Source organism: Triticum aestivum, chromosome 6D (assembly GCF_018294505.1).
Source record: "Triticum aestivum cultivar Chinese Spring chromosome 6D, IWGSC CS RefSeq v2.1, whole genome shotgun sequence".
NCBI classification, from domain to species: domain Eukaryota; kingdom Viridiplantae; phylum Streptophyta; class Magnoliopsida; order Poales; family Poaceae; genus Triticum; species Triticum aestivum.
This window is the reverse complement of record NC_057811.1, coordinates 104,764,510-104,836,598: the sequence shown is the minus strand read 5'-3', so window position 1 is coordinate 104,836,598 and position 72,089 is coordinate 104,764,510. Positions and strand designations below refer to the sequence as shown.

General features: G+C 46.6%; 1 protein-coding gene and 4 non-coding genes across 5 annotated transcripts; 1 reads left to right on the top strand and 4 right to left on the bottom strand.

Annotated features, from left to right (window-relative positions):
* Window positions 1-39,546: 39,546 nt before the first annotated feature.
* On the bottom strand, window positions 39,547-39,743 carry LOC123146458 (U2 spliceosomal RNA). Its single transcript, XR_006472730.1, has one exon. It is a non-coding gene; the product is annotated as a U2 spliceosomal RNA (small nuclear RNA).
* A 5,286-nt stretch (window positions 39,744-45,029) lies between these two features.
* Window positions 45,030-45,226, bottom strand: LOC123146459 (U2 spliceosomal RNA). The gene has a single exon (XR_006472731.1). It is a non-coding gene; the product is annotated as a U2 spliceosomal RNA (small nuclear RNA).
* A 1,499-nt stretch (window positions 45,227-46,725) lies between these two features.
* LOC123146723 (U2 spliceosomal RNA) lies at window positions 46,726-46,922 on the bottom strand. Its single transcript, XR_006472911.1, has one exon. It is a non-coding gene; the product is annotated as a U2 spliceosomal RNA (small nuclear RNA).
* A 17,998-nt stretch (window positions 46,923-64,920) lies between these two features.
* LOC123146456 (U2 spliceosomal RNA) lies at window positions 64,921-65,116 on the bottom strand. Its single transcript, XR_006472728.1, has one exon. It is a non-coding gene; the product is annotated as a U2 spliceosomal RNA (small nuclear RNA).
* Window positions 65,117-65,967: 851 nt separating this feature from the next.
* On the top strand, window positions 65,968-66,651 carry LOC123141235 (extensin). The gene has a single exon (XM_044560431.1). It carries the CDS (start codon window positions 66,017-66,019, stop codon window positions 66,446-66,448), a length of 432 nt encoding a protein of 143 aa, XP_044416366.1. The 5' UTR covers window positions 65,968-66,016; the 3' UTR covers window positions 66,449-66,651.
* Window positions 66,652-72,089: the final 5,438 nt, after the last annotated feature.

Genomic DNA, 72,089 nt, shown 5'->3' with positions numbered 1-72,089 from the left:
AATACAGCTCGTGGTTACAGTCGGCCCGTTTGTGGCCCGTTAATACGTTGGGCCATTTTCATAGCATCATCAAATACGGCCTATTAATGACGGCCCATTATGGTCGGCCCATGAACGGACGATTTCAACTCTAGCCCATTTACGGGCATAATGTGGTCTGTTATTGGCCCATGTTTGGCCAACCGATCATACGGCCCGTAGAAGGCCCATTGATGATACAGCCCGTAGAAGGCCCATTGTGTCCATGCCCCGTAGAAGGCCCATTCTGTCTACGCCCCATAGAAGGCCCATTGTGTCTACGGCCCTTAGAAGGCCCATTGTTTCTACGGCCCGTAGGAGGCCTACAGTAAATATGTAGCCCATTGTTAATGTGGCCTAGTTTAAAAAAATAGGTTATTTCGGCCACTAGCAAACCGCGGAAAAAGAACTGCACTGACTACAAGAAAACAAATAAACAAGACAACGGAAATAAATAAGCAAGTAACTTACGCTAGGCTATCACGGCTATTACACATATTACATCCACTGGGCATCAAAGTTCGCCACCAGTGCAAATATAGGGAACAAAGCAGCATATAAACGCCGCAGCAAAACAAGTCCAGAACTGAAACCACTTCATAAGAGCTCAAGAAACAATACCCTAGGTACCCATAATGCTGGCAAGATGCTTAGCAAGCTTATTAACTTTCTCTTGTTTGGCGCTTAAATCCTCCAGCACTTGCTGTTGCACCAGAAAGTATGCATCTGAATTCTGCAGGGACTTCCTCAGTCCTTCGGCTTCCTGTCGCATAACATCTGATCGATGTCTTTCAACTTGAAGTTGAGACTCAAGAAGCCGAATTGATTCAGGCAGCGAGTACGAAGAGCTGGTGCCAGCAGTAGTAGCCAGTAACTCGAACACTACATCAAGACAAGACTTTGGGGTTGTCTCAGTGTCTTCAATATAGTTTTTATCAGCTTTCTTGGGGAACAACAGGGATGTCTCACTATCTTGAACCTGATCTGCATTACTTCCTTTACCATTACATAACGGGGTACTCTTCTCCAATATTTTATCCGCGTTCTAAAGGAGAAACAAACAAACACATCACAGGTTTACAATGTAGTATATGAAACTCATTTTGGTAAACCAGTTCAGTAGTAAGGTGGACAGGATAACAGCATGAAACAAACATATATCTATGTAGTATGGTCACTGTATGGTCTATATCATTCTACTTTATGTTGCCAAATCAAGATAGATACAGTTCGAATCATATCTATTTAAGACAAAGTAGCATAGACAGAATATAAGTGTGGGAAACTACACAGCAATAACAACACTTGTAATGTGCATGGCATGAGAACATAACTGTTTATTCAATTGAAACTGAAATCAACATAGAGCAAGTTACAACAGCAAACATGTTAAAGAAACAGGTTTAAAACATACCTGTTGCGCCATTGGAGTTTCAATTACATCCTTCAAATTTGAAATTAGTTGGTATGAACAAATACAGTGATGCAAGAGCAAAGTAGTATGAACCATAGCTACGGAACCTGACCTGAGAACAATTCTTCTTCTGCTTTAAGCGTTGACTTGGGGTTCGGAGTGGTGGTCCTTGTGCTTTGGGCACTGCAGTTGCCTTACTAACTGCTCGTGTTTGGGTGCTCTGTGGTGGAGACGGTGCTGTGTCAATCTGCTGGGGTTGGGGTTAGAAGGGGTGTAGCTGGTTCTCTGTCCAACTGGGTAGGGGTACAATCTGCGTGAGTCTGGGTTATGTGTGGTGGGGCTGGTTCTTGGGCAAGTACAACCGTGGTTCTATCTCCATCGACAGGTAGCACGATCTTTTCTGAAGACCGTGTTTTTACTCCCACAGATACTGCCATCACCCCTCCAATTGAAATGGCTGATGAACAAGAAAAGTAATTGAATGTACAGACATTGTAAGATAGACAGGTGCAATGGATAGTAGGGAAGAAAACAGGGCATGAAATAATTCACATTTATGTTGTCTAACCAAACAGAATAGCAGGACATAATTTCAAATATATGATGGCTAATTAAACAGGATAGCATGACACAATTTCACATGTATGATGGCTAACTAAACAGGATAGAATGGCATACTTCAAAATATGATGACTATGTAAACAGGATGACATGATATAACTATACGATGTGTCTATTAAAGTGGTTGGCATGCCATAAATCACAAACATGCCGTCGATGGAAACATGATGGCATGATATAATTCACGGGTAGAATGACATAATTCAAAATATGATGACTATGTGAACAGGATGAGATGATATAACTATATTATGTCTTTAAAAAATGGGTTGGCATGCCATAATTCAGATACATGCTGTCTATGTAAACATCATGGCATGATATAATTCAAATATATGATTTATATACTAAGGAAGTGAGCAGAGGGCAATCGCATATATGATGTGTCAACTAAGGAGATGGCATTCAAGATCGTGTATATGATGTAAAAACTAAGCATTGCAATACAACATATGCATGATATGAGTAATATAACCCTGCCAAGTTTGAGCATACACCTCAGGGGGATAATAGGACTAGTCATCTGCCTCTGAATCCTCCTCTGAAGAGCTATTTGTAACCAGCAACATATCTGCTTCACCAGGTAGCATTGTCTGCTCTGAAGACCTTGTTTTCACTCCAGATTTCTCCATCACCAATTCAAATGGCTGATGCACAGGAAGAGCAGTTGAATATACAAACATTGTCGACAAAAGCAATGAGAAATACAAAAAAAAGGACGGCATGATATAATTCACATATATGACGCTTGGCTAAATAGCATGGCAGTGCATAATTCACATATATAATGCCTTGCAACAAGATAGCATTGCATAATTCACATATATAATGTCTTGCAAAAAGATGGCATTGCATAATTCACATATATGGTAATTAGACACTAAACAGGTGGCATTCACACAAATCATGTCTAAACTAAGCAAATGACATAGCAATGCAAGATACCATATGCACGATATGAGCAACATAACCCTGCCAAGTTAGAGCATGCACCTCGGGGGGGAATAGGACTGGTCATCTGTCTCTGAATCCTCCTCTGAGGAGCTATCCGTAACCAGCGAGATATGCGCTTCGTCAGATAACATAGTCTGCTCTGAAGACCTTGTTTTTCACTCCAGAATTTTCCATCACCGTGTCAAATGGCTGATGCACACGAAGAGTAGTTGAATGTACTAACATTGTTGACAAATGTAATACGTAATGGAAAAAAAGGATGGCCTGATATAATTCACATATAAGATGACTGGCTAAGCAGGATGGCATTGCAAAATTCACATATATGATGCCTGGCTAAACAAGATGGCATTGCATAATTCACATAAACGATGAATAAACTAAAAAGATGGCATTCACACAAAGCTTGTCTAAACTAAGTAGTTGACATATTTGATGTATAAAGTAAGCAATGCAAGGCACCATATGCATGATATAACCAACATCAACATGCCAAGTTAGAGCAAAGACCTCATGGGGTAAATAGGAGTGGTCTTCTGCTTCTGAATCCCCCTCAGAACAGTTATCTTCCTCTTGATTATGATCTGAAATGGGTGGAGGGGGGCTGCCTTTGCACCCACCATGGAGCGGCGCCTGCATGAAATTTTATTGCCACGCAAGGCTCATCTCTTTTGCTCTACATGTTCAGTTCCATTGTGTACAATAACTGACATGCATAGGAATAAAGCATAGTGAGATTAGTAAGGAGTGCATGCACAAATCCAGAGTGATGGTAGCAAGCTGTGGATAGACCCAAAACCAATGATAGCAGGCAGATAATAGCTTTAGTTAAAAAATACAGATAATGGCTCCTTTAATGTTTGTTTGCACACAACATGAAACTCATAGTAGATACCCGAGATTAACCAGATAGTAGAAAGATAGTACCGATTGTTGCCCCAATATGTACCCCACAACCATTTAAAAACTCAAGTTTCAGCATAAGTTTGGACCTGAGTCGGAGTCTAATAGGTGAACACGACGATAAAGTAGCATGTCATCATATTAAGCGATGCATAACGTAAGCTGATACGTCTCCGTCGTATCTATAATTTTTGATTGTTCCATGCCAATATTATTCAACTTTCATATACTTTTGGCAACTTTTTATACTATTTTTGGGACTAACATATTGATCCAGTGCCAGTTCTTGTTTGTTGCATGTTTTATGTTTCACAGAAACCCCATATCAAACGGGATAAAAACGGACGGAGAATTATTTTGGAATATTTGTGATTTTTGGGAAGTAAAATCAACGCGAGACGGTGCCCGAGGTGGCCACGAGGGTGGGGCCCACGCCCACTCCAGGCAGGCGCGCCCCTGACCCTCGTGGGCCCCTCGTAAGGCGGTTGATGCTCTACTTTGGCCGCAAGAAAGCTAATTTTTGGAAAAAGATCTGGGCGAAGGTTTCAATCCAATCGGAGTTACGGATCTCCAGATATAAAAGAAACGGTGCCAGGGCAGAATCCGAGAACGCAGAAACAGAGAGAGACAGAGAGACAGATCCAATCTCGGAGGGGCTCTCGCCCCTCCCATGCCATGGAGACCAAGGACCAGGGGGGAAACCTTTCTCCCATCTAGGGAGGAGGTCAAGGAAGAAGAAGAAGGAGGGGGCTCTCTCTCCCTCGCTCCCGGTGGCGCCGGAGTGCCACCGGGGGCCATCACCATCACCGCAATCTTTACCAACAACTTCACCGCCATCATCACCAACTCTTCCCCCCTCTATGCAGCGGTGTAACCTCTCTCTTACCCGCTGTAATATCTACTTAAACATGGTGCTCAACGCTATATATTATTTCCCAATGATGTATGGCTATCCTATGATGTTTGAGTAGATCCGTTTCGTCCTATGGGTTATTTGATGATCAAGATTGGTTTGAGTTGCATGTTTTATTATTGGTGTTGTCCTATGGTGCTCTCCGTGTCATGCAAGCGTGAGGGATTCCCGCTGTAGGGTTTGCAATATGTTCATGATTTGCTTATGGTGTGTGGCGTGAGTGACAGAAGCACAGACCTGAGTAAGTAGGTTGTTTGCGTATGGATAAAGGGGACTTGATACTTTAATGCTATGGTTGGGTTTTACCTTAATGATCTTTAGTAGTTGTGGATGCTTGCTAGAGTTCCAATCATAAGTGTGTATGATCCAAGTAGAGAAAGTATGTTAGCTTATGCCTCTCCCTCAAATAAAGTTGCAATAGTGATTACCGGTCTAGTTATCAATTGCCTAGGGACAAATAACTTTCTCGTGACAAAAAGCTCTCTACTTGAACTAATTTAGTTGTGTCTTCATCTAAACAGCCCCTACTTTTTATTTACGCTCTATTTATATTCTTGCAAACCTATCCAAAAACACCTACAAAGTACTTCTAGTTTCATACTTGTTCTAGGTAAAGTGAACGTCAAGCGTGCGTAGAGTTGTATCGGTGGTCGATAGAACTTGAGGGAATATTTGTTCTACCTTTAGCTCCTCATTGGGTTCAACACTCTTACTTATCGAAAGAGGCTACAATTGATACCCTATACTTGTGGGTTATCATAAGAAGACACGGAAGAGTGCGACCTCTCTTGCGGACCCGTGTAGTCCTCAAGGTCATCTGCTCAGTTGATGATGGTAATGCAGTTGTCGTGGTTGCCGGCGGCGGGGAAGAAGATCTGAGGCGGCGAAAGACAGTCTGGAGAGCGGATCCCTGCTGTGGTGAACCCTTCCGTCATTGGAGCAGCTGAGCTGGGGTGGAACACAGCACCGCAGGAGCAGGACAAACCACACAAGGTTTTCTTTGACACATATATGTAACAGAAGTAATTGTGTAAGGGCTTGTTTGAAATTGAGGATTCTAACAATGCAGGGATAGGAAATAGACAGGAATAGGATAGGAATGCACGTGCAAAACAGAGAATTTAAAAACATACGATTTCTGCCAATCTGGGTGTTTGGTTCACAAGAATTGGAAGATCACAGGATGCAAAGAAGTATGGTGAGATTAAATCAAACCACAAGAAGTGTACAACCTCTTTGGCGAAGCCATGTCGATCTCAGTGTGATTGGGTTGGCCGGTGAGGATGCTCCGGCTGACTTGGCTGTCGGAGGAGGGGAAGAAGATCTTAGGCGTCTGGAGATGGAGCCTGAGGTACTGCTCCGCTGTGATGGAGGGTTTCGTCGTTGGAGCAGCTCCGGTGAGTTGTACGATGCCGAGGCTGAAGCAGGACAAGAGAGACAACATTAACCTGAGTGGAATTCTAATAGCATCTCCAATAGATGACGTAAAATACATAACCACAAAGTGCTAGATGTATACATCAGCCGCTCATCTCTGAACTTAACTGTCGAAACTGAATTTAACTGTCGAAACTGAACTTAACTGTCGAAACTGAATTTTGCTGTCGAAACTGAATTTTACTGTCGAAACTGAATGCACTAGAGGTGAGGCTACACATCAGTCGACTGACTTTTCCATCTCTGGTCAGTCGAATTTGTAGCCGTTGGATACGAAATCAAGGGCATGCAGTTCATCTTCAACCTCCACCCCCCTGAGCCGCCAGCCACCACCGGCCAAATAGCCGCCCCGCCCGCCCCGAAAACACTCCCCACCGCCAGTTCGCCGCCGCCCCGGGCATCCCTCTAGGCCCCCCGTGCCGAGATTTTTCTCCGGCGATCCCCATGCCACCGCCCCACCACCACCGGCGACCACCGCCCCCACCCTGAACCCTAAGATAGATAGTGGGGTACTTCTTCGGCGAGTCCCCCTCCCCGTTGTGGCTGGTTCTTCCTTAACTCCGGCGAGCCCTCCCCCACCCCCTGAAAATCGACTGACCCAAAAGTCAATTCAGTCGACTAAAGTGTAGCTAAATCGGAGCAGCATTGCAAGCAAGAGCAAGAGCGAGAGCAGCAGTGTGAGCAAGAGCAAGAGCAAGAGCAGACCAGGCAGGGGACCGAGAGCAAGAGCAGAGCAGCAGCGCGAGCGGGAGCTAAAGCAGCAGCAACTCCTACTGATGTGGACGTCGCCTCCGAGGGAGCAACGACGTGGAGGAAGTGTCCGGCGACGCCGCGGTGGATGGAGTCGCGCCGTGTCGGCTCGGGCCGAGCGCCGGCAGCACCGTGAGATCGAATCAAGAAGAAAATGCGACGATTAGTGTACGACCTCTTTGGTGGCGCTGATTAGGCCACAGCTTCATCCAAGGAAATGGTGATGCTGATGCTCTTCCGGTGGTGTAGGTGAAGACGGTGGTGTGGGAATGCAGGTGGCGCGAAAGATGAGGGGAACGTCGGGGCAGCTCCTTGGAGGTGGAGGACGGGGTGGCTGAACCGGCGGGACGACCAGATCAATGACGGATCCTCATCCGGTACGGTGGATGAGGGACGTCGAGGTGTTGTTGTGGACGACATCGTCGGGGAAGAGGCTCCAGCTGGGTGGCGGACGGAGGAGGGTGTGGGGCTTCGCGAGTTTTCCCGGCCTCGGTGTACGAATGGGTGGGCGGATGGGATGGGAGTGGGGAACCATGGCTTAGGGACGCGCTTGTCCAAAATGTGGGGTAAGTAACGAAAGTACCCCCACCGACTTGAGGCGGTTCTTTCGGTTCAAGGGTATCACGGGCATTTCATGTGTCGGGATTTCACAGGAGGTGGGAGTTTTCGCGCGCGTTGTAATTTTGGAATAGCAAGGCGCGGGTTGAGATGGAGGGAGTTGTCGGAGCACAACGAGACAAAGATATATCTTAAATATTTCGGGCTAACAAGGCGCGGGTTGAAATTTCCGGACAAGCCTAACGTGTACTGTAACAAATCAATTCGCACTACAAATGTCATTCAAAACTTTGAATTCATGTTACGTTCAATTAAAATATTTCGCTACGTGTATAATGCATGCAACCTAGTACTCAAATGAACGTTTTAGTGCATTCCAAACGTATATACTACCGCGTCAATATGAACTAAATTTGAATTCGTTTCTCTATTTGAATAAGATCTACAATAATGATTGTTGTGAAGTCAAAGCGTTTGAATTCGTTTCTCTGTTTTAATAAGATCTACAATCGTCATTATTGTCAAGTTAAACCATCGTTTGTGTATTATCTTCACAGCACACCACATGATTAGTCTCGAGTTACATATGAACTATGTGTACTATATGAACTCGAACTCGATTTTTTGAATCCACTTTATGTTGATTTCAAATCATAGTACATTTCAAGCTCTAGCTAGATCTTCACAAACTAAACCATGTCTCATATGTATAATGTGTTTATCACATTATGTATGGTGCCCCGCCCCCTACGCCTACAAGTATTTAGATGTGAGTTGCAAACACCACACATTACCACAAATTCAAATAAAATGTGAGAATGTTCGATATATAGTATTGTTTAGATTGTTCGATATTTAGTTGTAAGCTGCAAACGCCACACATTATCACAAATTCAAATAAAATGTGAGATTGTTCGATGTATAGTATGGTTTAGATTGTTCGACATTTAGCTGTGAGTTGCAAACGCCATGCATTATCACATTATGGTATAACATGTGCAAAACCACAACACGCGTATCACCGCTATATTCATGCATGCATATGTTTAAAACACTATGATCTCCTATTCAAATATATGAATCCACTTTCATATCAAATTATGATCTTTGTTAGTCTCTTACACCCACACAATCCTCTAACCTTTGTAGCTACCACTAACTTTCTCTCGTGCATGCACACGCCCTCCTCGCCCTCCCCCTCCCTCAGCATTCTATCCATCGCGCACATTCATTTTTTTCTTCTTTAGGTCGTTCTCCCACAGTCTCCACAACTCCTTTCCGACACACACCGATCGATAAACCTCTCCAGCGATGTCTGCCTACAACATACACACGCACCTTCAATCTCCTCCTTTATGTGTCCTTGCCTCGTGTCTCTCATACGGTCCCACTCACGTGTAAACTCTCGCCCCTCTTTTCATCGATCTCACAACCGCACACTCCTCCCCCTATCTAGCTAGTAGCTGGGCCTCTCGCACCACCTCCTAGCTCCATTCTCTCTGTCTATCCGTCTCGTCGGGCCTTATTTGCCTCTAACAAATGGACGTACACCGACCGATCTCCCGCTATACATATAGCTAGCTAGGTCCTTATAACTCGTTTTTCCCCACGCGTCGATCGATCTACCTCATTAGTTATGTCTCTCCCTTCCTCCGACAAACAACAATTGATCTACCGATCTAGTTAGGTTTGCTTACCAAACACATGGTTCCCCTTCATCATCCATGGATGTGTCCCGACAGATCTATCACGCACAGGCACACACAGAAACACATCCCCACTCTTATTGATAATATTGCAGTTCCACCCTCAGTTTGTCTAGTAGGCCTCTCCCACCATCTTCGAGAAGCAACTCCATCACCCATCCAGCACTCTACCCCTCTCCCTCCCTCTCTCTCTCCTCTCTCTCTGTCCCATCCTATTTCCCGTCCTTCAGTTATGTATGGATGTCGACCGATCTCCCTCAAGACATAGCTGGGTCTCTCCTTCTCAACACATATACGAGTCGTTCTACCTCTATAGTTAGGCCTCTGCCTACCCCTCCCCCCACCCCCTCGCACACACACACACACACCGATACATCGAGCGCTCTAGTCATGTCTCCCTGCCACACACAAACTTGACCTGTGCCCTCTGACGTTCCGGTAGCTAGGTCAGTCGCCCTATATCTTTGACTTGCACACACACACAATTTCGATGGCTCTCTTCATCGATCTCGCACCCACCCACTTGATCCTCTCTTCGACTCTATCGATATCTATGACCCCTCCCTCTCTTCTCGTGGATCGCCCGACCCTCTATATATGATATGGATAGGCCTCCATTTCACACACATTGCATGCAAAATTTTGTTTGAGATGTCATCGACACATATTCCCACAAATACATTCACGAAATCAACCTCCCCCCCCAAAAAACAAAAAACACTCACGAACGCACAAGCCATTTGTCTAGGTTTGTATCTCTCACACACACCCACGTAGGTGGGGGACGTGCACGAAGAGAAGAGGTGCACGCACGGCGCACGTACTCCCGTCTCTTTCCCAACCACACCCGCGCGGGTACACGGTGGAGCTCATTTCTGTACGAAAAGGCAGCCCACGTGGTAACTTGACACGTGTACTGGTTGTCCACTAGATGGAGGGAGGATCGTCTACCACGGGTGAACAAACAAATTGCGACTTGACGCGTTATGTTAAAAAAGAGGCAAACCATGTGGGGCCTACCTTAGAGGCAAGGCTCTATACACTGGAGTACTTTTGATGTGTCCCGTCAACTCGCAGAACGAGGAGAAGCTTGCTTAGTACGCCGTCTCCCCCGCCCACGGGCGCGGTGGCTCGCAGGATGAGGTGAAGCTTGCTTACTACGCCTTACGCCCGCTCCCTCGCCCACGCGCGCGGTGGCTCGCAGGACGAGGAGAAAATTTTACTAGTACTCCCTCCGTTTACTCCTCGTCCCTACTACCTTGGTTAGAGAGATTATCATATTGTTTGGAATATATGTCCTTTAGTAGATTTCAATATGAACTACTAGTACATACTCCAAACACTGATGTATATAGACGTATTTTAGAGTGTAGATTCACTCATTTTGCTCCGTATGTAGTCCATATTGAAACGGACGTAATAGTACGCACTCTCCCTCGCCCCTCGACCCTCGCCACGTGGTGGACGTGCAGCAATTCATTCGGTCTCATATAGCCAGAACGATATATACTGCAGTACCATTATTGCTCGACTTCCCGAAGAGGCGAAGAGCCAATCGCAAGGTTAATAGTTTGGAGATGCCAAGCGCAAGGTTTATAGGAGAACGAGTAGTAGGTGCCGCGTCATTTATAAATAAAGTTTTTTTCTTCAGTGGCACGTACGCAATATAAATAGGTTCATATGGAGAGAAAAGGAAACCGCTCCACTATATACATAGGCAGGACGAGCCTACACGGTTGCTTGCTGGGGTTGCTCTCTTCAGTTTTCACACTCTCTCGCACAAAACCACTGTGGCCACATCTCTAACATCCCGGCGGATCACGTCCGCCGGGGGAAGGGGTGGATGCTTAGTGTAGATGCGGTCGCCGTCGCCGACGGCGAAAACCCACTGTCGGCACGTCCCGATCAGGGGTCCCCGCCATTCTCTCTCACAAAGCCGGTGAGGTTGCCTTCGTCCATTGCTCACTGCCGCGACGTGGGTAGTTGCCTCCTCCCGCCGCCCTCCTCTAGGTTGAGCTACGTCCCGACATCCCTCAGGTACAACTCCCTTTACAGCCGGCTTGCACCACTGCTCCAGCTGCCCACATCACTCCATGTGGATATTTCTCTACTTCTTTGCCCCGCACATACCTCTACTGGCTTCTACGTACTGTATTTGTGATGAGTTTATGTCTCATCAACTAGTCCCAGTAATCTTATTCTAATCACGCTTCTTCAATTTCTTTGCCACAGGGATGCTCATCTCGATTTTGGTGAAACTGCACAAAATGATCCGATGGTCAAAGGGTTGCAAACTTCATTTCTTAGGAAGCGCCGACGTTGCCAGCAAATTAAAGCCTGGTTAGGGTTTACGGTTCAAGGGCTAGGGACTGCATGGATCGTTTTTTTCTTTAGCTGTCTCTGTTTCAATGGCTAGGGACTGCATGAGTAGTAGTAGTACTGTACGCCTTACGCCCGCTCCCTCGCCCACGCGCGCGGTGGCTCGCAGGACGAGGAGAAAATTTTACTACTCCCTCCGTTTACTCCTCGTCCCTACTACCTTGGTTAGAGAGATTATCATATTGTTTGGAATATATATGTCCTTTAGTAGATTTCAATATGAACTACTAGTACATACTCCAAACACTGATGTATATAGACGTATTTTAGAGTGTAGATTCACTCATTTTGCTCCGTATGTAGCATAAAGTTGAGACACTTATTTTGGAACGGAGGGAGTACATATTTGCTATGATCTGTCAATCATTGAGATGCAATAGCATGCATGTTAGTCTCCTTTGTATTTGATGAAATGTTGCAACGGGCAACCTTGGACGCAAGATACATGTAACAGAAGCTGGAAGCTTCATAGCATTGTACTATCTCGCTGATAAATTACAGTACGTACTATACAAGTAGTACTATGTAAAGAGTTAGGTGTCGCACGGTGTCCAGAAAATATGGTGATAGTGTGAGGTGGGCCATGTAATCACTGAGCCTGCGTGTTTTCACTGCTCTTGCACTCCTCCGCCGTAAGAATGGAGAAAATTGTAATCTAGTAGTACCTCCTTTCGCCGAAAGCGTGGGACATCCAGCAGTCCTACCACCTCAGTAATAATGACCAATGAGCCGTCAAATCACATAGACCCAGCAGTAAGTTGGACGGACGAAGCAACCATCACTCTTGAATCCGCTTCTCCCTTCAACGCAAGCACCAGTGAGAGGTCGCGTCCACTCTGCCCGAGCATGAATGCGGCACCGATTCTTTGGAGCGGCGCTGACCGTTTTGGGCGGGAAGCACGCGCGGACAATGGAGGGGCTTTGGGTGGGCCAGGCTGGTCAGGAGCGGGCGTGGCAGCTGTTCGCCTGTCCCTACCGGACGCCCGGAAACGAGAGGATGCACCGACTCTTGCGGCTAAAATCGTACACTACACACCATCTCTCTGTAGGAGTAGGTCGATCTGTCACTCTCTCTAACACACACATGCTGTTAAACACACGCACGCACACGCACACACAGGTTCATAGAATAGGAAAATCGTGCGAGTGCGAAGCCACAGGAAGTGAGATACAAATGGAGTACGTACAAGAAGAGAAGAGGCATCTCTTAGTTGTTTGGATTAATTGTTGCGTTTAGAGACAGAAATCAGGGCTTTGATTGGAGGAATGACCGGTCAAGTTTCTCCTTCTCCTCCAATCTGCTTGCACCTTGGTCCCACTGCACCTTCTAACGTGACTTATTACACCTAGACAGAGGGAGTCGTATGAGATACGGTGGCACACTGACTTAGGTCGAATACAAGTGCCCAAAATTGTGTGCATGTTATAATAAGGATTCACTTAAAATAGTACATGAGCGAACAGAGGGATCAATTGGACAGTGTTCCCGAGCAGTAGCGAGATGTGTGAGGTAAGATACACCGCTGGCGCTTTTAATTTTTCTTATTAATTTGTTTGTTTCACCCTCTGACTGGTGGGACCCAACGTACTACGTGGAGAGAGGTAAGGTGACTAAGGCTGCATTATTTCTGCACCACTGTGGATAGTCTTACCACCAAAGCCACATGACACGATTATGATTTAAATCCCAATGACTCCCACACACACAAAAAACACGGCATGCTTGTCACACGAATGCAGGAATGTATAAAAGGTTATTTTCCTCTCGTTGAACATAACGGGAGGGTTGTGTAGCTGGTTAGCCTGTTCGCTCATCAAACTTGAGGTCTCGGGTTCGATAACTACACTTGAGCATAATTCGTGCCAGGAGGATTCTTTGACTGGTCAAAATGGATGGATACGGAGCTATACGATCTCGTAGTGACCGTATAATCACCTCATCACGTATAAGCTGCAGCCTCGGCGCTTGTTTTCTAGGGTTTGCACTCTTCACACTCTCTCCAGTATATATATACACGCTGGAGCCTCAGCGCTTGTAGTTGCTCTCTTCACACTCTCTCACCCTCTCCAGATCTAAACAAGACTTCGTTGGCCTCTCTCTCTCCCCTCACTGCTGGTCTGCTTGTAGTTGCTCTCTTCACACTCTCTCACCCTCTCCAGATCTAAACAAGACTTCGCTGGCCTCTCTCTCTCCCCTCACTGCTGGTCAAAGAGCCGTCCGCCGGGAAGGGAAGGAGGCTTAACGCTGTCGCCGTCGGCGAGGGAGGGAATCCACTACCGGCGCAGCTGTTCACTTTCACCCAGCGGCGGCGCGGGAGGGCCTCCGACCCCTTCTTCTTCGCCGCCGTACATAGTGTGGGTCGAACGGCCTCCGGTCGCCCACCGAACCACACCCCAAGAACCTTAAGGTATAATTTACTTATTCCACATGCATTGCTCTAGCTGCATGTGGGCTTTTTCCGCTTCTGCACTCGAATCTAGGTGTTGGATCAAACAGGAAAGTAGTGGGGAAAGTTGTATACCATGAATCTAGGACGTGGTTCAAAGAGGAAAGGAATGGGGGAAAGTAGTGGGAAAAGTTGTATAGCATGAATCTAGGACGTGGTTCAAAAAGGAAAGGAAGGGGGGAAATAGTGGGGAAAGTTGTATCGCATGAATCTAAGACGTGGTTCAAAGAGGACAGGAATGGGGGAAAGTAGTGGGGAAAGTTGTATAGCATAAATCTAGGACGTGGTTCACAGAGGAAAGGAAGTGGGGAAAGTACTAGTACAGACTGGCTATCCAGCACCTACGTTGGTCGAAAAGGGAAAACAATGTCAAACACAGTACGCACATCTGTAACGAACTGATCTTTTGTTTTGGGGACAAGGCTGTAGAGTTTGAGCAGGACTAGATTTGTCGCGCTCACATAGGGAAAGGTGTCTAAAGATAACAAAACTGGGACCAACACAAATATGCTCCTTGGTTGTTTGTTCTTTGTTGCAGCAGACTGTGCATCACCCCAGTACATCCATAGATGCACATGGTGATGGTGTGTCCATTGTCCCGTGCAACTCTTTAGCTGTTGTTAATCTAAGGCCCTGTTTGGTTAAAAACTCCCTAGTCCCTACCTGCTTGGTTCCAGGGACTAAACATGGACTAGAGGTTATTAAATGACATGCTAAAAGACCAGGTTACCCCTAGTAGTGAACTAATCGACACAAGGTGCGATGCGTGGCAGGGGCAACTGTTGGAAAAAGTCCCAAAAAGACTCCCTCGGGGTCTTCTTTCTTTAGTCCCAAATGCCCACTTTTAGTCCCTAAAAGTCCCTCCTGTTTGGTTTAGATGGGACTGACACGGAGTTTTTTTAGTCCCTCCACCAAAATGTCCCTGTAAACAAACACCCTCTAATAATGCCGCTGGAAAATTGATGCAATGCCACAGTTAAAAGCAAATTACATGTTTAACGAATTTTATTGTTAATATAATCTCTCTGTTAATATTAATCAATGCCACCGTTTGAGAAATGCTACTGTCTTGCTTTCTTTCCCATTTAGATAAGGTAGATGCTTCTTTTTGTTGGCTTCTGTGTCATCCACCGTTATTGACCACTAGTTGTTTCCTTTGCACCTCTGTGTAAACAGGGTTATCTACTTCACCTCGTTGCCATTGTGACCTTTTGTTGCACTGCACAAAACACTTTTGTTTTAAGAGTGTTTTGTGCAGTTCAACCAAAATGTCACACCGACAACGTTGCTTGATTGCTTGATCTTAGTGGAACTGCACAAGAGGAGATCTTACTTCCTATCCGTGTTGGCAAATTTGGTTCAGATCTTCTTCTTGTGAGTTGTTTGAATTCCGCGTCATGAGAGGTCAGTACTAGCCTTCTTTCACATGATTCTGCAGTGTGCTTTCATATGTTGTGCTACTTGTACGGTAATGTTGCTTGATTTTAGTGAACTGCACAAATGGAGACAAGACTTCCAATCTGTATGTGCACCATAATATCCCATTGAGGTAAGATAAGGGTATTTCACAACTGTTGGCCTGTATTTTGCCACTTTCGTCAGAAAATTAATGTCATTGTTTAGTGCTATACTTGTGCAACCTAATTGACATGCCAAATCTTACATTGAAGGCGAAGCTTGTCTGTTATTGAACCAAGTGATGAAGGGGAAGAACAAGCGGAAGAAAAACAAAAATCAACTCCTGGTGCTGTAATGAAGCACTGGAACTGTGATGACACAAGTAATGATATAGTTTTGCATCTTAATTTATTGCTATGGCTGGAACGAGCAATTGTTTTGCCACTGATTTGATGCCACTCTTAATGTAATACGTAATTATCTCTACTTGTGCAAACAGGGATCTTCTTTGAAGATACCATATATTTTAGTGGAACTGCACAAGAAGATGTTGGAAACATTAATCTAATCGAGGAGTATATAGTAAGCATGGCCACCACAGTAGATAGCAACAGATGGTTCCGGAGAAGTGCTTCATCTGTATGCTCTACACAATAAGCCTCCTGACAAAGGTTGGTACTCGCCCACTGATTTCATCCATATGATTGAGCTTTGTCATCTCTATTGGTGTTGTGCTACTGTTTAGATGCTGTCATCAAAAAGTGGTATTGTCCTTGAGAAGTGCTTCATCTGTGCTGTTTTAAATATTTCCTTTCCTTTTTTTCGAGCAAACAGGGATGCTAGCATTTAGTTATCCTCTTGTCTTTGCACAACAGGATCATCCTCCTCTGAAGAAGAATATGGAGTACGTGAAGTGACTAGTTCCGATTATGCCAGGATGAAGAAGCCCTGTCTATCTTCTCATCAGAAGGAGCAGTTGAAGGATGGTTACATTACCCCCCACAAGACCAAACTAACTTCAGCTCAGAAGGACTGACAAATCTCCATTTTCTTGCTGTGATGCGCGAGTACAATGTTGTTCTAGGATTCTTTCCGGTGAGTTCCATTTTTGTAAAAGTGTGCTCTACATGGACCATGTAGGTGCCTGTTTAAACTGTCAATTCATAGTACAGTTTGCTTTATACTAATCACTTTTTTTGTATTTGTGCAAACAGGGGTGCTCAGCTTGATTTCAATGGGAACTGCACAAAATGTTCATGAATACATCGAATCATTCATTTCCACTACAAGAAAGGAGGTGCCGATAAGTTCAAGGCGTTGCAACATATAAGGGCGAAATCATACAAGCTACGCGCGAATTTGGTTGATTTTGGTGGAACTGCACAAAAAGAACAGCTGGTTTATTTAGCACGAGGTGCCATGTCAATGTCCAAACTGATGGCAAACCCTGCCCATTCCACAATCGTAGGCATTTGATATTTTGGAATGGGAAAACCTTGTCAAATTTTGCTCATTGATTTTAGCAAGAAGACATGCGTTTGATATTTTCGAATGGGACGCCCTTTGCTGTCAGCAGTGTCGATCCATTTTTTCTTTATTCTTTAGTTGTAAAGTAAATATTGGCTCTGACATGTGAATCGCCGAGATGCATAATCATCGATTGTTTTGAATGTTCTCTATGACATGTGAATCGTTGTGATTGCAATGTACAGGAACGCTAAAAAGCTGCTGAAACTCTTTGTACTCCTTCTGTTCCTTTTTACTTTGCACATTATCCGGTAGCATACAACTGAAGTGCTCAAGTTCTCTAGCAAATGACTGTATCTCATGAGCTTGCTCAACCACGGAGCGCTCTTCAATCAGCCTGTAATCATAGAATTGTTCCATGATGTACAGCTCAGTGCCAGCAATCGGAGGGTAGCAGCGGTGGCCTTACTTGGACCCGAGCGGCGGCGACCTACCGTGTTCTACTCTTCCTTGTTTTCGGTGTGGCGCGGCCTCGTTGGCAGCGGGGCGGGGCCTCGGCGGAGCCGGCGATGTCCTCTGTCTCGTTGCCGGCGGGCGGCGCCTCGGCAGAGTGGGGGAAAATTACCCCCTCGTTGCCGGCAGGGTGGGGCCTCGGCGGAGCCGGCGGTGTCCTCTGCCTCATTGTTGGCGCCGCGGGGCCTCGGCGGAGCAGGGCCTCGTCGACGCCAGCGGAGCGGGGACTCGTCGGAGCCGGCATTGTCCTCTGCCTCGTCCTCGGTCTCGCGAAACAACGCCTCGGCCGCTTCATCGCCCTCTTTGTAGGCGGCCGCAGCTTCCGCCACCCGCATGCGGTACCGCCAGCGCTCGGCCCTCGCGGGCGGAGCGGTACGAGTCGAGCAGCGCCTCCTGCTCCGCCCGCTCCGCGGCGATCTGCTCCTCCGCCTGCAGGTGCTCCTGTAGGAGATGGTGGTTGTAGGAGGCGTCGGCCTGCGCCTCCCGGAACTGCTCCTCACGCTTCTGCCACACCCTGTCCATATATTGGGCACGGGCCTCGCCGATGGTCATGGTGTAATGCACCGGCGAGGATGGCGCGGAGGAGGGGGTTGGCGTCGGATCGTCGACTACCATGTTCTCCATTGGGACGTCGTCGTCCTCCGGCTGCCTTCCGGCCAGCCAGTCGGCAGCAATGGCTGCCATCTCCTTGTGGTCCGTCGTCCGCCCGTCCCGAAGAGCGTTGGAGCGCGAGGAAGCCATGGTGGGCAGTAGTGGTGTGGACAGGAGAATAGGAACGGGTGCGGATGACTGCGACTGTGGCCGGCGAAGCAGTTTATATAGCAATGGTGGGCGGCGGAGGGGCGGACGTGTGGCACCGGAATAGCCGCCTCGGCAACCGCGTATCATTAATGTGGGCGGCAGAAGGATGGACGGACGGCACTTGTGTCGTTTGAAGGCGGAGAAATCGCATGCACCAGGAAGCGGGGCGGGCGGCGCTGACCGTTTCGGGCGGAAAGCGCGCGCGGGCGAGGGAGGCGGTCTGGGTGGGCCAGGGCAGTCAGACTCGTGCTTGGCAGCGAGTCGTTCTAGCAGCTGGACATGCTGGCTCGCCAGCTACCTCGCCGAGCTGAGCGACGACAATCAGACGATGGACGTAGCTTCCGACCAGGAGCCGGCGCCACTGTCCAAGCCGGTTCATGCCGTGTTCACCATAGAGCAGGTGCGGCCGCACTTTGACGCCCTAATGGCGGAAGAGCTACCAGCGCAGGAGCACCTATGCTGCAACCTCCGTCTCCTCAACGAGCACCGGTGAACAAGCGAACGACAATGCCATCGCGGACATGTGGCCCTATGATCCTGGCTTCCCGAATGAGCAGCGGGCGCTGTATCAGACCATCCGTAGGGCCCGCGAGGCCCTCTCCGTCATCCTTCGAGTTGTTGCGCTCGCCGTGGCGCCGCCGTCTCGCGTTGTCAACATGGTCAACGGACATGAGGATGAGGAGATGACTTTACTTGGAGAGGATGACAGCAAGTGCCTCCTTATTAGTATATAAAACTATAATTTTTTTGCTTCCTCCTGGTTTCCTGACATCACGGTCCCACACCATTGTGAACCTATGTAGTCAATAAACGAGAGAATTGCACAAGAAGCGGCCGACAGCTGGGACCAAGCAGCTCGAGCAGTATTTGTGTTTTTGAGGTGTGAGCACTGCAGAGTTTTTCTTGAGCGATGTTTAGCCCAGATATTAATTTTTCTCCTCTGAACAACAATGAAAACATCGCTGCAGCTATTAACTGGGCGGGCTGTGGCCCGTCTAGCCCAGGCCAGATATCCAGCCCAGATATTAATTTTTTTCAAGCTGAAAATGGCTAGCCCAGCTATACTTTTTTTTAGGAATACCCAGGCAAGGTCAAGTTGTTATTCTCCGCCCCGCTGGGCTGCAAATCTTTCCTAGGAGGGATGCATTAGGCTTAACAAGAAAATGGGCTTTAAGAAATAATAAATGGGATGTAATTATAAAAACTGGGCAGTAACTATAAAAAATGCACCAAACACGTAATTACTTTATAAAATATTATTTTTGGATATTGAAAATTTTAATTTCATTAATTGTTGCGTGCGCAATGTTTCGTTGGATTTTTACGTAATATAAATTTATATTGAAATTGTATTTAATCTGACTAGAAATTTCGGGATAAAAATATTTTGGATCCCATCAAAATGTGGGAAATTTTATTGAATTCTGTTTTGAACGGTTGGTTGAAATGGATTGTACTTTTAACAAACTGTAAATGGGCAGTAGTAAATTCCATTAGAATTCAAAAATTGGCTGCACATTCTTACAAATCACAAATGGGCTATAAGTTCTCTGCCACACACTTGTGGCCTTACTAAGTTGACGCGTCCCCTCAAAAAAAGAGTTGACGCGTATGCAAGGCTTTGTCAACTTATAGTCAACACACGGTTCTAGCAGCAGTGGCCGTTGGATGTCCATCCAATGGATGTCGTGCTTCTTCTTCAATCTCGGATATTCTAGCTTCACCCACCCAAAAAATGATTCCTCCCCCTGACATCTGGGGCGCACCGTTTCGGAAGCTGACCTGTGGGCCTACTAAGTTGACGGGGACGGAGTGCTTTGTCAACTTAGTCAATATGAACGATTCAAGCTCCAGTGACCATACGATGTCCATCCAACAGCCGTAGTGCTTCTTCAACCTCTGGTCTTGTTGCTCCAGCCGCCCAAAGCAGCGCCGGTCGTGCCGCATGCTCCTACCTCCCGTGGCCGGTTGTGCTGCCGCGGAGGCCTCACCGCCCCCTACTGTTCCCACTGCTGGCCAGGCCATGCGGTGACGGCAGCCTCACACCGCAGCCAAACCAGTGAACCCTCGTACTCCTCTCCGCGCGGGCTTCCACTGCCGCGTCTTCCCCGGCTCCGCGTCGTCCCCTTCCTAGGCCTCGCCGTCGTCCACCGCCCTGGTGCTCTCGGCGCGGCGTGGTCAGGCCTGTCGATGGGGCAGGCCAAATTGGCCGACCGCCCAGGGCCCCCAATATTTTGGGGCCCCCAAATTAGTAGGTGATGGGTAGGCTTCTTTATAATCTGGAAAAGAAAAGGCCTAGTAGCCCAACGAGGAGCCCAGCGAAACAAGCAGGTTGCCCGATCACCTGAATCGTCGTCGTCTCCCAGTATCGCACTCGTAGCCGCCTCTCTCCATCGCCCAGGACCCAATTCCATTTGCCGATCTGACTGCTCGCCCTCCCGTCGTCGCGCTCGTCCAGTTTCCTGTGATCTACGGATGGATGGTGCATGGTAGTTGGCTGGTTCCCCAACCTAAACTATCCCCACGTGAGTGCTCGAGGCCTATTTTCTGCAGGTTGGATTCGATTTGCTTCAGATAATAAACTTCTGAATTTTGAATTTTGGTATAGAAAACGGAAACATATCTGCTTCTACGGATCCTGAAAATAAAGGTGCACCTCCTTCAGTCTTGCAAACAATATCGTACATATGCAGATATGCTCTCTGTTTTCTAAATTTTGGTACAGAAACTAATCACATTGATAATTAATAAGATAGCATTAGCCATTGTACTCGGCCAGGTTGATAAATAATAAATTGTTTTATATGCTTTGCAGTCAAAAGTTTAAATTCCACATGGATTGCCAGAATTGTTTTTGGAGATAGTTTTTTTTGGACGATGCAAGGCAGATGCTCTACGGATTTCATTACGATTGGTTTTGGAGATCATTACTCAGTCATAAACGATTTTCGATACGGTGCAAATTTCAAGGTACGGTCCTATTTAATTATTCGCAATAAAGATGGGCTTATAACTCATGTATTGTTTCAATCATTCCTTTTGTTTTGCTTTTTGGTAGAAAATGTGTTTAGTTACTTGTATCACCTTTACTCTTTTAGCATTAGTTTTTGAAATATTTATAAGTATCGTACCAAATTACATACATTTGAAGTAATATAGTTAAATGAACGTATATCTTAGTTATATGAAAATTTTCAAATTTAGGGCCACATTTTGCAGTTCGCCCTAGGCCCCCAAATTTCTGGAGACGGCCTTGGGCGTGGTCAACGTGGTCAAGGAACGACTTCCATCGGAAGAGTACTGTACGTGGAGAGGCTGATAGCTGGGTCCACGGCGGCCGCAAGGAAGTGCCTCCTTATTACGCGCAAAATAATTATTCCTTCACCTGACAGCAGGGACCCACCAGACGGGCAACTGTATTTCACGAAAAAAACGATTCGCCCCCTGACTGCTGGGACCCACCAGCTACATCTTCGCAGGCAAGGAAGTGCCTGACAGTCGGGACCCACCTGGTCGAAGCGTACGTAGCGTTGTCATTCTGGTTGCGAACATGTACGTACATACTGGTCGATGTAGAGGCGTGCACGTGTCGTAGTAGAGGCGCGCACGTAGCATGTACACGTACGTACAGCGGCTAGTGTGCAAGAAAGAAAATACGGCCACGTACGTACATACGGGCAGGGTCTCGAACGCCTACTCACGCATACGTACGGCCAGGGCTCGTGTACGTGGCTGGGTCGGAACGGAGAAACAGCGTCGTCGCCGTGTTCATGGGGAGCCAACTGGCTGGGTCAGAACGGAATGCGTCGTCGTGTTCATCGGCAGGACTTGGACGGAACAGCCGATGGAAACGAGGCCTGGCGTACCGCAGAACGGAGGAAATAGCCTTGTGTTCGACCGGCCACGTTCGAAACGGGATCCTGTTCATCGGGAGGGGTCTGGCGTACCGCAAAACGGAGGAAACGGACCTCCTACGGTCGAAACGGGGTCATGTTGATCGGGAGGGGTGTGGCATACCACAAAACGGAGGAAACGGACTTGTGTTGGAGCACTACGGTCGAAACGGGGGTCCTGTTCATCGGGAGGGGTGTGGCGTACCGCAAAACGGGACTCCACGGGATACTGTTCATCTCCACCGTCGACCCCCTCCAACCTCCATGGGCTACTGTTCATCCACCGTCAACCTCCTCCAGCCTCCACCTGCGACTGTTCATCCACGGGCTCCTGTTCATCCAGCCTCCAATGCGCGCTACTCCACCGGCTAGTATTCAACCAACCCTCTCCACGGGCTCCTGTTCAACCACCCCTCCACGGGCTACTGTTCATCCTGCCCTCCACCGTCTACTGTTCATCCTGCCCTCCACGGGGTGGTCCTGTTCATCCTGCCCTCCACGGGGTCCTGTTCATCCAGCCCCAACCGGCTCGAACGATCGGGGTCCTGTTCATCCAGAGGCAACGCCACGGGGTCCTGTTCATCCGCTCCCACCGGGAACTGTTCATCCAAACCCCCCCAGCAACGCTCACTGTTCATCCAGAGGCAGCATCGATCGGCTTCAGTTAGCAGCAGTAGCGAAGGAATCGCTCGTCGGGTTTAGTTAACAGCCATCGATCGATCGCTCGGGTTCAGTAACGCGTAGCCTGTAGTGCAATCGCTCGGGTTCAATTAGAGCCCAACGCCTCACTCGGGTTCAGTTAGAGCCCAACGCCTCGCACACACGCGCGTACGTACGAGAGAAACGTGCATCGCTCGGCCCCCGACCACCCACCGTAACCAGGGACTCCCCGATATTTTCCGCGCCCTCGCTTCTACCATGGTTTTTTCCGTCATGGACGGCCCAAAGAAAATCATGCAGCTGCGTCTCCGGCCCGCCCAGGACGAAAACCCCATTTTCTGTCATGATTTTTTGTCATAGAAGTAGGACCCCACCACATCTATGATGATACCGGGTTTTGTCACAATTATCGTCATAGAAGTGTCATAAGTATGATAGAAAAGATTTTCGTTCGGCCCAAAATGTCACGGATGTGTCTTTTTTTTGTAGTGTCCATGGCTCACGCTCATATATTGCGTGAAGATCGAAAAGTTTGAGAACACCAAAAGTATGAAACAATTACTTGGCTTGTCATCGGGGTTGTGCATGATTTAAATATTTTGTGTGGGGAAGATAGAGCATAGCCAGACTATATGATTTTGTAGGGATAACTTTCTTTGGCCATGTTATTTTGAGAAGACATAATTGCTTAGTTAGTATGCTTGAAGTATTATTATTTTTTATGTCAATATTAAACTTTTATCTTGAATCTTTCGGATCTGAATATTCATACCACAATTAAGAGGATTACATTAAAAATTATGCTAAGTAGCATTCCACATCAAAAATTCTGTTTTTATCATTTACCTACTCGGGGACGAGCAGGAATTAAGCTTGGGGATGCTTGATACGTCTCCAACGTATCTATAATTTTTGATTGTTCCATGCTATATTATATTCTGTTTTGGATGTTTAATGGGCTTTATTATACACTTTTATATTATTTTTGGGACTAACCTATTAACCGGAGGCCCAGCCCAGATTGCAGTTTTTTTGCCTATTTCAGTGTTTCGAAGGAAAAGGATATCAAACGGCGTCCAAACGGAATGAAACCTTCGGGAACGTGATTTTCGGAACAAACGTGATCCAGAGGACTTGGAGTCTACGTAAAGTAATCAGCGAGGAAGGCACGAGGCAGGGGGACGCCTACCCCCTGGGCGCGCCCTCCACCCTCGTGGGCCCCTCGTTGCTCCACCGATGTACTTCTTCCTCCTATATATACCTACGTACCCCCAAACAATCATATACGGAGCCAAAACCCTATTTCCACTGCCGCAACCTTCTGTACCCGTGAGATCCCATCTTGGGGCCTTTTCCGGCGCTCCGCTAGAGGGGGCATTGATCACGGAGGGCTTCTACATCAACACCATAGCCTCTCCAATGATGTGTGAGTAGTTTACCTCAGACCTTCGGGTCCATAGTTATTAGCTAGATGGCTTCTTCTCTCTCTTTGGATCTCAATACAAAGTTCTCCTCAATCTTCTTGGAGATCTATTCGATGTAATATTCTTTTGCGGTGTGTTTGTCGAGATCCGATGAATTGTGGGTTTATGATCAAGTTTATCTATGAACAATATTTGAATCTCCTCTGAATTCTTTTATGTATGATTGGTTATCTTTGCAAGTCTCTTCGAATTATTAGTGTGGTTTGGCCTACTAGATTGATCTTTCTTGCAATGGGAGAAGTGCTTAGCTTTGGGTTCAATCTTGCGGTGCTCGATCCCAGTGACAGAAAGGGAAACGACACGTATTATATTCTTGCCATCGAGGATAAAAAGATGGGGTTTATATCATATTGCATGAGTTTATCCCTCTACATCATGTCATCTTACTTAAAGCATTACTCTGTTCTTATGAACTTAATACTCTAGATGCATGCTGGATAGCGGTCGATGTGTGGAGTAATAGTAGTAGATGCAGAATCGTTTCGGTCTACTTGTCGCGGACGTGATGCCTATATACATGATCATACCTAGATATTCTCATAACTATGCCCAATTCTATCAATTGCTCGACAGTAATTCGTTTACCCACAGTAATACTTATGTTGTCTTGAGAGAAGCAACTAGTGAAACCTATGGCCCCCGGGTATATTTTCCATCATATTAATCTCCCATCAACAAGCTATTTCTGGCGCCGTTTATTTTGCTTTCTTTACTTTTAGTCTTTATCATAAAAATAGCAAAAATATTATCTTATCATATCTATCAGATCTCACTCTCGTAAGTGACCATGAAGGGATTGACAACCCCTTTATCGCGTTGGTTGCGAGGTTCTTATTTGTTTGTGTAAGTGTGTGGGACTCGAGCGTGGTCTCCTACTGGATTGATACCTTGGTTCTCAAAAACTGAGGGAAATACTTATGCTTCTTTACTGCATCACCCTTTCCTCTTCAAGAGGTAGCAAGGACAAGCACTATTCCATTTCAGAGAAGACAAGGACAAGCTCAAGCTCCAACCGAAGGGGAACTAGTCCACATTTCCGAGATAAAGCAGGTTTCCTAGGAATCCAACAGAAGTACATGTCCAACCCACAGGGAAATAACCAAAGCAAACAGTAAATGGTCATATGAAAAATACAAGATCAGGCCACAGGAAGCAGCACTAGTTCATCAGATCAACATTAGGAACATACAGCAAGCATGAACCAGAGATCCTGCTGATCAAACCAACCAGTTGCAGTAGTCATCAAGCCAGCAAGGCAACAATCTACTCAAAGCCACAATCTTTAGCCAATTCAAAGCCTACAGCACTAGCTCCTTAGAAGAAAATTCCATATTTCAGTAAGGATTAAATCCAGCTAACCTATAATATAAATTCCATAATGCTAATTATCAAAGCCACTTGACAAATGCGAAATCAGCATAGACATTTTTCCTTCACAATTGAATACGTTTTCCAATTCAGAAAAATAAAGGCTAAGCTCAAGTTACAGACAAAGGGGAAGATTCTAAAACCCAGCACAACATCAACATTATGCCATAATTGTGGCAACATAGGCCAAACCCTAACCAGACATGATCCGCTTGTTGATCTATATATGTGATGCATAGCAATGAGCGGGAGAGTGTGTCCACGTACCCTCGTAGACCGAAAGTGGAAGCGTTAAGTAACGCGGTTGATGTAGTCAAACATCTTCGCGATCCAACCGATCAAGTACCGAACGCACGGCACCTCGCAGTCTACACACGTTCAGCTCGGTGACGTCCCACGAACTCTAGATCCAGCTGGGGCCAAGGGAGAGTTTAGTCAGCATGACGGCGTGGTGATGGTGATAATGAAGTTACTCACGCGGGCTTCGCCTAAGCACTACAACAATATGACCGAGGTGGAAATCTGTGGAGGGGGGCACCGCACACGGCTAAAATCAACTTGTGTGTCTATGGGGTGCCCCCTCCCCCGTATATAAAGGAGTGGAGGAGGGGGAGGGCCGGCCTCCTAGGGCGCGCCCCAAGGGGGGATTCCTACTCCTACTAGGAGTAGGTTTCCCCCCTTTCCTAGTCCAACTAGGAGGGGGAAGGAAGGGAAGAGGGAGAGAAGGAAAGGGGGGCCGGCCCCCTCCCCAATTCAGATTGGGCTTGGGGGAGCGCCCCACCACTTGGCCGCCTCCTCCTCTCTTCCACCATGGCCCATGAAGGCCCATTAACTCCCCGGGGGGTTACGGGTTCCGGTAACCCCCCGGTACTCCCGAAAATACCCGAACTCATCCGAAACTATTCCAGTGTCCAAACATAACCTTCCAATATATCAATCTTCATGTCTTGACCATTTCGAGACTCCTCGTCATGTCCGTGATCACATCCGGGACTCCAAACTACCTTCGGTACATCAAATCACATAACTCATAATACATATCATCATCGAACGTTAAGCGTGCGGACCCTATGGGTTCCAGAACTATGTAGACATGACCGAGACTCACCTCCGGTCAATAACCAATAGCGGAACCTAGATGCTCATATTGGTTCCTACATATTCTACGAAGATCTTTATCGGTCAAACCGCATAACAACATACCTTGTTCCCTTTGTCAACGGTATGTTACTTTCCCGAGATTCCATCGTCGGTATCATCATACCTAGTTCAATCTAGTTATCGGCAAGTCTCTTTACTCATTCCCTAATTCATCAACCCGCATTAACTCATTAGTCACATTGCTTTTTTCAAGGCTTATAGTGATGTGCATTACCGAGAGGGCCCAGAGATACCTCCCCGACAATCGGAGTGACAAATCCTAATCTCGATATATGCCAACTCAACAAACACCATCGAAGACACCTGTAGAGCATCTTTATAATCACCCAGTTACGTTGTGACGTTAGATAGCACACTAAGTGTTCCTCCGGTATTCGGGAGTGGCATAATCTCATAGTCATAGGAACATGTATAAGTCATGAAGAAAGCAATAGCAACAAACTAAACGATCATTATGCCAAGCTAACGGATGGGTCTTGTCCATCACATCATTCTCCTAATGATGTGATCCCGTTCATCAAATGACAACACATGTCTATGGTCAGGAAACATGACCATCTTTGATAAACAAGCTAGTCAAGTAGAGGCATACTAGGGACACTCTGTTTTGTCTATGTATTCACACATGTACTAAGTTTCTGGTTAATACAATTCTAGCATGAATAATAAACATTTATCATGAAATAAGGAAATAAATAATAACTTTATTATTGCCTCTAGGGCATATTTCCTTCAGTCTCCCACTTGCACTAGAGTCAATAATCTAGATCACATCGCCATGTGATTTAACACCAATAGTTCACATCACCATGTGATTAGTTCACATCGCCATGTGACTAATACCCAAAGGGTTTTACTAGAGTCAATAATCTAGTTCACATCGCTATGTGATTAACACCCAAAGAGTACTAAGGTGTGATCATGTTTTGCTTGTGAGAGAAGCTTAGTCAATGGGTTTGTCACATTCAGAGCCGTATGTATTTTGAAAATTTTCTATGTCTACAAAGCTCTGCATGGAGCTACTCTAGATAATTGCTCCCACTTTCAATATGTATCCAGATTGAGACTCAGAGTCATCCAGATCGGTGTAAAAGCTTGCATCGGCGTAACTCTTTACGATGAACTCTTTATCACCTCCATAACCGAGAAATGTCTCCTTAGTCTTCTAAGGATAATTTTGACCGCTGTCAAGTGATCCACTCCTGGATCAATATCGTACCCCCTTGACAAAATCATGGCAAGGTACACAAAAGGTTTGGTACACAAAATAGCATACTTCATAGAACCTATGGTTGAGGTATAGGGAATGACTTTCATTCTCTTTCTATTTTCTGTCGTGGTCATGTTTTGAGTCTTACTCAACTTTACACCTTGCAATACAGGCAAGAACTTCTTCTTTGACTGTTCCATTTTGAACTACTTCAAAAATCTTGTCAAGGTATGTACTCATTGAAAAATCTTATCAAGCGTCTTGATCTATCTCTATAGATCTTGATGCCCAATATGTAAGCAGCTTCACTGAGGTGTTTCTTTGAAAAACTCCTTTCAAACACTCCTTTATGCTTTCCAGAAAATTCTACATCATTTCTGATCAACAATATGTCATTCACATATACTTATCAAAAAGGCTGTAGTGCTCCCACTCACATTCTTGTAAATACAGGCTTCACCGCAAGTCTGTATAAAACTATATGCTTTGATCAACTTATCAAAGCGTATATTCCAACTCTGAGATGCTTGCACCAGTCCAAAGATGGATCGCTAGAGCTTGCATACTTTGCTAGAACCTTTAGGATTGACAAAACCTTCTTGTTGCATCATATACAACTCTTCTTTAAGAAATCCATTAAGGAATGTAGTATTGACATCCATTTGCCAGATTTCATAAAATGTGGCAATTGCTAACATGATTCGGACAGACTTAAGCATCGCTACGAGTGAGAAAATCTTATCGTAGTCAACACCTTGAACTTTTCGAAAACCTTTTTTGCGACAATTCGAGCTTTGTAGATAGTAACACTACTATCAACGTCCGTCTTCCTCTTGAAGATCCATTTATTCTCAATGGCTCGCCGATCATCGGGCAAGTCAATCAAAGTCCATACTTTGTTCTCATACATGGATCCCATCTCAGATTTCATGGCCTCAAGCCATTTCGCGGAATCTGGGCTCATCATCGCTTCCTCATAGTTCGTAGGTTCGTCATGGTCTAGTAACATGACTTCCAGAACAGGATTACCGTACCACTCTGGTGTGGACCGTACTCTGGTTGACCTACGAGGTTCAGTAGTAACTTGATCTGAAGTTTCATGATCATCATCATTAGCTTCCTCACTAATTGGTGTAGGAATCACTGGAACTGATTTCTGTGATGTACTACTTTCCAATTCGGGAGAAGGTACAATTACCTCATCAAGTTCTACTTTCCTCCCACTCACTTCTTTCGAGAGAAACTCCTTCTCTAGAAAGTATCCTATTTTTAGCAACGAATATCTTGCCTTCGGATCTGTGATAGAAGGTGTACCCAATAGTTTCTTTGGGTATCCTATGAAGACACATTTCTCCGATTTGGGTTCGAGCTTATCAGGTTGAAACTTTTTCACATAAGCATCGCCGCCCCAAACTTTAAGAAACGACAGCTTAGGTTTCTTGCCAAACCACAGTTCATATGGTGTCGTCTCAAGGGATTTAGATGATGCCCTATTTAACGTGAATGCAGCTGTCTCTAATGCATAACCCTAAAACGATAGTGGTAAATCGGTAAGAGACATCATAGATCGCACCATATCTAATAAAGTACGGTTATGACGTTCGGACACACCATTACGTTGTGGTGTTCCAGGTGGCATGAGTTGCGAAACTATTCCACATTGTTCCAAATGAAGACCAAACTCATAACTCAAATATTCACCTCCACGATCAGATCGTAGAAACCTTATTTTCTTGTTACGATGATTTTCTACTTCACTCCGAAATTCTTTGAACTTTTCAAATGTTTCAGACTTATGTTTCATCAAGCAGATATACCCATATCTGCTCAAATCATATGTGAAGGTCAGAAAATAATGATACCCGCCGCAAGCCACAACACTCATCGGACCGCATACATTAGTATGTATTATTTCCAATAAGTCAGTTGCTCGCTCCATTGTTCCGGAGAACGGAGTCTTAGTCATCTTGCCCATGAGGCATGGTTTGCAAGCATCAAGTTTCTTCATGCGCTTTACGCCAATATGACCTAAACGGCAGTGCCACATATAAGTTGCACTATCATTATTAACTTTGCATCTTTTGGCTTCAATATTATGAATATGTGTATCACTACGATCGAGATTCAACAAACCATTTATATTGAGTGTATGACCATAGAAGGTTTTATTCATGTAAATAGAACAACAATTATTCTTTGACTTAAATGAATAACTGTATTGCAATAAACATGATCCCATCATATTTATGCTCAACGCAAACACCAAATAACATTTATTTTAGGTTCAACACTAATCCCGAAGGTAAAGGGAGTGTGCGATGGTGATCTTATCAACCTTGGAATCACTTCCAACTCATATCATCACCTCGCCCTTAACTAGTCTCTGTTTATTTTATAACTCCTATTTCAAGTTACTAATCATAGCAACTGAACCAGTATCAAATACCCAGGGGCTACTATGAATACTAGTAAAGTACACATCAATAACATGTATATCATATATACTTTTGTTCACTTTTCCATTCTTCTTATCCGCCAAGTATCTAGGGTAGTTCCACTTCCAGTGACCATTTCCTTTGCAGTAGAAGCACTCAGTTTTAGGCTTGGGTCTAGCTTTGGGCTTCTTCATGGGAGTGGCAACTTGCTTGCCTTTCTTCTTGAAGTTCCCTTTCTTTCCCTTGCCCTTTTACTTGAAACTAGTGGTCTTGTCAACCATCAACATTTGATGCTTTTCTTGATTTCTACCTTCGTCGATTTCAGCATCACAAAGAGCTTGGGAATTGTTTTCGTTATCCCTTGCATATTATAGTTCATCACGAAGTTCTAGTAACTTGGTGATAGTAACTAGAGAACTCTGTCAATCACTATCTTATCTGGAAGATTAACTCCCACTTGATTCAAGCGATTGTAGTACTCAGATATTCTGAGCACATGCTCACTGGTTGAGCTATTCTCCTCCATCTTGTAGGCAAAATACTTTGTCAAAGTTCTCATACCTCTCGACTCGGGCATGAATCTGAAATACAAATTTCAACTCTTGGAACATCTTATATGCTCCGTGGCATTCAAAACGTTTTTGAAGTCCTGGTTCTAAGCCGTAAAGCATGGTGCACTAAACTATCAAGTAGTCATCATACCGAGCTTTGCCAAACATTCATAACGTCTGCATCTGCTCCTGCAATAGGTCCGTCACCTAGCGGTGCATCAAGGACATAATTCTTCTGTGCAGCAATGAGGATAATCCTCAGATCACGGACCTAGTCTGCATCATTGCTACTATCATGGTTCAACATAGTTTTTCTCTAGGAACATATCAAAAATAAACGGGGAGCTACATCGCGAGCTATTGATCTACAACATATTTATGCAAATACTATCAGGACTAAGTTCATGATAAATTAAAGTTCAATTAATCATATTACTTAAGAACTCCCACTTAGATAGACATCCCTCTAATCATCTAAGTGATCACGTGATCCATATCAACTAAACCATGTCCGATCATCATGTGAGATGGAGTAGTTTTCAATGGTGAACATCACTATGTTGATCATATCTACTATATGATTCACGCTCGACCTTTCGGTCTCAGTGTTCCGAGGCCATATCTGCATATGCTAGGCTCGTCAAGTTTAACCCGAGTATTCTGCGTGTGCAAAACTGGCTTGCGCCCGTTGTATGTGAACGTAGAGCTTATCACACCCGATCATCACGTGGTGTCTCGGCACGACGAACTGTCGCAATGGTGCATACTCAGGGAGAACACTTATACCTTGAAATTTAGTGAGAGATCATCTTATAATGCTACCGCCGAACTAAGCAAAATAAGATGCATAAAGGATAAACATCATATGCAATCAATATAAGTGATATGATATGGCCATCATCATCTTGTGCCTTTGATCTCCATCTCCAAAGCACCGTCATGATCACCATTGTCACCGGCTTGACACCTTGGTCTCCATCGAAGCATCGTTGTCGTCTCGCCAGCTATTGCTTCTACGACTATCACTACCGCTTAGTGATAAAGTAAAGCAATCACATGGCGATTGCATTTCATACAATAAAGCGACAACCATAAGGCTCCTGCTAGTTGCCGATAACTTTTACAAAACATGATCATCTCATACAACAATTTATATATCATCACGTCTTGACCATATCACATCACATCAAGCCCTGCAAAAACAAGTTAGACGTCCTCTACTTTGTTGTTGCAAGTTTTACGTGGCTGCTACGGGGTTAGCAAGAACCGTTCTTACCTACGCATCAAAACCACAATGATTTTTTGTCAAGTGTGCTGTTTTAACCTTCAACAAGGACCTGGCGTAGTCAAACTCGATTCAACTAAAGTTGGAGAAACAGACACCCACTAGCCACCTATGTGCGAAGCACGTCGGTAGAACCAGTCTCATGAACGCGGTCATGTAATGTCGGTCTGGGCCGCTTCATCCAACAATACCGCCGAATCAAAGTATGACATGCTGGTAAGCAGTATGACTATTATCGCCCACAACTCTTTGTGTTCTACTCGTGCATATAACATCTACGCATAGACCTGGCTCAGATGCCACTGTTGGGGAATGCATTATTTCAAAAAAATTACCTACGATCACGCAAGATCTATCTATGGGATGCATAGCAACGAGCGGGAGAGTGTGTCCATGTACCCTCGTAGACCGAAAGCGGAAGCGTTAAGTAACGCGGTCGATGTAGTCGAACGTCTTCGCGATCCAACCGATCAAGTACCGAACGCACGGCGCGTCCGCGATCTGCACACGTTCAACTCGGTGACGTCCCACGAACTCTATATCCAGCTGAGGCCGAGGGAGAGTTTCGTCAGCACGACGGCGTGGTGACGGTGACAGTGAAGTTACTGACGCAGGGCTTCGCCTAAGCACTAAGGCAATATGACCGAGGTGGAAATCTGTGGAGGGGGGCAGCGCACACGGCTAAAATCAACTTGTGTGTCTATGGGGTGCCCCCCCTCCCCCGTATATAAAGGAGTGGATGAGGGGGAGGGCCAGCCTCCTAGGGCGCGTCCCAAGGGGGGATTCCTACTCCTACTAGGAGTAGGTTTCCCCCCTTTCCTAGTCCAACTAGGAGGAGGAAGGAAGGGGAGAGGGAGAGAAGGAAAGGGGGGTCGCCCCCCCTCCCCAATTCAGATTGGGCTTGGGGGACGCGCCCCACCACTTGGCCGCCTCCTCCTCTCTTCCACCATGGCCCATGAAGGCCCCCTAACTCCCTGAGGGGTTCCGGTAACCCCCGGTACTCCGGAAAATGCCCGAACTCATCCGAAACTATTCCGGTGTCCAAACATAACCTTCCAATATATCAATCTTCATGCTCGACCATTTCGAGACTCCTCGTCATGTCTGTGATCACATCCGGGACTCCGAACTACCTTTGGTACAACAAATCACATAACTCATAATACATATCATCATCGAACGTTAAGCGTGCGGACCCTATGGGTTCCAGAACTATGTAGACATGACCGAGACTCATCTCCGGTCAATAACCAAGAGCGGAACCTGGATGCTCATATTGGTTCCTACATATTCTACGAAGATCTTTATCGGTCAAATCGCATAACAACATACGTTGTTCCCTTTGTCAACGGTATGTTACTTGCCCGAGATTCGATCGTCGGTATCATCATACCTAGTTCAATCTCGTTACCGGCAAGTCTCTTTACTCGTTCCGTAATACATCATCCCGCAACTAACTCATTAGTCACTTTGCTTGCAAGGCTTATAGTGATGTGCATTACCGAGAGGGCCCAGAGATACCTCTCCGACAATCGGAGTGACAAATCCTAATCTCGATCTATGCCAACTCAACAAACACCATCGGAGACACCTATAGAGCATCTTTTTAATCACCCAGTTACGTTGTGACGTTTGATAGCATACAAGGTGTTCCTCCGGTATTCGTGAGTTGCATAATCTCATAGTTAGAGGAACATGTATAAGTCATGAAGAAAGCAATAGCAACAAACTAAACGATCATTATGCCAAGCTAACGGATGGGTCTTGTCCATCACATCATTCTCCTAATGATGTGATCCCATTCATCAAATGACAACACATGTCTATGGTCAGGAAACATGACCATCTTTGATAAACAAGCTAGTTAAGTAGAGGCATACTAGGGACACACTGTTTTGTCTATGTATTCACACATGTACTAAGTTTCCGGTTAATACAATTCTAGCATGAATAATAAACATTTATTATGAAATAAGGAAATAAATAATAACTTTATTATTGCCTTTAGGGCATATTTCCTTCACCGCTCACATACAAGGCACATATGCATAACACATACACAAGGCTAGTGCTAGGATAATTCTTACACAAGCCATCACCACAGGCCACGAAAACATATAAATTGCCAGTACATAATTTACCATTGCTCGATCGACACGGACGCATAAAGCATGAGAAATAGCAGAGGAGAGGAACCACTGGTTTACCTTTGTTAGAGTCGGAGTGAGCGCCAGTGGCAATAGTGCTCCTTCATGAATATTAGCGCTGCTCCTTTGCCCACTTTGGGCGTGGCTTTTTGCATCATCATAAGCCCTCTGTCCATCACAGGCAAAGCCAGCAAAGATTCATGTTTGATAACAGCGTTGAAGTTATCCATCTTTAGGGCTTGCAGCACACAAACAGTGAAAAAATATTTAGTTGCCGCATTCCAAAAACTTCTATCAGTTTACACAAATAGAGGGTCATCTTTCCCATAGATACAAGGACAGAAAAAAGAAAATGTGATAAAAGAGTAACTCCCACCTTAAATTTCTCTCTAGAAATATATAGAAGTTAACGTGAAGAGTGAAGTGAATGTATAGAAGAAACAGTCATAACAGTTTTAATCAATGCAAGATTTGGGAATCTAGTTCTATCACTTGCACGCAGACAGGAAATGGAGAGAGCTACTCCCTCTGTTCTGAATGGATTTCTAGAAGCTACTGCTCCCATCTTTCTCCATCTCCCTTACATATATACACAGTACACCCATGCAATGCATCAGCCAAAAGGGAAAAAAGACTTAGACCCAACACACAAAAGGAGATAATTTCATTTGGTGCACGACGCCCGTGACGTCACCAACTCAAGCAAAACATTGATGATCCATTCAGAAATACATTCATGCACTACAAGGCAAGGCTGAAAGACCACCACCATATATCCAAACGCTAAATCATCGGCTCAATGTTACTGTTCATTAAAAAGGCCAAGCTTTCAGGTACTATAAAAAAGATATGTATGTGAGCTTTATTCATTTCATTAACCACGGCTTGATCATCGTGGGCACATAGAGCACGAGGGAGAGCAAAAGGAGAGGAACCAGCGGCTTACCTATGTCGGAACCAAAGTGGAAGCAGCCACTAGCGGGGCTTCGCTGGCCAAACTTGCGCCAGACGGCAACATTGTCCCAAAAGCCACGTCGATCATGGATGTTCACCGGGACCCATTCACCTTTGCCATCACCTTCGCTATCATGGGGCCCACCCCACCTTGGAGTTGGCCTGTTGCTTCACCAAGTTGATCAACACTGCATCAGAACACAACAGGGTCAAGTGGCTGGAATGAGTATATATACGAGCACAACAACAATGTAGGCTACAGTAGCCCTAAACAGACACAACTTAAAGCAAGCAACAATTAGGCAAGCATGGTCCTGTCCTAATAATAACCTCCTCCTTGTATTTTCAAGTTTTGTAACACCATCTACACATTGTACCACTTGCTGGCTTCGCTATGATAGCACTTCCGCCAACATAACAAGCTTCAGATATTTACTAGAGCCCGTATTACACTGAAGGCTATCTCTATCTATATTAATATTTGAGCGATGCAATACTAGAGTGGCTAGAAAATAAATAGCATTACCTACAACGTCTCTATATACTAGAGTGGCTGGAAAACAAATAGCGTTACCTACAACGTCTCTATATACTACCCTAAAGCAGCAAATACACAATTGTTCTGACCTGACAAGTACTACCTTTGCGTCTTCACAGAAAATGGCCCAACTTTCTCTAGCCTTATATACTTATTTGCATGCATATACAAGGGCAACATTTTAGTCATGCAATACTACCCTTAATTATTAGAATATCCACTCATCTAGTATAAGGCCATCAACATTCAAACGTATCACATGTAGTGACCTCTAGTGACCAGAAATGATCTAACAAACCAGATTACATATTTGAAGGTAGACCACTAGCATGTTTTATGTGTTCTCGACATCCAGTCAAACTATCAAGCATGGTAATGGAATCCAGTTCTACAAAAACCAGCTAGATATGCTTTGAAACATTGCCCTTGGTCTCCCTTTATAGCTCTCTGAACCGCTACTCTCTGTTGCACAGGCGAGGTGGTACTAAACCAACAACGGGTCATTAGAAACCTAATCCTGTGCGTCCTGGCTATTTCTCCCGATTTGGACTTGTTGGCCCAGCTAAAGTATAGCAGCCCAGATGCCGGGAAGTGCATCGCTGCACGCAGCGGCAGCTGCACGCACGGCATCTACGGTGCGCGTCCCTTCACGATTCGCATCAGCACAACGTGCTAGTTAGAGTATAGCGGGACGTTGGAGTTTGGTTTGCATCGTATATGCGTATTCAAAGGACCGATCTGACACAAGGCTGGCACGCGCTCCTGACGCACCATGCACCCTGATCGATCACGCTCACACGTCGTAGGACAGCATTGACCAGTTCCACTAGCTGTTTCAACTGAACACAAGCGGCCCGTTTGTTCTAATCCACCGTGGTTGTGCCAGGATGCCCCAGAGTTCGTCCTCTGCTCGCCGTCTCCGGACAGCTCCACCACGGCTGCCATTGATCTTGTGGCCAAGGTGCCCCGGGGCCAGGAGAAGGTGGTTTCTGCCCGGGACAGACCGGAGCCCCTGCATCCGGTTTTACAAATGCCCGAACCAGGCAGTGAGTTGCACTGAACAAGCATCCGGTTCCACAAGGCAAAAGGTTTTAGTTAAAAATATGAGAATGGTGTGCACTCAGTAGGCAGCGACTAGCTTGTTGTATCGTTGGGCAAGAGGACGAATGTAATCCCATTTGGGAAATTAGCTTTTCAATCAATAAATCCGTCCACATGTTGTCATACATCAATCACCGACTAGCTGCGAGACATGCACTTGCGTCTTGGCTGTGGACGCGCGGTCAAAAAGCCCCACGACAGCGTGTCAGAACAGCAGCTTCACATGCGAGCGTGGACAACGTATTCAAACCAGAGTCGGGCCCGCAGCGTAAAAAAAGTCTCGCCCAGGCCTGGTCCTTTCCGTCAGATGTGTACCCTGACGAACCCACATAGCCAACGTGAACACGGTATTCATAAGTAGGCAACGATGTATGATGCATTTTCCCATTTCCACAGATGTTTACTGCACGGATCACCTCGCAGTGGCATACGGCTGGATAACTGCGTGCAGGACGTCCTCACTCCCCAGATGCCTCAATAGCCCACTAACGTTGCTTCTTGCTTCATACCCATGGCCTCACGGGTTGCTAAAAAAACCATGGCCTCACGGGAGTAATTTAGAAAAAAAGGAACTACTGCTGGCAAATGGCAGCTCATCTGAGAATTCATATCTTAGCCGAAAGAACAGCATCGACACAACATCATCTAGGAATTACTAGAACAGAACTATAACCCAAAGAAATGTTCAACTAAATTATTATTTTTGCGATGAAAAATGTTCAACTAAATTGATGAGCCCAACTCCGATACGTCTCGAGGAATCAGTCATGGTCCATTGCAAGTCCTCACAAAGTGGCAATCCATGGTCCAAAATGATGCACTGATGAAGCCGGAAGAAGAGATGAAGCTAGAAAACTGCACTCCTTCTTGCCATCAGATTCTGGGAAAAAAAGGCACAACACAAGCGTCTGTCTTGCTTTTGCCACAGCATGCTAGCTGCATTTCACACCATTGATACACCAGGGATCGCGTGAAACTTAATTGGACAAAAGCGATTACTGGGGTAAGAACTCCAAAACGGCGACAAAGGGGGGCCTCCTCTTTGATATGAGCAACCAGCTGAAGAATAAGCATCTGGTTTCCATGATAGCTCTGTAGGAAAATTATGCAGCCACTCCAGTTTTCGTACATGACGGTACATCAAGATTGCACATAACATGCCTTACCTTAGCCTTTGCTCTCGTTCAGGTCATATCCTTTTTGCAGGTGTACATATGAAATAAGCATCAGTTTGTTCTGTTTCAAGAAAACATGCTTGTTCTGATGCATGCCATATTATTCAGAATTTCAGATAAGGAAACAGAATGAGACGAGAAAAAACAAAGAACTGGCTGCAAAATCCGGTGCAAGCTTTGCTTAAACAACAAGCACTGTGGTGCATCTTCACCCACACAATTTTTTTAATACAAGAGTAGTAACACAACTAAGAAGAAAAATGATTAAATCACATCATAGTTAGCAAGAAAGATGCCATGCCATGTCACTATCATACCAGCAGCTTAAGCCAGCATTTTTAAAAACAGCAAGCAGGTTAAGGGATTGTGGTGCATACAGAAACTTCAGAACTGTCACCTATTTGATCAGCAGCAGCATTTGTAGCCACCATTTTCCTCTCTGGAGATAGTTTCAAATGCTACTACGTCAAGAAAAGCGCAAGCCCTCACTTCTTGAGCATTTAACTTCTCATTTCCAAGACAACCTGTAACAGAATTTTGTAGTTTGTCCGGTCAAAGTTGTTGTTCTATCTTCTGTGGTGACACCGGTCCTCTCGTTCAGCTTTGAGCGGCAAAACAGAGTGCCAGCCAGCCAGCCCACTTGAAGTTTCTCTCAATCAGAGCACAAATTTTATCAAGCACTCTGCACCGAGTAACACTCAAACAACTGGAAAGAAACCGTAGTACAGCCCAACCCGCACATTCTGAAGACTGAAGAGCATCATAACTTTTCAACTGAACTGGCGATCAACTACTACGTCTGTAACTAAATATAAGACTTTTTTTAGTTACAGAGGTAGTAGCTGATTCTGTTCTGTGAGATTCAGTTATTTTGCCTCTGCGAGTCCACACGCTACCCTGTCTACTTGAACCCCGAAGTAACAACAGGCAAAATCTGCAAGAGCATAGGGCCCTCCGAATGTTCCTTGACTATACCGCTGAGATTATACAACATAAGCATCTAGCTTCTTCTGTTTCAAGAAAACATGCTTGAGGCATGTCATACTATTCAGGATTTCAGATAAGGAAACAAAGGGAGATGGGACAAGAATAAAAAACTGGCTGCAACATCCGGTGTAATATACTACTTGTGCAAAGCTTTGCACAAGCAACAAGCACTGAGGTTGATCTTTTCACAAGATTAAGAAAACAATTATGTTTGGCAACATGGGGTGTAAGCTTTGCACAAACAACGCTCATTTTGGTGGATCTTGACACACATTTTTTTGTTAATAGTACAAGACTAAATCTTTTCCTTTGTATTGGTTGGGGTGCGCCTGGCCTGGGCAGTAGTGCAACGCCCAGACGACACATGAGGGCCCCACTAGCTAGCTAGTGTGGTCGACACTCCCCCATAAAAAATAAATTTAATATCGTTGTGGGCACATGACCCACATATCAGATATTAAACTGATAAGAACAGATACTACACTTGATCTTAGCCAAAAGGCCGAGAAAGGTATGCTTTGAAACGATGCCCTGGGTCTGCTTTTATAGCTCTCTCAACCGCTCCCCTGTGTTGCGCGGGCGAGGTGGTACTAAACCAACAATGAGTCATTAGAAGAAACCTGTCCATGTGCGTCCTGACTCTATTTTCTGCCGTGTTGGACTCGTTGGCCCAACCAAAACTATAGCAAGCAGCCCAGATGCCTCAACAGCCCAATAACGTGGCCTATTCGTTCAGACTCATGGCCTCAGGGAGGGGAGCCCCTATTTGACGCGCTTTGCGTCAAATTGGCGGCCTGACGCACAGAGAAGGACCTGACTGGGCCGGCCCATTGAGTTATACCACGGGACGAAAAACATAGCACGGAAAAACAAACGCGCGGGGACCCGGGAATCGAACCTGACACCAACCGCATACTATCACGCACAACTAGCCACTCGGGCAAACGAGTACTGCTGCCAATAAAGCAGTGCGTTACTTAAAGAACTAACCATACATGTGGAACCGGAATGATATATTTTACTTAAAGAACTAACCATAGATGTGCATTTTTATTTTGAATGATTTCATTTAAAAAAACTGAGTGTTTTGTGAAAACAAACACTTTTCAAATTGGCGAATTCCTTGAAAAAACTGATTTTTTTAAAGCAGGAAATTGAACTTGCGACAAAATTTGAGAAAACACAATGAAAATTTCAAAATTCTGAATATATTTTAATTTTCAACAAAAATATGACGCATGTGATAAATTTTTCAGAATTGTGAACAAATTTTGAAACATGAATCAATTTCAAATTCATGAACAAAATTATAAAAACGCGAACATTTTTCGAATCTCTGAACAAATTTTGAATCTGCGAACATTTTTCAAAATTTCGAACAAATTTTGAAACATGAACAAATTTCAAAATCGTGAACAAAATTATAAAATTGTGAATATTTTTCGAATTCTGAACAAATTTTGAAACCATATTTTTTATATTGTGAACAAATTTTAAAACATGAATAAATTTTAAATTCGTGAACAAAATGATAAAATTGTCAACATTTTTCGAATCAGTGAACTGTTTTTGAAAACCGTGAACATTTTTGAATTGTCAACAAATTTTGGAACATGAATAAATTTCAAATTCATGAGCAAAATTATAAAAACTCGAATATTTTTCGAATCTGTGAACAAATTTTGAAACTGCGAACATTTTTAAAATTGCGAACAAATTTTGAAACATGAACAAAATTCAAAATCGTGAACAAAATTATAAAATTGTGAACATTTTTCGAATTCTGAACAATTTTGAAACCGTATTATTTTATATTGTGAACAAATTTTAAAACATGAATAAATTTCAAATTCGTGAACAAAATTATAAAATTGTGAACATTTTTTGAATCAGCGAACAAATTTTGAAAACGGTGAACATTGTTTATTTGTGAACAAATTTTGGAACATGAACAAATTTCAAATTCATGAACAAAATTACAAAATTTTGAACATTTTTCGTTAAACCGCGAACATTTTTTTAATTGTGAAAACAATTTCAATTATGATGCAATTTCAAAATTCGTGAACAAAATTATAAAATTGTGAACAAATATTAAAACCGTAAACTTTTTGAATTGTGAACAAATTTTGAAACCGTGAACATTTTTCGAATTATGCACAAACTTTGAATCCATGATTTTTTTTTAACTTTGCACAAATTTTAAATTAGTATAAAAACGAAATAGAAACAAAAGAAAAAATAGAAAAAGGAAAATGATTGAAAAGAAAATAAAAAAGAAAATAGAAAAAACAGAATAAAGAAACAAAAGAAAAAAACAGAAAAAGGAAAATAAGAGAAAAGAAAAAAAGAAATTAGAAAAAAGGAATAAAGAAAAAACCGATTCAAGGAATCTTCTAGAAGTTTCCCAAACCAGAAAAAACCAGCTGGGAACCTTCTAGAAGGTTTCCGAAAACGGGGGCGTTTGAACGGTTAAACGGGCCGGCCCGCTGCGTCGCTGCTCGGTCGCGCGTCTGTGCGAAGCGCCGGCAGTTTGACGCAGCGAGCGGCAAATAGGATTTTCCCTCAGGGAGTGCTTTCTGATCTGTCGAGTAACACAAAAGGACATATCTTAGCCCGAATTAGTAACACTTTCTGAATTAATTTAGTCATAAAAACGTAATAAAAGCAAAAAAAAAATTCTCGAATACGCACAAGCATGCGTATCATATATTAAAGCAAACCTTTTGTGATTTGGGTGGGCAGGGATTTAACTTCAACAACTTGATGGGCCTGTGTACGCTATTTAAACGACTTGTTTGTATTTCCTAATCAGAAGAGTGTAATAGTAGCCACAGGTACAGTGATATTTTTGCTCTCTCTTTTTCAAAACTGAACCACTCTGCTACACTTTCTGCTCTTTTTTTTTTTGCGAGTCACTCTGCTGCACTGGTTATTATTGTCATATTGCCACCAGCAGCCAGCATCATCTAGACATCAGAACGGAACTATAACCCAGGCAAATGTTCAACTAAGCTGACAAGCAATTAGCCCGATTCCCCGATATGTCTCAGACTCGGAGGAATCAGTCATGGTAAAACTGCAACTCCTCACAGTCCACCAGGCAACGCCGGCATGCTTCCCATGACTATGCACCTCTTCTTGCCGTTAGACCTCTGAAGACTGAAGACTAGCTGCATTTTCACACCATTGCTTTATCAGAGAGATAGGATTGTGTACAACTAAATTGAACAAAAGCGACTACTCGAAGAAGAAATCCAGATTCCAGAACGGCGCCAAAGGAGGGCCTCCTCATTGATATAAGCCAGCAGTCTATATTAGTCCCTGAGGAAAACTATGCAGCCACTCTAGTTTTCGTACACGACGTACAAACAGCACAGCATTTCACATACCTTCCTCTTAGCCTTTTGCTTATGTGCAGCTCATCTCCTTTATTGCAGGTGCACATGGAAAATTTCAGGTCGCCTTGTGATGCAAAATATTACACAAGTACTGTCATTACGTGGAGCTGAATATAGGGGTGCAGTGCTGTTTTGTTGAACTGAATACAGTACAGAAAAACATCGCTTGCAAATATTCAGAAGATCAACTCAGTAGCACATAAAACTAGATAGATAGGTTCTATTCAGAAGGAAAGCAATCTCACACATCACAGGGAGATCTATTCAGGTAATGCTCCCAAGTGAAAATAAAGGCTGTCCAGGTTGCCGCGTCTCTGGCTGTGGCTGATCGTGCTGCTGCTAGGGGGAGGCTGCGAATTGCTGATGGTGCTCACTGCTCAAGGTTGAGTGGTTCGGCTCCTTCTCTGTTTAGAGCAGATCATCATTTTGGCTGGTGCTGCAAGGCTCTATTTTGTTCACTGGGGTTTGATGCCCGCTGAAAAACTGTTGCCTAGCCTATCTAGTCTATGTTTTTGGGTAGCAGATTGTCCCCGTGATGTTGGTGTTAACAGGTTTTTGCCCCACGGCAGGTGCTCGCGTTTCGAGCATTTTTTTTCTTTTAGAAAAAAAGAATGACCCCCGGCCTCTGCATCTGGGCGATGCATACGGCCACTTTATTAATTATTCTCATAAAACCTTACAAAGCCATACAACAGCAAGACTAAAGCCACCGTCTAAGCAACAACTGTCGCTACACCTATCCAATTGATGAAGGGGCGCAGATAGTCTCGGCCTAATACCAAACAGACATCACAGCCAAACCTAAACATTTAAGACATGAGGTCCCAACCAGGACGCCTGCCGGGTATGGGGCACCTACCAGTCCGGCGCACTCCTCAACCAGGACGCCTGCCGGGTATGAGGCCGCCGTAGCTACCTGCCACCAATCCATCTTCAGAGTTGTGCTGTTGCATGTACCGTGCCAGGTCTCCCTGCCATCGACGCCACCACGACGCCCGACAACGTCGTCCTCCTGCGCGAGCCCATCCTCCCAGAGCAAACTCCGAATCTGCACTGCGCCACGCCTTCAAGATCCGTCGCCATCAGTGTGTAGGATGAATCACCGCTCCACCAAAGAATCCGTCCTCTAGTCCCTCGATCACGTGTGTACCTTCAAGAATGACGCCCCCAAGGGAGGAACGACACCAGAGCGCCGCCGTCATCCGATCTCCGATCTAGGGTTTCCCCCGGAGGTAGCAGAGAGTGGCCTTGAACTTCTCCACAGCGATGCCTTCAAGAAGGGAATGATGCAGATAGCACCGCCACCGCCGGCCTTATCAGACGCCGAAGGCAAGTTTTCACCCAGATCCGTTCGAAGGGATCCAACTCTCGTGCACGGGTCGCTGTCACCACCAGCACCACCAGGCAGAATTCTAGAGCACCGGCAGATCAGCGAGCCGCCAGCACCACCGCATCCAGATCGCCGGCCACGCCGGGCCGCCGCCATCCCCCACGCCGTCCGGGTCAGAGACGGAGCCGCCGACCACGCACAGGGACCACCGCCGCCTGCACACGCCGGAGCGCCGCCGAGAGCCCAGCGCCCGCCACCGCTTGCCAAGGGCCGCCGCCGCGCACAACCAGCCAGCCGACCACCTCCGGCGGAGGAGGAGGCCACCACCGCCACACTCGGGGCCGGAGACCCCGGCTTCCTCGTGCTGCGGGACTAGCCCAGGAACCCGCAAACTGACGTTGGAGACCTTGACCGTCCGCCATCGCAGTTGCAGATCCTGGCCGCCGCGTCCCCGCGACACTAACGTTGAATGGACGGTGCGGAACGCCGCCGTCTCGATCCAATCTATGGCCGAGGAGATCCACCGCCGCTCCCACGCCACACGGGCTTTGCCTGGCGACGCCTCCGTCAGCGGCGGCGGGATGGAGGAGCTTGGTGGGGAGGACGCCTCGAGCCGGCCGGCGGGGGCTGCCCCGGTGCGACCCGGCGTGGCCGCACGGGAGCAGGGGTCGGGCCTTTTTTCTTCTGCGGATCCCCCTCTCACGTTTCGAGCATTTGTGTGTTGGGTTTCTTGTTATATGCCCCAACTCGCCTCTCCCCTTTCTAGTTTCCTTCCATCTGGTAATAATTGTTGAATCTATCATTCTGGAACTTGGGTACTGAATATTTCCGTTATGAAATTAATGAAAAGGGGTGAGAGCCCGGTTGAAAAAAAAGGCTAAGCATCCTTTGTCTTCTGCGATGCAGCAACAAGAATTTGCTTTCAGGTAACCTAACTAATTCATATAACCAATCAAGACTAAAAATTATTCTTTTATACTATTACAATCATTTTTTTACTTTAAACAATCAAGACTAAAATTATTATTTTTTATATTACAATCAAAAGGCTTCTTTTACTTTGTATTGGGTTAGGGTGCGCCAGGCTTGGGCAGTAGTGCAACGCCCAAGCGACACATGAGGGTCCCACTAGCAAGCTAGTGTGGTGGATCCTCCCTCACAAAAAATAAATTTAATATCGCTGTGAACACACGGCCCATGTATCAGATATTAAACTGATAAGAACAGATACTATACTTGATCTTAGCCAAAAGGCCGAGAAAGGTATGCATTAGAACGCTGCCCTCTGCCTCCTTTACCGAAAAATGGTTTCCCCCGCTTTGTACTCCAAAGCAACCAACGCCGATACAAGGATCGCTGGGGCGAACAGCACAACAAGCCCAAAAGAAAAAGAAGAAGAAACAAATGCCAACAACGGCAGCTCGACAAAGCGCGGATGACCCGTCACTGCTACGCCCTCCAGAAACAAACCACCACAACTCGAGGCTCCGAACCGCCGCGTACCAAGCAGCCCAAGAAGGAATGCGACGCCGACGACACTGCTGCCCGGACATGTCCTAGAGTTTCCCCCGGCACGCGGAGGGAGGTGGGGGATGGATATCACCGACACCCTCCAGGAAGGAATGGTGGCACCCGCAGGTGTCACCGCATCGGAGCCGAAGAACCGGCAAGGATTTCTCCTGCACTCCATCCCCACCGCCCAACGGACCGGAGCTGACCAGCCAGACCGCCGCCCACCACCATGCGTCATCGCGCTTGCGCCGCGACTCACGCCGCCTCACTGTGGACACCAACACGAGGCCAAGAGGACTGGAGAGAAGCGCCCCGCGGAGGGAGAAGCAACACCGAAGCTGAACGGGAGGGAACCACCTCCACCGCCATCGTGCGGGAGGCCAGAACCTCCGGCACCGTCGCGGTAGCCGTCTGGACGCGGCAGCAGGGCATGCCAGCCATCCCTGGCCCGGCCAGGCCCGAAACGGGCTCGCTAAGCCCCGCCGCCACGCTGCAGCAAGCCGGCGATGGCGCCGCCAGCACCCTGCCGCTCTTCGCGTCTCCCCCGCCTCCTCGAGGAAGCGCCGCAGCCGCATGCCACCGCCAGCCCGCCCGGGCCCAGATGGGGCCCGAAGGGCCCAGATCCGGGCCGAGCGGACACCGCCAGACCGCGCCGCCGCGCTACCCCGCCACCAACAGCGATGCCACCGCCCAGCCATCCGCCTGCGCAGCGCCAGGACCCCGCCGCCACGCCAGACCGCCGCCGCCTAGGGACACCCCCAGCCCGCTCCGTCCCACGCCAGAGGAGAGCCGAGGGAGGAATTGCGAGGGGGCCGCCGCCGCCAGCGTCGCCCGGGCCAGGCCCGGCGGGGAGGGAAGGAGGGGGACAGGGGCTGGAGAAGAGGGTCACGGCGTGGCCGGTTGCCCGCAGGGGCGACGCGGTCGCGAGAGTCCGCGGGGGAAAACTCTCATGTTATCGTTTTTTCTCCTCTGCCTCCTTTTATAGCTCTCTTGGCTCACTGTGCTGCTTGCATGGGCGAGGTGGGACTAAACAAGTTCACGGTGGGGGAATGCAGCTGCCGGGATCCCAGAAGGTTTAAGGGAAGACAGGAAGTCAAGAAGAAAAATTGCTACATCGTGTGAGCCACTGCTATGTACTCTACAATACTTTAGCAAAAGCAACTAGGCCTGAAATGTTTTAACCTTGTGTTAATAATGGTTAATTATAGGGTTAGCGAAAGCAATTAGGACTAACTTTTTTTTACTTTGTATTGGTTGGGGTGCGCCAGGCCTAGGCAATAGTGCAACGCCCAGGCGACACGTGAGAGCCCCACTAGCAAGCTAGTGTGATGGACTCTCCCCCATAAAAAATAAATTTAATATCATTGTGAGCACATGGCTCACATATCAGATATTAAACTGATAAAAACAGATACTACACTTGATCTTAGCCAAAAGGCCGAGAAAGGTATGCTTTAAAACGATGTCTTGCGTCTCATTATATAGCTCTCTCGACCCCTCCATTGTGTTGCCCAGGCGAAGTGGTACTAAACAAGCAGGAGTCAACTAGAAACAAACCTGTCTCTGTGCCTCCCTAATATTTCTCTCGTTTTGGACCTGGCCCAACGGCCTCAAGAGCCCTAACGAGGCTTTAGTTTTTCATGCTCTCGGCCTCACGGAAGCCCAAAAGGACATAATTAATTAACTATTGCTAGCATCTGGTAGCTCATACAGCAGCTACTTCTGATCATGGTCCGATTCTTTTGGACCTAGGACAAAATCAAGGAAATAAAGGCAAACACTGTTTTAAATATGAAAAGATGTGGGAGCAACATGAAGATCTGGCCGGTACAGTTTCCTCTGAATGGGCAGCTGGGGGTCCATGCGGGACTGTCCAGCAGCTTCATGATAAGCTGATGCGAGTCTCGAAGGGTTTAACAACCTGGAGCAGGACATCGTTCCGGAGCGTCAGGTGGGAGATTAAAGATTTGAAGCAGAAGCTGCACGAGCTCCAGAACGACCCGCAAAGAACAGCCCCTACGCATGTTGAGCTAAAAATAAATGAGAGGCTTGTTGAGCTCTTCCATTGCGGGGAAATAATGTGAAGACAACGAGCCCGCATCGAATGGCTCTCGTCAGGAGACAAAAACATAAAATTCTTCCATCTCCGTGCTAGCTTGAGAAGGAAGAAGAATATGATCAAAGGAGAATGCTTTGGGGATATTGGTAACTGATCCGGCGGAATTAAAAGTGATGGCAAACAATTTTTATAAGCATCTCTACACATCGGAGAAACCCAGGGTATACAACAGGTTATTGACCATGTACCTCGTAAAGTGACGGCTTCTATGAATAATGATTTGTGTGCACCTTACAAGAGGGAATAGGTCAAAACCGCACTCTTTCAGATGTTTCCTACAAAGGCTCCGGGCCCTGATGGCTTTCCTGCTCATTTTTATCAAAAATATTGGGATATTTGTGGAGATGATGTAACAGATATAGTGCTCAGAATTGTTAGGGGAGAAGAGAACCCGGAGTGCATCAACGACACCATCCTAGTGCTGATTCCAAAGGTGACAAACCCCTCGCTTCTCTCACAGTTTAGACCTATAAGTCTTTGCAATGTGATTTACAAGATAGCTTCTAAAGTGGTGGCAAACAGATTAAAACTTGTGCTTCCGGACATAATATCAAAGGAACAGTCAGCCTTTGTACCTGGAGGGTTGATAACAGACAATATTATATGTGCCTATGAATGCCTACACTTTATGAAGCGGAACAGGTCAAAAAAAAATAGCTCGTGTGCTTTGAAGCTTGACATGATGAAAGCCTATGACAGGTTGGAGTGGTCATATCTGAGGGCCATCATGATTAAGTTGGGATTCGCACATGGTATCTTCTGTTTCTTTCTCAGTTTTGTTTAATGGTGAAAAACTAGAGAGTTTTAGTCCATCCAGAGAAATTCGGCAAGGAGATCCTATCTCCCCTTACCTATTTTTTATTGCAGCAGAGGGCCTTTCGGGCCTCCTGAAATCCAGTTCTCAGTCATCTTTGTCAGGTATTAAGGTGGTCCCTACGGCTCCGGCCATAAACCATTTTTTATTTGCTGATGACAGCCTGTTGCTTTTCAAGGCTAGTGCTGAGGGTGCAGAGCAAGTATCAAACCTGCTGAATATTTATTGTGGAGCCTCGGGGCAAAGAATTACTAATGACAAGTCATCTATATTCTTTAGCAAGGGATGTCCCCAAGCTACAAGAGAGGGAGTGAAGGACCGACTCCAAGTTCAGGATGAGTCTCTCAACGAGCGCTATTTGGGAAGGCCAACCGATGTGGGTCACTCAAAGAATGGGACGTTTAAATACTTACGAGATCGAGTTTGGGAGAAGGTAAAAGGATGGATGGAAAAACTTTTGTCGGCTGCGGGGAAGGAGGTTCTTATCAAATCAGTGGCTCAAGCGATTCCGGTGTACTCTATGTCATGTTTCAGATTACCCAGAGGGCTTTGCGACAGTGTTACATCAATCATAAGGCAATTCTGGTGGGGAAGTAAGAGGGGAAAGCGGAAACCAGCATGGGTGGCGTGGGACATTTTGACAACACCTAAATATATGGGGGGCCTAGGTTTTCGCGACCTGGAACTTTTTAACTTAGCTCTGCTTGCGAGGCAAGCATGGAGGTTGATGGATGATCCTGGATCTTTGAGTGCAAGAATTTTGAAGTCAGTATACTACCCTGATGTGTCCCTCTTAGATGCAGAGTTGGGACCTCACCCTTCTCAAATTTGGAGGTCTATTATAGATGGAAGAGATGTTATGGCTCAAGGGATAATTCAAAGAATAGGAGATGGAGAGTCCACTGATATCTGGAAACACAACTGGATTCCAAGGGAGAGTTACAGACGCCCAATCACTTCGTTGATCCAATCGCCCCCACAAATGGTAGCGCAACTGATTGAAACAACCACAGCCTCCTGGAAAGAGGATTTAGTTCGGTCAGTCTTTACACCGTTTGATGCTGAAGCAATACTAAGGATCCCTTTGTGTACAAGTAGAGTTGAGGATTTTTTGGCTTGGAGTGAAGAACCTCGGGGCTTTTTCTCGGTCGGCTCTGCATATCGTATGTTTGTCAGGGCGAAAATAAATAGGGAGAGCTGGTTGGAAGGCCGGGAGGGGTCCTCAAGCAATCAGGAGAGCAAGGAGTGGAAGTCACTTTGGAAAGTTCAAGTTCCATCTAAACTGAGGGTTTTCATGTGGAGATTGTCAAGGCACTCAATCCCATCCGGGGAAGTTCTGCACCACCGAAACATGGCCACAACTCCGACTTGTCCTTTATGTGGGGTTCACGATACTTGGAGACACGCCTTATTAAACTGTCCTGTATCCCGCAGCACATGGGCTTTGAGCGTGGATGAGATTATTATCCAGCAAAGCATACATCAGGAGGAGGATGCTAAGGAATGGATTTTCGCCATGCAAGCTGTGCTCTCCATTGAAGATTTTGTCAGGTTTGTCGTTACTCTCTGGGCGATCTGGGATGCGCGTCGGAAAGCCATACACGAAGGTATTTTCAGGAGCCCGCAGGTCATTCATGGCTTTATTGCTTCTTACTTGTCGGAGATACAAGCTCTTGTCCCGAACAGAGTGAACCATGGGAGTGCAGCGGCAAGGCCAACTGGCTGGTTGCCACCGCCTGAACATCATGTGAAAATAAATGTTGATGCAGCCGTGGGCAGAAGAGGTGAGTATGGTGCAGTTGGTGCTCTATGCAGAGATGGTACAGGTAAATTCCTGGGAGCTACAGCTTTTGTTTACACCTCCATTGGTGATCCAGCAACATTGGAATCCTTAGCAATACGAGAAGGTATAGCGCTAGCCAAGGACCTGAACGAGCACCGGGTGCATATTGCTTCTGATTGTAAGGGGGTGGTCGAAGAAGTTCATAAAGGAAGCGCTGCTGCATATGGAGCAATTGTCCAAGAGATCAAACTTTATCTTTCTTCGTTTGTTTCTTGTAATTTAGTTTATGAGTTTAGGAGCTCAAATTTTGAGTCTCACAATCTAGCGAAGCATGCTTTGAGGTTGGGGGCGGGCCGCCATGTTTGGTTAGGCCAGCCCGACGGGATTTCCTTCGTCCGTGTAAATGTGGTGACGGTTTGAAATAAAAGCTTCGTGGGATTGTCTCAAAAAAAAAATCTGATAGCTCATCCTTGGCTCAAAAGAAAAACAAAATCTGGTAGCTCATCCAAGAATTCATTTCTTCGCCTGGATTAGCAAGGTTTCCTAAATCAGTTTAGTTTTAAAATATGAAAACCAAGCTTTTGTTATTTGGGTGTGCAGAGATTTAACTTTAAGAACTTGATGAATCTGCGAAAGCTATTGAAACGACAACTAATCTGCTCCAGCTAAAAACCAGAGACTGTGAAGATAGCTCCCATTGCAAGCATGGAATAAAAACGTCCACAAATAATCTGACCACTAGTAGAAAATGGGGCATAGGTCACAGGACAGTTTTCACATTAGCCCCGGTTCAGTCACGAACCGGGACCCATGGGGGCATTCGTCCCGGTTCGTGAGCCCAGGGGGCCGGCCGGGGCCTCGTGGGCATTGGTCCCGGTTCGTATGGAACAATTTGTCCCGGTTCGAGCCACGAACCGGGACTAATAGTCCTCGCTCCTGGCCCACAACCATCTGTCCCGGTTCATGCCAAGAACCGGGACAGAAGGCCCGGATTTAGTACCGGTTCATGCCACGAACCGGGACCAATGAGGTGCCTATATATACCCCTCGCCCGCGAGCAGAGCACTCCAGTGCTCTGTTTTTCTCTGGCCGGCGAGGGGAGGGCTTTGTGGTGCTCTAGCTCACCTCCTATGCACATGAGGTGTTCGATGAAATGCCCGAGCCACACTAGTTAAGCTTTGTCCTCTCGAAGCTCGACCTCAAAGCTCCATTTTCCTCGAGATTTGTCTAGGTTTAGCGGCCCGTCACGTCCCATTCCCGTCTTCACCGCCGTCGACCGCCCGCGCCGATCTCGTCGCCGGCAACACCGTGGTGAGCCTCTTGTTCTTATCTTCTTTTTGAAAGAAAAAAATTCTTACTTTAGATAGATACTTGTCTAATTTTCTTACTATTTTATTCCTTCTTATTACATAGTGCGATGGTTTTGGTATCCGCCCCCGTCGGCCCTCGTCCTGTCTATGATTCGGATGTGGTATATATTATCTTTTTATAACTATTTGATTCATTTATTGTTTATGACAAATATACCGACCAGCGTGACATAGATTTTATTTATCTAGGAGGTGGTTGAACCGGAAATTCTAACCGACCCTATTGTCGAGAGGTTAAATTTAGTTGAAGAAGAAAACAATTACTTGAAGGAAAAAATAAAAAAATTGAGGAGGAGAAGATGATATTGGAGTTGCATGTTGCGGATGTCGTCGATGATCACAAGATCAAGATGGATGCAATGCGCTTGAAGATTAGAAAGATTAGAAAATATGCCATTCATACCGAGGCTTGGTATCATTATGCCGTTGGATCAATTGTTACCTTGGTTGCGATTATGATCGCATTTGTTTTCGCATTGAAATGTTTTACATAGTTTCAATGTATGGTTTAATTAATTAGATGCTCTGGAGAGCTATATATATGTTGTTAGATGAGAACTATGTATGTACTTTGGTTCTAATGTGATGATGAACTTCTATTAATTTGGTCACTTAATTATCTATTCATGATGTTCTGTAATGGTTTTTGACACACTTAATTATATATAATGCACGCAGATGAACCGGCAATGGATGTACGGTGACAGACACACCTCCGAGTACATTAAGGGCGTGCATGATTTTCTCGAAGTGGCTGAGGCAAACAAGCAGAATGGTTTTATGTGTTGTCCATGCCCTACATGTGGGAATACGAAGTCTTACTCTGACCGGAAAATCCTTCATGCCCACCTGCTTTACAAGGGTTTCATGCCACACTATAATGTTTGGACGAGGCACGGAGAAATGGGGGTTATGATGGAAGACGGCGAAGAAGAAGAGGACGATGACAACTATGTGCCCCCTGAATACGGTGATGCTGCAACGGGGGAAGCTGCTGAAGATCAAGAGGAACCAGACGATGTGCCCAATGATGCTGCAAGGGGGGAAGCTGCTGAAGATGAAGAGGAACCAGTGCCCGATGATGATGATCTCCGCCGGGTCATTGTCGATGCAAGGACGCAATGCGAAAGTCAAAAGGAGAAGCTGAAGTTCGATCGCATGTTAGAGGATCACAAAAAAGGGTTGTACCCCAATTGCGAAGATGGCAACACAAAGCTCGGTACCGTACTGGAATTGCTGCAGTGGAAGGCAGAGAATGCTGTGCCTGACAAAGGATTTGAGAAGCTATTGAAAATATTGAAGAAGAAGCTTCCAAAGGATAACGAATTGCCCGACAGTACATACGCAGCAAAGAAGGTCGTATGCCCTCTAGGATTGGAGGTGCAGAAGATACATGCATGCCCTAATGACTGCATCCTCTACCGCGGTGCGTACAAGGATCTGAACGCATGCCCGGTATGCGGTGCATTGCGGTATAAGATCAGACGAGATGACCCTGGTGATGTTGACGGCGAGCCCCCCAGGAAGAGGGTTCCTGCGAAGGTGATGTGGTATGCTCCTATAATACCACGGTTGAAACGTCTGTTCAGAAACGAAGAGCATGCCAAGTTGATGCGATGGCACAGTGAGGACCGTAAGAAAGACGGGAAGTTGAGAGCACCCGCTGACGGGTCGCAGTGGAGAAAAATCGAGAGAAAGTACTGGGCTGAGTTTGCAGCTGACCCAAGGAACGTATGGTTTGGTTTAAGCGCGGATGGCATTAATCCTTTCGGGGAGCAGAGCAGCAATCACAGCACCTGGCCCGTGACTCTATGTATGTATAACCTTCCTCCTTGGATGTGCATGAAGCGGAAGTTCATTATGATGCCAGTTCTCATCCAAGGCCCTAAGCAACCCGGCAACGACATTGATGTGTACCTAAGGCCATTAGTTGAAGAACTTTTACAGCTGTGGAATGGAAACGGTGTACGTACGTGGGATGAGCACAAACAGGAGGAATTTAACCTGCACGCGTTGCTGTTTGTAACCATCAACGATTGGCCCGCTCTCAGTAACCTTTCAGGACAGACAAACAAGGGATACCACGCATGCACGCACTGTTTAGATGACACTGAAAGTATATACCTGGACAAAAGCAGGAAGAATGTGTACCTGGGCCATCGTCGATTTCTTCCGACCAACCATCAATGTCGAAAGAAAGGCAAGCATTTCAAAGGCGAGGCAGATCACCGGAAGAAGCCCGCCATGCGTACCGGTGATCACGTACTTGCTATGGTCAATGATTTACACGTAATCTTTGGAAAGGGTCCCGGCGGACTAGCTGTTCCGAATGACGTTGAGGGACACGCACCCATGTGGAAGAAGAAATCTATATTTTGGGACCTACCCTACTGGAAAGAGCTAGAGGTCCGCTCTTCAATCGACGTGATGCACGTGACGAAGAACCTTTGCGTGAACCTGCTAGGCTTCTTGGGCGTGTATGGGAAGACAAAAGATACACCTGAGGCACGGGAGGACCTGCAACGTTTGCACGAAAAAGACGGCATGCCTCCGAAGCAGTATGAAGGTCCTGCCAGCTACGCTCTTACGAAAGAAGAGAAAGAAATCTTCTTTGAATGCCTGCTCAGTATGAAGGTCCCGACTGGCTTCTCGTCGAATATAAAGGGAATAATAAATATGCCAGAGAAAAAGTTCCAGAACCTAAAGTCTCATGACTGCCACGTGATTATGACGCAACTGCTTCCGGTTGCATTGAGGGGGCTTCTACCGGAAAACGTCCGATTAGCCATTGTGAAGCTATGTGCATTCCTCAATGCAATCTCTCAGAAGGTGATCGATCCAGAAATCATACCAAGGCTAAGGAGTGATGTGGCGCAATGTCTTGTCAGTTTCGAGCTGGTGTTCCCACCATCCTTCTTCAATATCATGACGCACGTCCTAGTTCATCTAGTCGACGAGATTGTCATTCTGGGGCCCGTATTTCTACACAATATGTTCCCCTTTGAGAGGTTCATGGGAGTCCTAAAGAAATATGTCCGTAACCGCGCTAGGCCAGAAGGAAGCATCTCCATGGGCCATCAAACAGAGGATGTCATTGGGTTTTGTGTTGACTTCATTCCTGGCCTTAAGAAGATAGGTCTCCCTAAATCGCGGTATGAGGGGAGACTGACTGGAAAAGGCACGCTTGGAGGGGGAACTCAATAATATGCAGGGACGGATATTCTTGGTCTGAAGCACACTACACAGTTCTACAGAACTCTACCTTGGTGACCCCGTATGTCGATGAACACAAGAACAGTCTGCGCTCCAAACACCCGGAGCAGTGTGACGACTGGATTACATGTGAACACATCAGGACTTTCAGCAGTTGGTTGGAAACACGTCTCAGAGGTGACACCACTGTTTGTGATGAGTTGTACTCGTTGTCCAGGGGACCATCTTCGACTGTATTGACTTACAAAGGATACGAGATAAATGGGAATACATTTTACACGATCGCCCAAGATCAAAAGAGCACCAACCAAAACAGCGGTGTCCGCTTTGATGCAGCAACCGAGAGGGGAAAGGACACATATTATGGTTACATAATGGACATATGGGAACTTGACTACGGACATGATTTTAAGGTCCCTTTGTTTAAGTGCAAATGGGTCAATCTGTCAGGAGGCGGGGTACAGGTAGACCCACAGTACGGAATGACAACAGTGGATCTGAACAATCTTGGGTACACTGACGAACCGTTCGTCCTAGCCAATGATGTGGCACAGGTTATCTATGTGAAGGACATGTCTACCAGACCGAGGAAAAGAAAAGATAAGGAAGCGAATACATCATACGATGAGCCAAAGCGGCACATAGTTCTTTCAGGAAAAAGGGACATTGTGGGAGTGGAGGGCAAGACAGACATGTCTGAAGATTATGAAAAGTTTCATGAAATTCCTCCCTTCAAAGTCAAGGCTGACCCAAGCATCCTGATAAACGATGAAGATTATCCATGGTTACGGCGCAATAAGCAAATGACACAAGCGAAGAAAAAGTGAAGACTTTCTCCCGCAACTATTATGATGATAGCATGCCAACTTTGTAATAGACGAGTATGATACCATTGTCCGTTTTGTACAAGAAGTGCATCTAGTTTTTGCCGTAACCCTCTCAACTTTCTTGCACATGCTATGTGGATGAAATGATGATACCATGCCAACTTTCAACCTTTTCAGAGTTCATTTGAAATGCTTTATAAGCCCTGAGTGCAGAGAGGTTAGGCCCGTAAGCCTGCTTTAGAGAGGAGCTCGACAGCTCAGGCGCACCGCACCTTATAAACAGGTGCGGCTCTCTCTTAGCTAGCGAGGTGGGACTAAACTCACCACCACGCCGCTGTGCAAGGCCATTGGTCCCGGTTGGTGGCACGAACCGGGACCAATTCCACCCTTTGGTCCCTGTTGGTGCCACGAACCGGTACTAATGAGGCTGTGGCCCCACGAGCACCTTTAGTACCTGTTCGTGGCACGAACCGGTACTAGAGTTTCTTACTAGCTAAGCAGTTTTTTAGTCCCACCTCGCTAGCTGAGAGGCACTAGGAGCGGTTTATAAGCCCTGAGTGCAGAGACGATGAAGAAGAGGCGCAATGCTCACGTTGCTTAGCTTCAAGCCTTGAGGAATAAGGTAGACTGCATCGAGCTATGTGCAGTGCAGTCTACACTATTCCGAAAGGCTTGAAGCAAATCAACGCGCATTGCGCCTCTTTTTTATTTTTAATCATTAAAAGCAAAAAGAATTTTCATAAAGAACTTTTTTTGATAGAAACTTTAATAGCAGAAAGAATTATCATAAAGTAAAATAAATAAGTAATTAGAAACAAAATAAAATAAAATAAATAAGTTTTTTGTTGTAAGTAGAAATAAAACAAAATAAATATAGCAAAAAAGAAAATAAAAAAACTAAATACAGCAAAAAGAATTTTCATAAAGAACTAATGGCACTAATAGAAAGTTTATATGTTTTCTAAAACTAATGGCACTAACAGACAGTTTATAATTTTGCTGACCTAAAAGCAAAAAGAATTAAAAAATAAAGCAAAAAACAAAAGAAAATAAATAATGCAAAAAATTTAAAAAACTGCCACCTATTGGGCCACCACGGCCTGAATACGACTAGAAACCCAACCTGGGCCAGGATTCAGGCCCGCAGAAGGCCCAATAGGCCAACAGACAGCACAGTGTGACATTAGGCCCGTAAGCCTGCATTTGAGAGGAGCTCGAGAGGGCAGCCGCAGTGGAGCTTATAAACCACTCCGAGCCCCTCTCAACTAGCGAGGTGGGACTAAACTTTTGGCCGCGGGCAGCGCAAGGCCTTTGGTCCCGGTTGGTGGCACCAACTGGGACCAATGCCCCCCTTTAGTCCCGGTTGGTGCCACCAACCGGACCAAAGGGCGGGAAGCCTGGGCGAAGGCCTTTGGTCCCGGTTGGTGGCACCAACCGGGACTAATGCCCACCTTTAGTCCCGGTTGGTGCCACGAACCGGGACTAAAGGCTTTGCTATATAAGTCCACACTTAGAAATTTTCGACATACCTCGCCAGTTGCCCCCGACGCCGCCAGGCTGCCCGTGCTCGCCGTCGCCGCCCGCTCCTCATCGCCGTCGCCCCGCGCCCTTGCCTCGACGGGTCGCCGCCCGGTGCTCGTCGCCGTCGCCCTGCCCCCACGCGCCGCCCCGCCTCGTGCTCCCCTGCTCGCGCGCGCCGCCTCGGCGCCCCGAGCCCCCTGCCCGGCCCGCGCGTGCTCGCCGGCGCCCTCGCCGCCCCCGCCCCGTCCCGGCCCCGTGCGCCCGCGCCCTCGCCGCCCCGCCCCGCCCCCGCCGTCGCCATCGTCCTAGCCGCCCCCGCTGTGAGAGCCGCCGCCCCGGCTCTGTTTTTTTATTTTTATTAGTTTAATTTTTTTGTTCATATGTGATGTATATGTGTATGTGGCTATAATGTATATGTGAACAAAAAAATTTGTATGTATGTAGATGTTCAAAATGTATGAATATATATGTCAAAAATGTTTTTTTGTTCATAGAAAGTTTTTTGTTCATATATAGAAAGTTTTTATATATGACAATGGATATATATTCGATATATATGAGAAATGATGATCCACATGGAAAAGTTTTATATATGCAAAAGTTACAATTTTAGAAAAGTTTTATATATCTAGCTAGGAAGGGAAGAAGAAGAAAAGAAGGATAGGAAAGAAGAAAATAAGAAGAGGAAAGAAAGAAGAAGAGGAGAGGAAGAAGAGGAGATATAAATAAGAAGAGGAAAAAAGAAGAAAAAGAAGAGGAGAAGAAGAAAGGAATAGAGGATTATTTTCTATTTTTTCTTCTTCTCCTCTATTCCTTTCTTCTTGTCCTCTTTTTTCTTCTTCTTTTTTTTTCTTCAATCCTCTCCTCTATTCCTTTCTTCTTCTCTCCTCTTTTTATTTCTTCTTCGTTTTCTTATGTTTTATCGGGTCTGTCGTCGTCGATATATACCCCTCCCGATAACTTCAACACGAGGGGGGATAACTTCAACACGAGGGGGGGTCGATATACCCCCTCCCCGATAACATTATTTTCCCGTGTATATATGTCGTCGTTGTCGATATAACCCCCTCCTGATAACTTCAACACGTGGGGGGGGGGTCGATATACCCCCTCCCCGATAACATTATTTTCCCGTGTATGTATGTTGTCGTTGTCGATATTACCCCCTCCCGATAACTTCAACACGAGGGGGGATAACTTCAACACGAGGGGGGGTCGATATACCCCCTCCTCGATAACATTATTTTCCCGTGTATGTATGTCGTCGTTGTCGATATAAAACCCCCTCCCGATAACTTCAACACGTGGGGGGGGTCGATATATACCCCCTCCCCGATAACATTATTTTCCCGTGTATGTATGTCGTCGTTGTCGATATATATAACTCCCTCCCAGATAACTTCGACATGATGGACGGTCGATATGTATACCCCCTCTCGACCGTGATAACTTATACCACGGGAGCACCCCCCGGCCCTCTCGCTCGACCAAAACTCTCGAGGACACCCAAACCCTAGAAAAAAACGATGTCGGTCTCCTACCCCCTCCCGCCGCGCCCCTACCCTTGAAGCGTTGCCTAGGCCACCCCAAACCCGGAATAAGCTAGGTCTACGTTTGCACTAATATATCCACCTGCTGTCATGTTTGTGTAATAATTGCCATGTTGTAATATTTGCAGAAACAATGGAGCACGGACGAGATGAGCAAGCAGAAGATGTGTTGGGGGACATAATCTTAGCCGGAGGTGATATCTTGTCGTATCTTAACGACAATGATGGTCTGGAAGAACAGGGTGAAGAAGCAGGCTGCGGTGATCGAAGAGTGGAGGAGGAAAGACATGATTATGATGGCTCCGGTGACCCAATGCTGGTGCAAGAAGGAGCCCGTGGTGACGGCTCCGGTGACCGAACAGAGTCCGGCCAGGTAAATATATTAGTTAAGCCTGTGCTGACTAGCTAATTGATGCATTCATTGTTTTGGTATGTACACATATTAATTAACACTCGTCTTTCTTCTTTTTTCTAGCCCTCCGGATCGAGCACAACTGCGGTAAAGAGACGAGGCCCGAAGAGAAAGTTGCGCTCGGATGAAAGGTTTGAGATCACAGCAATCGCGCGCGACGGCCAACCGATTGAACCCCTCCGGACAAAGGATGCTTTTGCTGCTCAGTGCGGGGTTCTAGTTAGGGACAAGATCCCGATCAGCATCCACCAATGGTATAAGCCTAAGAAGGAAGACCCTGAGGTGTCTTATGTCAATGATATGCAGAAAGATGATCTTTGGACTGAGCTGAAGGCAAATTTCACCCTACCGCCAGAGGAGGATCCGGAGAAGCCAGTTATAGAGCAATTAATCAAGTCTCATGCTCTTAAGAAGATGGCAGACCTATTCAGGAGGTGGAAGAATGAGCTGAAAACGTTTGTCGACAAAGAAGAGACACCTGAATTCATCGGCCGGTATGAGAAGATCAGAGATCACTGGCCCGCATTTGTGGCCCACAAGACATCGGAAAAGAGTAAGAAGATGTCAGCGACAAACAAGATGAATGCTGCGAAGAAGAAGCTTCACCATCGCACGGGGTCAGGTGGCTACCTCAAAGCCCGGCCTAAGTGGGCCAAGTCTGAGAGGGATCTGCTTGATAAAGGGATCGAACCACAGACAATGAACTGGCCAGACCGTTGCCGGACTTGGTTCTTCGGGGCTGGCGGAACCTTGGACCCTGTATCAGGGAGGTGTCGTTGGACGGACGAGCAACTTGCAATACCCGTCAAGAAGATTCAGCACTATATCGATGCAGCGCAGCAAGGGACGTTCGTTCCAGACAGAGAGAACGACGAGCTCACAATGGCCCTCGGGAATCCTGAGCACCCTGGACGGACACGAGGCACGCCAGGCTCCGTTCCGTGGAAGGCTGGTTTTCCGGACGCGGGCGGTTACAAAACCCAGGAGAGGAGGAAAAAAGTGGAGCAGATCCAAATTCAGCGTCTGCACGAAAGGGTTCAAGTGCTAGAGGAACGAGACAGCAATAGAGATGCCGAAACTGCCCCCGAAGCTACACCGCCATCTCAGCGTAGAAGCAGCGTGGCTTCCACCGAGCTGCCTCAGCTGGAGCATGCGGCTACTCCTAGCTACCCCGTGGATGCTATCACGGAGTCTCAACATTGCCACCTTATGGCGGAATGGCAGAACTTGAAAGTCAAGGCGGCTGTTGGCTCTGTTTTACCTACTGAACCCGGCGCAACCTACCACTGCCGGCCGATTCCTGAAGGATATGCTAGGGTGATGGTGGATGAAATAACGGAGGGATTTGAGGACCTCCAGCTTGACCACCCTACCGGTGAAGGGGAGACTCGGCTGGGTTTAGCTCTGAAGACTCCATGCCTATGGCGGAAGGAGCTCATCAAGCTTCCGAACTGGACGGCTCCGGCGAGTAAGGGCACTCCGCCTCCTCCTCCGCCTCCTCCTCCGGCGAGTGATCAGGGCACTCAGCCTCCTTCTCCGGCGCGTGGCGGCACTCCGCCTCCTTCTCCGCCAGCGCCGGCGCGCCAGAGCAGCCAGCCTCCTCCTTCTCCGCCTCGTCAGCAAGGGCGGAAGAGACCCGCCGCCGCTGCGGCTGCTCCGGCGCGTCGTAGTCCTTCTCCTCCGCCTCGTAAGCAAGGAAAGAAGACAGCCGCAGCCGCTCCGTCTGCTCTGCCGGCGTCTAGCAGTACAGCTGCCAGAGGCGGGAGGCAATACAGATTCGGTCCTTCTCTGAAGACTCCAGAGAAGTTACCATATGAGAGGACCGAGGAGGAGAACGCGAAGATCGTGCGAGCCGAAGTGAAGAACTTCTTTGAAGGGGTCAAAGCAAAGAAACATCCACCTCCGGAGGAGAAGGTAGATCCGGTGAAAGCAAAGCGCACTCTGGCTGCCCTGACAAAACCACCAAAGTCTCCGCCAAAAGGCAACTATGAGCGCGTTCTTGCAAAGGCATATGCCGAAGCGGAGCGGTCGGGAAGTACTGTCAGTGATAAAAGGATGAAAGAACGACGAGCTGGGAAAAAAATTGCCCAGCTCGGCGAACAAGAGAACCAATCGTGCCCCCCGCTCAAGGTGTCAAAAGACATCGTCGCTAATGATCCGGGTATGGTGCCCGGTTATACCGATCTTGGAGATTACCTGCCCGACGATGTACATTATGAAATCATGGAGGTGGACGAACACAAATACCATTACGGGAAGCCTCTCGTCAAAGATGTCAAATCTCTAAGCACGATGATGCGAAGACTACATGATTGGTACATGAAAACCTGCAGAGAGTCTGATGGGATGAGTACTTTAACGCTGAGAGTTAAACCGGAGCATGACCTCGTTGGAATTGAACTGCTGAATGTTCCATTTGAGGATTTCTTCCAGTTTTACAATCTAAAGTCCCTCGATAAAACAACGATCACTTGCTACTGTCTGTAAGTAGTACTACTTCTGTCATTAAGTCTCTCTATATAGGTCAGCTCTTTCATTGCATGTATTTATACTTATCCTCACTATATTATGCAGATTGAAGATCGCCGAATTGAAGAAAAGACAAATCGGTGATATTGGGTTCATTAACACAAATCTCATAGATGCATATCAGGTTAAATTCATGCCAAAGAAGCCGAGGCCAACTTGCTACAATCGTTGGTAATAAATCAAAACAAAGATATAATACTCTTTCCTTACAACTTCAAGTGAGTGTTACTGTCTTCTGCATATTCGGTTTCCCTTATTAGTCCAGGTTATGGTAATGTAATTGATGACTTATGCATGCATGCGCAGCTTCCACTATATTCTCCTAGAGATTAAGCTTGAGCCGGGAGTAGTAACCGTCTTAGACTCGAGACGAAAAGATCCCCAGGACTATGCGAACATGACTCAAATGCTCCAGAAGTAAGTTAAATCGATCATTATCCACCATATCAGCAACTTTGTTCATTTCCTGATATCAAGTAATTGTTTTCTTTGTCTGGCAGGGTTTGGAGAAAATTCACCTCAAAAGCCCCGGGACTGCCGAACCAGCTGCAATTTAGACACCCGAAAGTAAGTACTATAGTAGCATGTTCCGCGCATCTCCTAGTGATTCAAGCGCTAGTTTGATCAATACCATTTAGCATGCTTGCTTATCAGTTTGATTGACCTCTATTTCTTGTAAAGTGGTTGTGGCAGCAACCCGGGAATAATTACTGTGGATACTACATTTGCGAGTCCATCCGCTACCATACCTGTGAGCGGGGCTACACTGAAGAACAATATGAAGTGCGTAAGCAATAATATTCACAATTTTATTTTATTACCATCATTTGTGTTGAGTTTCATTTATTCATATATATATATATATATGTATTGACCCCCTTCTTCAAATTAGATTTTTCAGAAGCGGGATCAACTCCTAGCACCAGATCGTATGCGAGGAATTCAAGAGGAATTGGCGGCATTCTTCCTTGACCACGTGATCGCTGAAAACGGAGAATACTATGTGGACCCTGTGTTCCTACAATATAATTAGGAGATTGTATTGTAAGAGATAATTATTGTATATATGTAGCCGGTAGTGTCGGATAGATATACGAGAACTTGTTGTTCGACCCATATCTCGGAGAAGGAGAGGTGGTCGATATCACTTCTCTCTGTATGCATATATATATATGTTCATGCCGATCTTCTGTTTCCTTCATTTGATTACTAGCTAGCGTGTCTACTCCTCTCCATACGTATATAGTACGTAGCGTCGACAAAGACAAAGCACGGAGATAAGAGAGGACACTTCTCTCTATTAATTAGCTAGCTAACACAATATATGAAACACCTAAATTAACCCCCCAAAACTCCTAAACCACCCCCTTTCAAAAAAAACAAAAACCTCAGCTCCTGCCACGTGCTGACGCGTGGATGCCTATTGGTCCCGGTTGGTGACACCAACCGGGACCAAAGGCCCTCCTGCCTGGGCTCTCCCCACCGGCCACGTGGACGGCCTTTAGTCCCGGTTCGTGTAAGAACCGGGACTAAAGGGCTAGGGCATTAGTAACGACCCTTTAGTCCCGGTTCCAGAACCGGGACTAAAGACCCTTATGAACCGGGGTAAAAGCCCCTTTTCCTACTAGTGGACAGAGAATTCTCTGCAATGCTCATGCCGTATTCACAGCTTACAAAGTGCCAGCCACCACGTGGTGCTAAATGTTAAGTACAGATATTCGTACAACCTAGAAAATGCATTTCCTACATAGGGATGTCGTGCTACTCTGTTGAACTGAATAGTACCGACAGCCATCGCTTGCAAATATTCAGAAGATCAACTATAGCAACACACACATAGAGAGTGGATTTTCAGTACCCGGTGTCCAGGCACCCCCTTATCAACACCGTAGGTCTAGATTCCAGCGCCTAGCGATATGTACCGGGTATTGTAGCAATCATTTGATTAGGAGGTGCTAACCACGGGAGGCTGGGCACATTTCATATGGAGTTGTGCCTAGTCTGGCACTATGCCTCGTAGGTTGATTCTCCCTAGTAACCTAGGCACTGTAGCAGATTCCACAACCCTCTCTCTTCTGTCTTCTCTCACACACAGGACACAGGCTCTCTCAGTCTCTCTTCTGAATTTCTCTAACACACACGGGCTAACAAAAAAGAGAGGATATCCCCACGTTTCTTCTCTGTCCCTTCAAGGCCTTCGTCGCTCTCTGTCTTCTGAAAAACAACTCTTTTTCTCTCCTCTGAGTCCTCTCTCCTCTCTCTGACAGCCTCTCTCTCCTTCCATTCCAAAAAAGGCTGTCTCTCCTCACCTTTCGACTCTCTCTTCACTCAAAAGGAATAGAGGAAAAGATACGTAGAAAAGAACGACATGACGCAGTGTGTGAACGAGTTGACAAAACAGCTTGGTTTCTATGAAAATGGGTGACAGTTGAAAAGGACTGAGCAAGGGAATCTCATGTCATTGCCGCTGGGCGCATGCACTCGTCTCTGTGTTGTCACTTCAACGAGCACCGCGTGGGCTGCAAGACCTCCTGCCAGGCCTAGTCCTGCCAGCCCTGTCTCACCTCCCGCCGCTCTTTGTCTCCTTAATAAAGTCTGCTAGTTAGACTGGTACTGCAAAGCGCCTGCACGTGTAATGTAACTAGCACGAATCTTGTACTCGGCGAACGGACCAGATAACCGGGTGTCGGGGCACCCGGGTTCCATCACACCTTTTCGCACACACATATTGATAGATAAGTTCCTTTTGTTAGAAAACGAGAGATAAGTTCTTTCTCAGAAGTAAGATAATCTGACACCTGACACGTTCATAGGAAAATCTAATCTAGATAATGCTTCTCAAGTGAACACAAGTTGAACCATCCTTGTCTTCTGCTTGACAACGCACCTAGCAACATGAAACTAATTTCAGGCAAGTACAGATAAATCTCTGATTCATATGCATTCTTACATAGGGGCGCAGTGCTATGCTACTGAACGGAATATAGAACATAAAGCCATCACTTGCAAAAAAATCCAGAAGATCAACTCTAACAGCACATAAAACTTGATAGATAGGTTCTGTTCAGAAGGAAAGCAATCTCACACATTCATAGGAAAAATTATTTTGATAATGCTTGAAAGTGAAAATAAAGTTGAATCATTTTTGTCTTCTGCTTGATTTTTTTTAAATTTTGTTTTGGATAATTTGCTTGATGATGCAGCTAGTAACATGAAATTGCTTTCTGGTGAGTCTAAAAGCTTCTATCAGAAGCTTAAGAAGTTTCTTCTATCACAGGTCAGAGGACAAAAAAATATTTAGTTTGTATTGGTTGGGGTGCGTCTGGCATGGGCAATAGTGCAACGCCCAAGCGACACATGAGGGCCCTACTAGCAAGCTAGTGTGGTGGACCCTCCCCCACAAAAAAAAATTTAATATCATTATGGACACATAGCCCACATATCAGATATTAAACTGATAAGAACAGATACTACACTTGATCTTAGCCAAAAGGCCGAGAAAGGTATGCTTTAGATTGCTGGCCTCCTCCTCATCTTATAGCTTTCCTGGACAACTGAGCTGCTTGCATGGGCAAGGTGGGACTAAACAAGTTAACAAGGAGTCATATTAGAAACCTGCGTCTGCGTTTTCCATATCATTGCTCCCGTTTGGACTTCTTGGCCCAACTAATGAATAGTAGGCCCAGATGCCTGAAGTGCTCGGCAGTTATGTGGCTTAACTCAGTCATGGCCCGATCATGCTAGTACATCATCATTAGTTGGCCTATCAGCATTTGGGTGCTCAGGGATTTAACCTCAATAACTCGATGAACCTGTGAAAGCTATTGAAACTACATCTAAACTACCCAATTATTGTTCCTGTCAGTTCACTGTGCCGTATTACATGGTTACAGAGTCCTTGCCACTTCCTGAATTTATTCTTATTCAGAACTGTATTGGCAGAGATAATTTTCTTTCTCTTATTTGATCCAAACCGAATCACTCTACGCTGATAAATGCCTATATATGCTGCCATCAACTGGGAAGAAATTAAAGTGCAATCCGCATGAAACACCATGGTCAACACATATTAATTACTGCCGTGAGAAGACTGCAGATCGGCCTAAGGTATCACCATGGCAGTTGGCTACCTTGTTTTGGCAGACAATGCCGTTCATGAGGGTTTGCCCAGTTCGGGCGTAACATTATCACGACAAGTGCTGCAGCTCACTGACCTAGCTAGGAAACTCCAGAGTGTCCAATCCAACCTCCCCCGCATGCCTAGCGCCAGCACCATCGCTTGCGCGCACAAGCAAGGACCCCTCACTCCGTGAATCCGTGTATATAAGGAGTCGTATGGGCTCACCCATCTTCTCATAACCACACCGATCGAGCCAAGAACATTGCAGTGCGTGAGGGAGTGAGAGAATGGCGGGTGGCAAAGCCGCTCTCCTGGTGGCCCTGCTCTTCCTGAGCCTGGCCTTGGAGACCCAGCAGGCGGACAGCGGCGGGTACGACCCCGCCCCGACGCCGCTCACCACGTCCCACAGGAAGCGGCGTCCGTCTCCGCCGCGCCCTCGCCCCCGCCCACCTACACCTCCCACGCCAACGCCGCCCCCGTACACTCCGTCCCCTCCTGAGCCTGAACCCACGCCGCCCCCGTCCCCTCCGTCCCCTCCTGAGCCTGAGCCCACGCCAACGCCGCCGCCGTACACTCCGTCCCCTCCTGAGCCCACGACACCCCCATACGCCCCGGCCCCGATGCCATCTCCCTTCCTCGAGCACGGCGCGGAAGCCGACTCTGCTGGCGTACAGGCCGCCGCCGACGCCGACCTACAAGCCCAGAGTCTAGGGCTGTGAGTCCCTGGCAACGCATGCAGGGCCATTCTCATCGGAGATCTAATAGTATGTAGTCTGAATAATAATGCAGATTGCTTGGTTACCCGCTGATGATTTGTGTGCGTCCAGAGTTAGCGTACTATTATGTGGATGTGGGTGTTGCTACTGTTGTGGTGTTACTGTAAAACCATTGTCTGCTATAATATGGAAATGGAAATGGGAAACTGCATGTGGTGTGTCCTCTTCCTCCGTTGTTCAACTTCAACAGCATGAGTTCTTTGCATGTCGAAACAGTAAATACTATGGCAAAACCATGTTCTGCAGGATGCCCATGCCACGCTTGAACAAATACGTAAGATCAAGCTCTTAGCTGTGCAAATAAGCCAGCACCGTGGCGCACGCTAAGTTGCTAACCATCTGATGAACGTTTATCTTTTCTTTTTTTATCTCATCCCGATGAACATTTTCCGAATTTACATGAATTGTCCAAGGGTAATTAAACTGTTCCCTGTGAACCAACTTATAATGTTTAATTTGCATGGGAGCCAGCCTACGTGAAGCACGTTTCACTGCGCCCGCTTCATTTCAAAATGAATGTTTGTTTTTCCACAAGTCAGCGACCTAAATCATACCCCGTTGTAGCACCAAAAATGAGAGAAACACTCAACAGAAAGAGAGCAGAGAAACCCACCTTTGTCTAGCAGCAGGGTGCTTATATTACTGTATACTTGCACGGTCTAATTAATGAGGGTGAGAGGTTTTCAATCCATATATATTTAGTACGTGCGAGATCGACTTCAAAAAATCTGACCGCGGTTAATGGATTGGAGGAGAGAGAGCCAATGCAAGTGAAGGAAGATAAGGTTATCAGTCAGTTGAACAACCTCTCCTTTCGGCTGGACATGGTAATGTGGGTCACCTCATTTGTAGGACTACTGGCGCCGCCACCCGCGAGGCGGCCGGGGAGGGCGCCCCGATCTCCTCCGCTCGGCCCCCTCTCCCTCCCTACTCCCCCTCGCCGCCGCTGGAGGGCGCGGCCGGGCGAAGCCCGGTCTGCGCAGGCGGCGGCGGGGCTTCCTTCGTCCCCTCGCGCGGGTGGTCAGGCGCGGGCCAGATCCGCCGAGCATGGGCGCCGGATTGGTTGGCGGGTGCGGCGGCACGGCGTGCTACGGAGTAGTCGGCGACGAGCTCCTGGCGGCGGTGCGGCGGGTGTCATGGTGGTGGTTCTCGCCTCTTGGCGCGCTGGGCTGACTCCAGGGCGGCGGCGCGGGCATGGATTCATCATCTGTTCCTGTGGGCGCGGCCTCGGCCTCCCCTGCTCGGCCGGCGGGTCTCGGTGGGGGGGGCTTCTCCCTGCTGAGATCTGGCTTGCGGGATCTTCCAGATCCCGGCAAGGATGGCGGCGACCCGTGCACGAGAGATGGAGGTCTTCGATCAGATCTGGGTGAAAACCTGCTATTGGCTATTGCCAAGGCCGGCGATGGCGACGTTGTCTGCGTCGTTCCCTTCCTAAAGGCATCGTCGTGGAGAAGTTCAAGGCCACTCTCTGCTACCTCCGGGGGAAACCCTAAATCAGTAGATCGGATGACGGCGGCTCTCTGGTGTCGTTTCCCCCCTGGGGGCGTCATTCTTGGAGGTGCACACGGGCTCGAGGGACTAGAGGACGGCGACTTTGGTGGAGCGGTGCTTCATCTTTCACATTGATGGTGGCGGATCTCGGCGGCATGGTGTTGTGGAGACTCGGCGTCTGATGCGCGGAGATGGACTCGTGCAGGAGGAGGAAGCTGTCTGGCGTCATGGGGACGTCGATGGCAAAGTGGCCAGACAAGGTAGAAGCCTCAATATGATCTGAAGACGGACCTGTGGAAGATGGCGGCGACGACACATGAGTGCGTCTGACCGGATTGTGCCCCAGACCCGGTATGTGGCTCGGCTGGGGCTTCCGAATGAGTTTCGGCTTCCGGCTTTTGATGTTAGGCTTAGGTGAGTGGTTTGGGTAGTGGCCCAGCTAGCACCCCATCATCATATTGGATAGGAGTAGCGGCATATGTTGCCAAGATGGTGGATTCAGACACATTGTTGTAATACTTTGTACGGTCCTCGAGAATAATCAATAAAGTGGCCGTATGCATCTCCCAGATGCAGAGGCCGGGGGTCATCCTCCTTTTCTAAAAAAAAATTTATAGGACTACTCGGTGTTACTCGTTTTGTTCAAAGCTAACCTAAATTAAACCTTGATCGTTTTGGTATGCATGAAACCAAACGGGTATGGAGCACTGAAACAGATCGTGCTTTTTTGAAAACGGTTGACGCCCTTATGTTGCGTAAGTGAGAAGAATGGAATCAATTTCTCACAGGAAACATTTCAGTGCTTTTAAGCATATATCGAGGGAAATGCATATGGACGTGCACATGTGGGTGCTTGAGCTGTCCACACCCCCTTCTACTTTGTGATCCCTAAAATATAAAGTAGGTGTGAAATGTTATTTCTTTCTATGAAATCGGAGACATATTGAAACAATCAAAACGAAGGGAGTTAAATCAACGGTGAAATTATTAAAATGGAGATTGTAAGTGACATTACTGCAACTGTACGTGGAATGTCTCAAATTCAATTAAATAAGTAAAATTAAACAATAAAATAACCGACATTCAAATATGATCGAAACAATGAGATCTAAACTAACGACGCTTCTCAAAACCGTTCTAGATTGTTTACCTTGGCCTGGTGGACATTAATCAGTTCCGGTCGGCCTTCACTTGGGAGATGTAGGGTCAGTTCTTTTCAAGCTTATAAAATAAGTCAAAAGAACAAAAGAACTCGTTTTGAAGAGGTAGCTTGACTTATTTTCACGGCTATTTTCTTCACAATAAAAAAACCTTGGGGAGGGCAGCTTCCCGCATCTTAGAGCATCTACAGTCGGGCGTCTCAAACCCATCTCAAACGCCCGGGCGAACGAACCGGTCAGTAACCGATCACAAAAAACCGACCTAGTCGGGCGTCTCAAACCGGCCTCAAATGCCCGGGCTGTCCGGCGCCCCTCATATCCAGCCCAAAATGTAGGGCGGATATGGGGTGGCCCGGTCACGCCCGGGCATGTCCGCCACGTCAGCCGGGCCCACCACCGACCTCGCGGCGTCCCCAACAAAACCCAATTCGTCCCCTATCCAAACCCTAGTGCTCACTTCACTGTCCTCTCTCACTCCGTCCCCTCCTTTCCTCTTCAATTCCGGTATAATCCGGTGACATGTCGAGCTCCGGCAACCACTCCGGCTCCGACCTCGACGTCGACGAGGAGCTGGCCCTCTGCATTGCGCTGGAGCGGTCGAAGGTGGACACCGGGGGAAGCTCTAGATCTGTACGGTCGCCCCTTCCGTGCCGGCGCAGCGCGGACGCCAGACATGGCCCTTCTCGGCCCACAGCAGCTCCGCCAGGGCAGCGCAGTCCGCTCCACCCCCGTGCCGCCCCCTTCCCCCGCCGGCCACTGCTCGCGCATTCAACAGTGAGTGCTAGTGCCCGCTCCATCGGCCCGCACGCGCACTCCGAAATTGGAGGCACGTCTCGTCACGAGAGGCAGGGGCAAGGGACGCAGACGGAGCAGTCCATGTGCCGCTGCTGTGGGCTGCCGGTGGAGCCCGACGAGGACGAGCATTTCCTCGCTTGGGTCTACCGCCGGTCGCTGGCGAGGCAAAGAAGGACGCTCGCCGCCTACGTCGGAAGAACGTGAAGGCGCTCCGGCTTGCCATTGAGCAGTCGAAGCATGAGGCGGCTCGGGTGGCCAAGCTCAAGCGGCGCAGGACAGGTCCGTCCGGCGGGTGAAGGGGCTAATCGTCCTCTCCGACAACTCCGACGATGACAGCGACATCCACAACTCCACCTTCAACGACTCCGATGATCCACCACCTGCCGCTGACGCCTACAGCTACACCGGCTACCAGAAGGGCAAAGGCCCAGCGAAGAGGTGGTGAATCTTCGCCGTCTTCGTCGTTAATTTCTAGTTATTTATGCCTCTAGTTAGAACCTGACCATTGTATGTAGATTATGTGAACTTTGAGTAGCTGTTGGAGATCCATCTATGATCTTTTGGTGATCGATGCATATCTATATATGCTCGTTTCATAATCTGTCTAGTGATCTACGTAATTTACGTTCACGTCGCATGAGTAGTATGGATATAGGGTATCGAATATGAGGAGTGTGGATGTGAATGACTCACATTGGCGAGTGCCCGGTCAGTGCCCACAGACGCACCCAAGTGCTTTTGAGGGGCCGAATTTGGTGCCCTAGCTGTAGGTGCTCTTATCTATACCTAATAATAAAATGGCTATTGCTTTTGGCAGTACATCACGGAAATTTCCTCTAAAGAATATTACCCACCAATGCCATTTATAAGTGATAAAAAAAGTTCCGAATTTTTTTAATATTGAGAATTTTGAAACAAAATGTTTAATAAATCATAAAATGTTTGTGGATTCAAGAAATGTTCATGATTTTATAAAAAAAATGTTTGCTTATTAAAAAAATTGACATTTTGAAAACAAATGTTTGGGGAATCAAAAAAATGTTTATGATTTTTTTAAAAGTTCATGTTTTTTATGAAATTGAACAAAATTTTGTCAATTCAAAAAATGTTCATGAATGGAAAATATCCTAAAAATTTAAACTGATCCCGACTTACAAAATAATTTATTCATTCATAAAATGTTTCCTAATTCAAAATACTTATCTGTACTTTGCTGCATGACCGTTTTCTCTTCAAGGGAAAAACCAACGCAAGCTCAAGAAGTAGCAGCGCCCCCCCCCCCTTTCCTTTCTCCCATGAGGAGGGGAAGGCATGAGGGGCTTGCCCCCCCTTTCCTTCTCTAGGGCCGGCGGCCAGGGAGAGGGCGCGCCAGCCCCCTTGTGGGCTGCTGTGTGCCTCCCCTTGGCCCATTAGGCCCATAGACCTCCCGGGGCCTCTCGGAACCCCTTCCGGTGATCCGATGACTACCCGGTTCACTTCAAAACCTTTTCGGTGTCCAAATAGCATCGTCCTATATATCTGTCTTTACCTCTGGACCATTCCGAAGCTCCTCGTCATGTCTGTGATCTCATCCGGGACTCTGAACAACATTCGGTCACAAAATCACGTAACTCATATAACACTATTTCGTCAACGAATGTTAAGCGTGCGGACCCTACATGTTCGAGAACTATGTAGACATGACCGAGACACCTCTCCGGTTAATAAACAGTAGCGGAACCTGGATGCCCATATTGGTTCCTACTTATTCTATGAAGGTCTTTATCGGTCAAACCTTATGACAACATATGCGAGGTCTATCGGTATGTTACTTGCCCGAGATTCGATCGTCGGTATCTTCATACCTAGTTCAATCTCGTTACTGACAAGTCTCTTTACTCGTTCCGTAATACATCATCTCGTAACTAACTCCTTAGTCACTTTGCTTGCAAGCTTCTTATGATGTGTATTACCGAGAGGGCCCAGAGATACCTCTCCGATACACGGAGTGACAAATCCTAATCTCGATCCATGCCAACTCAACAGACACCTTCGGAGATACTTGTAGAGCATCTTTATGATCACCTAGTTACGTTGTGACGTTTGATAACACACAAGGTATTTCTCCGGTATCCGGGAGTTGCATGATCTCATAGACG

What these genes read in the sequence shown, in the direction of transcription:
- LOC123141235 (XM_044560431.1), top strand. Translation starts at nt 66,017, where the DNA reads ATGGCGGGTGGCAAAGCCGCTCTCCTGGTGGCCCTGCTCTTCCTGAGC.